This window comes from Lampetra planeri, chromosome 33 (assembly GCF_965212315.1).
Source record: "Lampetra planeri chromosome 33, kcLamPlan1.2.h2, whole genome shotgun sequence".
In the NCBI taxonomy this organism is placed as follows: Eukaryota; Metazoa; Chordata; class Hyperoartia; order Petromyzontiformes; family Petromyzontidae; genus Lampetra; species Lampetra planeri.
Window position 1 is genome coordinate 11,070,877 of NC_136139.1, and position 65,369 is coordinate 11,136,245.

Consider the following 65,369-nt stretch of genomic DNA (forward strand, 5'->3'; position numbering starts at 1 on the left):
GGTACCAACTATTGCCGAAGCTCTGCGGTCCCTCCACATTTCGGATGTTCTCGGCCAATGAATGTCTGGACACGTGGTGAGAAACTGAAGCACCCAGACAAGGCGCACGCGTGAAAGGGGGCAACGTTCTATCCCATGCAGATGGAACAGATGGAACAGTGGACGGTTTTGTGCGTGGCCAGGGCGAGCCAGGGTATGGCTCCGAACATCTGCGTGCGGTGATCCGCCAACCCCTCGCTGCAGCCTCCATCGTGCCGGGTTACAGGCAGCCACGTGCAGCAGCAGCAGCGTAGCCGCCGCCGCCACCACCACCACCACCACCGCCACAACCGCGGGGCTATGACGAGATGTTGCGTTAATTTAATCGTGAGGTGCAAAGCAGCTGCTGCGGTGGTATTCTACAGAATTGGTGAACGTGGCGAGGTAAAAATAAATGTTGTGAAGTAGGCCAACTTGTTGCGTGACAGTCAAAGAGATATTTTTAATTTAGAAATCTGGAATTTAGTCAAATTGAGTACCGAAGCTATTTTAAGTCGATGGTTTGTTCTTGTGCAGCCATTGGTGACCGGGCTGAGTCTTATCTACTCACCAGAGATCATTCCTTCGTCAGAGCGACAGGGAAAATTAAATCCCTGTTATTATTTTAATTCACCTGTCATTCGTTAATTTAATCACGTGTAAACTGAGCGCTACGCTTAAAGTAAAGACAAGTTGTAAATTGTTTTTTTGCTACAAACTTGAAATTATAAAAGCAATTTGGCTTGGTTAACCTCTGCGGAGTGGTTTGCGGGTTGTGCTGCACTGGTGTGTGTGCGGTTCGGCTCGGCGCCCAACGTTCACGCGCACACCACGGGGCTGGGAGATTCTTCCGTGCCGCGTTTCGTTGCACTGCTGAAGAAGCCCCCCGGCACGCGGGGGGAAACGTCGGACGTCGTCGAGAACGATGCCCGGGGAGGAGGAGGAGTGTGATTGGTGTTGTTGTAATGAGCACCACTCGCTGCTGCTGCTGCTGCTGGAACTTGTGGCTCCGTGATAAGAGCGGGGGACTTTACTCCGCCACTCCGCTGATGCAACCGCATGCAACGAACACCGCCCACCCCGCGGAGGGCACCCTCGCTCCCTCGCTCCCCTCTCTTCTCTCTATCCCCTCGCTCCCCTCGCTCCCCTCACTCTCTCGCACCCCTCATTCTCTCACTGCCCTCACCCCCTTCGTCCCCTCGCTGCTCTCGTTCCGTCATTGTCAGAACAAGCGCGACGAGTGGCTCAACTCAACTCTGTTCTGTTTTTATTTCAATGCCAACTGAGATCAGCAGAGCAGTCGCGTCGCAACAGGTGACTCACGCTGGAGCATGGGGCGCGAGGGAGCAGCGGGCATTGTGCGCTTGAGGGAGCGTGAGGGAGCGCTGTGCGTGAGGGAGCGTGAGGGGACATGAGGGAGCGTGAGGGAACGTGAGGGAGTGTGAGGGAGCGTTGAGCGTGAGGGAGCGTGAGGGAGCGTTGAGCGTGAGGGAGCCTGAGGGAGCCTGAGGGAGCGTTGAGCGTGAGGGAGCCTGAGGGAGCCTGAGGGAGCGTTGAGCGTGAGGGAGCCTGACGGAGCCTGAGGGAGCGTTGAGCGTGAGGGAGCCTGACGGAGCCTGAGGGAGGGTTCCGCGTGAGGGAACGTTGTGCGTGAGGGGACATGAGGGAGCGCTGTGCATGAGGGAGCGTGAGGGAGCGTTGAGCGTGAGGGAGCGTGAGGGGACATGAGGGAGCGTGAGGGAGCGTGAGGGAGGGTTCAGCGTGAGGGAGCGTTGTGCGTGAGGGGACATGAGGGAGCGCTGTGCATGAGGGAGCGTGAGGGAGCGTTGTGCGTGAGGGAGCGTGAGGGAGCGCTGTGCGTGAGGGAGTGTGAGGGAGCCTGATGGAGCGTGAGGGAGCGCTGTGCGTGAGGGAGCGTGAGGGAGCGCTGTGCGTGAGGGAGTGTGAGGGAGCCTGATGGAGCGTGAGGGAGCGCTGTGCGTGAGGGAGTGTGAGGGAGCCTGATGGAGCGTGAGGGAGCGTTGTGCGTGAGGGAGTGTGAGGGAGCGTGAGGGAGCGTGAGGGAGCGCTGTGCGTGAGGGAGTGTGAGGGAGCGTGAGGGAGCGCTGTGTGTGAGGGAGCGTGAGGGAGCGTGAGGGAGCGCTGTGTGTGAGGGAGCGTTGCGAGTGTGCGGGAACGTCGAGCGCGTGGAAGGAGCGGCTCGTGCGGCGGCGTCGCTCACAAAGGATCCGCGGGTCGCCGCTGCCCTTTGTCGACGCGTGCGAGGTCCCCGCCGAGACCACGGGGCCCTTCCCTTGCGACGGTCGCCCGGCTGGGACGGTCGACATCAAAGTCTCGCGTCGTCAAGCAGCGGGCACGGCGTTGACGTTGGTCATTTTTGCCGTAGCCGAGACGAAACATTTTTAACTGCATCTCGGGTGCTTTCGGTAGTCCAGGTCTCTGGTGTATGTGTGTTGAACTTCTTTCGCACTCTACGTAGCCAACCATCAACAAACTAAATGAAAAAAGAAGTTTAAAAAAATTACTTTTTCAATCTCGATGTTTTAAAAGTGCATAGCTCCAGGGGCTTCCTAATATCGGAAGGAGGAGCGTTCGAGACGGGCGCAGAAGCGCATCTGAAAGCGCCGCGCGATGCGGTGACCACCGCCTTTGTTCGATGGCGAGCCACAAGCGAGGATGACCGCAGGCCGCGCGATGATGGTCAGCAACGCATTGTGTGGTTCATTTGTGGCAAGCAACTTTGCGTGCAACGGGCGCGACCTCATAACGATGTATTCGTTCGGCAACCGGAAGCCAATGCAGCTCGGCGAACACCGGACGCACGCGGTCGGATCTTGTCACAAACTCGTCCGACGGCGCGGCGATCGGCATCGTGCGAACGTCGAGACGCGTCGTGCCGCTGGAGACGCGGTCCCCCCGTGCCCGGCGCCCCGGGGGGGTGGGGCGGGCGACCGTGGCCGAGCGAGAGCCTGGGGAGGGAGAGTGCGCGTCGCACAAACCGTGGTGGTTGCACTTGAACTATTTCGGCAAATTATTTTAGTTTTTTCATTTCCCAGGTGAGGCGTCCCATGCCGAGCTCCGTAGCTCTTTGTCAGAGCCGAACTGGCTGATCGTGGCGTGGGCTTCTAGAGCTTCTAAAATGCCGCTGGGAATGTCCACGTTTACAATCTACATCGTGAACGCGTAGAAGGTTCATGGCAAATGTTGGGGGGGGAAAAACCGGAGGACCCGGAGAAAAATCCACGCAACCACGGGGAGAGAGAGAGAGACACGTAAACTCCCAACATACAGCAGGCATCGTCAGGGTCAGAATCGCCTGTTGAATATTTGGAGTTTGCGTGTTGGCCACAGGGCCACGTTTATTTTGTGTTGAGGTGAGAACTCGGCACTCACTCCCATGCAGGATGTCATCTCGGTTGCAAGCGTGACTGACCTGGGTCACCCAGGTGACAAAATCAAAACAAAGTAAACTACTACAATTCGATTGTAGTAGACTCACGTGGAGACGCGGAAGCTCACATAGAGAACCGCAAGTTCACATAGAGACTCATGTATTCACATAGACTCACACAGGGAGCCATGGACTCGCATAGAGAGCCGTACTATACAATACAATGTGGTTACGTTCCTGGTACGAGGTAACATAGCGGTGGAAATGGTAAATTTTTAATAAAAAATGACGACAATAAATAAATCATAGATTGTAAAGATCGAAGTGTTTTTTTATGTATGTTGAACTTCTTTTGCATCCTACGTAGCCAACGTGCTCCTCTTGACGACGATGGACAAGGTGGTGGTGGTGGCGAGGAATTCGGGAGATGGAGTGAGAGAGGAAAGTGCAAGAGGCACTCTCCCTCTCTCGTCGGACGCTTGGGAGGCAGGATTAAGGGCAATAAAGTCGAAATGCACAATAGCCAGTTCAGAGGAGCTGCAAGGTTGGTACCTAATTCGCAGGCAGCCGAGGTGGCGCGCCTAATCATCCCACACGGTGTCGGATTTAACATTCTGCGCGCAACTCCTCGGTTTCGGTGGCCTGGCGCCAGGGCGTACACTCGCAAACGCTGGAGTCCGTCGGGTCGCGGATAGGGAACGGTGGCGAGATGTTAACTCCCTCGCCTGGTACGCACGAGGTCGTGGGTTCGATACCGACCATGACGCGACGCCTGTTGTATATTTCGGGTTTTGCGCATCTCTCTCTCCCCGTGGTCGCGTGGATTTCCTTCCGGCTCCTACGGTTTTTTCCCTCCACATTTAGAATCAACGTCACGCCTTTAGAGCGTTCTAAGCTGCTGCTATTACATTTCCACGTGATTATGAGCCACTTGATTTGGATTTCATTTGTGGAAGCCACAAGTCGCTTCTGAAAAAGAGCTACACAGGTCAGTGGGGCCTTACCGGGTGTTGATGTATTTTTTTCCATTTTGTACCTCGCCAATGTGCGAACCTTGCGAATCCAGAACTCGTGAATAGCGAGGGTTTACTGCAACACTGCCACGCGAGACTTGGCAGTGTGCTCCCCCACCGTGACGAGCGCGCGCGCCGCTCAGCTGCAAACCGACCGCTGACCACGACGGCCGAAGCCGCCTGACAGAGGAGATGAAAACTCGTAAATCCCACGCCCGTGGGCACGCGGCCGGTCGATGTCTCCGTGTCGCCGTCGTCGTGAGTAACGCAACGGCACGCGGGCGGCGAGGCCGCCGAGCGGCCGTGGTGACTCGGCCGCTCCGCAAAGTGCCGCGCCGGTCAACCACGCGGGCCCGAGTTCGATTCCCGCGGCTGACGTCAGGGGGCGGGTGACGTCTGAGCCGGTCAATCGATTTAACACGTAGGCTTTCACGACCAATATTACTCATAATAAAGCTTTTTGGGTTAGATCGGGTTATTTAAAATGTGTAGCAACCCTCCACCACCGACACGGCCAATCAGATTGGGTTAAATGATGACGTCACCCTGCTGCTGCTCTATTTAAGACCGGGAGCAGGTGGAGGGCTTCACTATTCTGGCAAATCGCCCGATGATGCTGGTTGATGTAATTAGCAGCGAAACGTCGTACTACTCAAAAATTGTAAATGTTGTGGATTCACTCTTCAACACACCGGTGGGCTAAAGTAGTGAACTATTTGTCTTTTGTCAACGTGACACATTTTTTCTTACTGATTGGCCGTGTCGGGTGGTGGAGGGTTGCGACACATTTATAAATAACGCGATCTCACCCAAACACCTTTGTTGTGAGTGGTCAATCGACCCCCAACCGCCCGTGTTTCGCACCGTGACGCCCATGAGGCCGAGGCAGATTTGGAAACTTCTCCAGGCGTGCGGGGGGGGGGTGCAGGGGGGTGGGGCAGTCCCAAAATATACATATTTTTAAATAGAGCCCCACACGAATAATAATAAATAATCCCTCGCTATATTCGAATTAGTAAATATCGGTGAAACACTACCAATTGTTGCCGTCTTGAAGGGAGGGGGTCAGTCGCCCCCATAGTCTCCCCCCCCACCCCTGCACCCACGACCTTCGTGCGCTGCTGGAGTTGGGCGGTCGGAGCGAGAGCTCTTCGCGGGGGGGGGGGGTGGCTCACTCCAACCCCGCCCTCGGCTGCACCGCCACTATGATAGTGATGATGGCGATGGTGTAGTGATGATGGTAATTGTAGTGATGATGGTAATTATAGTGATGATGGTGATGATAGTGATGATGGCGATGGTGTAGTGATTATGGTAATTATAGTGATGATGGTGATGAAGGTGATGATGGCGATGGTGTAGTGATGATGGTGATGATAGTGATGATGGCGATGGTGTAGTGACGATTGCGATGATCGTGATGATGGCGATTGTATAGTGATGGTGGTGATGATAGTAGTGATGATAGTGATGATAGTAGTGATGATAGTGATGATGTAGTGATTAAGGTAATGATAGTGATGATAACGATTGTATAGTGATGGTGGCAATGATGGTAATGATAGTAATGAGGTAGTGATGATGATGATGGTGTAGTAATGATGGGGATTATGCTGCTGATGATGCTGACGGTGCTGACACTACTCGTGACGCTGAAGGCGCTGATGCTACCGATTGTGCCGATCCTACTGACTCCCAACTGTGTCCCGTCTGTATGGGATAGAGTGTTTCCCCCTCGCACGCGTGGGTTTCCTCCGGGTGCTCTGGTTTCTTCCCACATCAATTGGGCGATAACACCTTCGTGTGTAGAGGACTGCAGAGCTGGGGGAATTGTTGGTGGAGCCGCGTGGCTGCTGCTGCCGCTGCTGCTGCCGCCTTCTGCTGCTGCCGCTGCTGCTGCTGCTGCCGCTGCTGCCGCCGCTGCTGCCGCCACTGCCGCCGCTGCTGCCGCCGCTGCTGCCGCTGCTGCCGCTGCTGCTGCTGCCGCTGCTGCTTCTGCTGCCGCCGCTGCTGCCGCCACTGCCGCCGCTGCTGCCGCCGCTGCTGCCGCTGCTGCCGCTGCTGCTGCTGCCGCTGCCGCTGCTGCTGCTGCTGCTGCTTCTGCTGCCGCTGCCGCTGCTGCCGCTGCTGCCGCTGCTGCCGCCGCTGCCGCCGCTGCCGCCGCCGCTGCCGCCACCGCTGCCGCCGCTGCTGCCGCTGCTGCCGCTGCTGCTGCTGCTGCCGCCTTCCGCTGCTGCTGCTGCCTTCCCACTCCTTGTATGTGGTCCCTCCTCCTGGTGCTTCTGAGTCGTCCTCCCTCTCTCCCTCCCTCTGTACGGGAGCGATGAGTGGATACTTACGTAGTACGTATGTTGAAATTATTTCGTGCTAATCGGAGGTGTGGGGGAAGGACAGCAAGCGAAACGCAGCGACAACAACAACAATAATTTCTCAAGAAATTAGTTTTCAACCTAATACAGTGCGGCGAGCGCGACAATGGTGACGACGCATTACAAGTTGACGTTGTTGTTATCACGACGATTCTTGTGATTATTATATATTGATGATGCTACCGATGCCAACGACAACCGCTGACCCCCCTCACCCCCACCCCCCACCCGCCAGGCTGCAGATGGTCCGCAAGGAGAAGTCGCGCGACGCGGCGCGCTCACGGCGCGGCAAGGAGAACTTCGAGTTCTACGAGCTGGCCAAGCTGCTGCCGCTGCCCGGTGCCATCACGAGCCAGCTCGACAAGGCCTCCATCGTGCGCCTCACCATCAGCTACCTGAAGATTCGCAACTTCGCGGCCCACGGCGACCCGCCCTGGAACCTCCGCAGCGAGGGGCCGCCGCCCAACACCTCCGTCAAAGGTGGGAAGCGGGGGGAGGCCTCTCTCTGGTCATCGCCAAGCGGCGCGGTCGTCCCTGCTCGCGTTCGTTTGACCGTTGATCCGTGCGTTCGTTCGTCCACGTGTCCGTTTGTATGTCCGTTCGTCCGCTCATCTTCCATCTCTCCCGTGACCGGACACCGCACCGGGTGCACCAATGGAGATGGGGGGAGGGCGGAAGGCTGGATCGACCGCTGAACTGCATGGCCCATTTGTCCCAGCTTACGATCCTTTCCTAAAATTCCGGAAATTCCACGGCATAGCGATTACGAAGCACAGCACCTCGTGCCTTGTGCTGTGCTTCGTTCCCTTGCTCGATCGCTCCCAAACGTTTAAAATCCTCCTCCCGCGCCACGAGCTCCACGGGCCGTCCTGTCGTTGTTGTCGAGGAGGCCGAGCGAAAGCAAATCGCGTTGCGTAATCCCTCGCCGCCCGCTCTGACCGCGCCGTCAACGGCTCGGCACCGGCTCGTTGGTGCGAGAGTCTCAGCGATGGCGCGCCACGGTTCGCCGCCCGCCCCCCCTCCGCCCCCCGCGCGTGTTACGTACACGCGCAAAAACTTAGGCCCGAGGGCGACAACAACAACGCTTAGCCGTCGTCATTGCGCTGACGTCGATGGCGCTGGCTTTCACTCGCACCATCGCCGTAATCCCTCGTGCGCGCTCCAACAAACGCGGCGCGTCATGCCAACGTGCCGATCGGAGAGAGCTCGTGGCAGCTCCACACCACGGTGTGAGCTGATCGCTTCAACGAACTCTCACCCCGATTCTCACTCTCTCGTTATCTTGTTGACGTCCCCAGAGGGGTTCGGGAATATCCAGCCTCAACACGCGGCAGAGCGAGTGGCAGAAGGAGCGGCTCTCAATCGGAGAGGTCGCGAGTTCAAATCCCGGTCTGGGTCAAGGGTTGTCCCCCCAATCCCATTATCCTTTCTCCGGGAGTTGATAAAACGGGAGGTGAATCAGCTGTGGTTGCGGTATGGATAGACTCACCCCCGCCATAGGAATGCGGAATTTTCTGCGGGGCCCCAAGCAGGAGACGGTCAGCGATGCCTCGACACACGTCTGAGACGCGGGAACTTGAGAGAGAAAGAAACCCCCCCCCCCTTCCTCTCCCCCCCCCCCCCCCGCAAGTCTCCGAGACCGCGAACCTCGTCCCCCTCACGGTCGGCCCCACTCTCTCTCTCTCTGTCGTGCACGCAGCCACAGCACGTCGCTCGCCCGCTCTCGCCCACCAGCTCGCCCGCTCGCGTGTTATCCGCGGTAATTATTCTTCGGCAGCTAAAGCGCCCGCACGGCATCTGACGGAGTGTTATTAAGTTTAAGACACCGGCGGTCGCTGCGGGGAGTGGAGGGGAGTGGTGGGGGGGGGGGCGCGGGGAGGTGTCTCAGACTTGTTCCAGCAGCAGACTCCCCCTGGCAGTTGCCTGCGTTAATATTCCCGGCGTGACGAGGATTGATGTAGTGCCTGGGATTAATAATGAAGTGCACCGTAGGGAGAGAGAGATATTTCTCACGGTGACACGCGGGGACCTTCGGGCTACACACCGAGGCCGGCGAGAGGTGGGAGTGGTGGTGCTGGTGGTGGCGGCAGCGGCGGCGCGGCTGATGTGCCGAGACAAGGTGCTGCCCTGCGCGCCCCGGTTATATAATCAGAAATCACCCGTGCAGAGGACTGACTCGCTCGCTCACCCACTCGCTTACCCGTCCACTAACACGCCTACTCACTCGCCCACTCACTCACTCACTCACCCACTTACTCGCTCAATCACCCACTCACCCACCCATTCACTCACTGACCCACTCACCCACTCAAGCAGCCACCCACCCACTCACTGACCCACTGACTCGCTCACTCACCCACCCACTCACCACACTGCTGGTCACAAGACGTCTGTCTGCTGCTTCCCGCGTGCACTGCTGCTCCACTGTGGAATTCCCTCCTCCTCCTCCTCCTCCCACCACCACCATCGTCGCAACCACGCTCAATTTAACGCACGTGTCAACTCTCACCTATTACAGCCTCAATCGTGCTGTTGGTCGCGGGCCGCTTGGCATCCTGGTTCTCTGGGCCCTGCGCTCGGCAACGAGCGAAAGAGGATGGGTCGCCTGGGACCACCCGCACGGGGAGTGGGGGGTGGCGGCCATGTCCCGGCACTCTAAACGAAACAATTTTTTATTTTACCAGGAAAGGCCCACTGAGCTATATCGCTTTTTTTCAGAAGAAACTGGGCCACAAATGATAGCTCAACGAAGTGTCTCGTCATCACGTGGACATTTATAGCAGCAGCCAAATACTCTGAACGCGTGGCGCTGATTCTAAATGTGGAGGGAAAAACTGGAGGATCCGGAGAAAAAATCCACAGGACCACGGGGAGAGAAACAAGACAACTACAAATATACAGCAGGCGTCGGGTCGGGATCGAACCCACGACCTGCTGTATACCAGGCGAGGGAGTTAACATCTCCTAGCCACCGTGGTGCCACTCTCGCTCCCCGTGTTTGTAGCACAGTGTGGCGGTGATAAAACGCTCGACCCAGGCACTTGGGTCGGGTTTCGATGTTGGACGTCGGCAGATGAAAAACACTCCGGGTGGAGTTCCACCGACGGGACTGCGTTGGGTAGCGGTGTCAAATAACGTCGTCGTCGTCGTCGTTCACGCTGCCTCATTAATCGGCCGACGTTTCATGCAATGTCCCGTCGGCAGGACTGTGCTCACGATGACGGTGTTGAGCGTGCGCGTACATGCGCCTGTGTGTTGCGTTCGTGCGTGCGCCTGCACGCGTGCGTGCCTGTGCTACACACACGCACGCGCTTAGACCTCCACGCGGCTTTAAATAAGCGCCTGGTGCGGTGTATAAATATCGGCACTGGGGAGACAAAGGCGGCCGGTCACGGTGTCGACCACCCACCTCCTTGTGGGCCGTTGCCGGCCTTTCATAAGCGCCGCTCGCTAACAGCACCTCGCCCCGGCCAGTCTGTTAAGGCCACCACGTGGGACCTGTGTCAATGTGTGTCAATGTGTGTCCGTGTGTGTCCGTGTGTTTGCGTGTGTCCGTGTGTGTCCATGTGTTTACGTGTGTCCGCGTGTGTCCGTGTGTTTGCGTGTGTCCGTGTGTCCGTGTGTTTGCATGTATCCGTGTGTGTCCGTGTGTTTGCGTGTGTCCGTGTGTTTGCATGTGTCCGTGTGTGTCCGTGTGTTTGTGTGTGTCCGTGTGTGTTCGTGTGTTTGCGTGTGTCCATGTGTCCGTGTGTTTGCGTGTGTCCGTGTGTGTCCGTGTGTGTCCGTGTGTGTCCGTGTGTGTCCGTGTGTTTGCGTGCGCGTGCAGCGATCGGCGTTCAGCGGCGTAGGAGCCCCAGCGCACTGGCGCAGGAGGTGTTTGAGCAGCACCTGGGGAGCCACGTCCTGCAGGTGAGACGCGGGGGGGGGGGGGGTGCTTGCGCCAGGGTCAATATCGAGGTCAGCACCAGGGTGCGCACAAGTGTCAACGCACGTCAGCGCTAGCAAGGGTCAATACGAGAATGAACACGGAGGTCAATACCAGGGTCAGCGCCAGGGTGAATGCCAGGGTTAGGGCCCGTGACCCAGACTTGCGTCTGAACGGATGTTGGTGGAATCATGCCGATGCCTCCATCTCGGGCAATAACAACGACAATAACAACAACTCGCAAGGCAGAGTTTTATCCTTTCTGGCAATAAAACGGTTGTGTTAAGATGTTAAAACACCAAAGTGTAACCTTTTTGCAAGGAATCATGTCTGTATTAACGACACGTACTTGTGATGAACATTCAACTGATTGGTCTGGTGTGAACCAATCAGTTTCCAAGACAATGCATCATATGCTATCAGAGCATGTTTATTTTTTGTTTGCATGTTCACCACAAAGTATAATGCAGACATGATTCCTTGCAAAGGGTTTCTGTTTGCTGTTTTTACATCTTAACACCTCCTGTTTTATTGCCACAAAGGGTACAACCCATTCTTATATTTTGATCCTGGCAAGGGTGGTCCCATGACGTTTTCTGACACTCCGTCGAGACGCTCAGCGCGGCCCCCACAAATGTCGGCGTGAACAAAAAAGGCCGCGCATTTTTATTTTTTTGTTCGGAGGAGGAGGAGGAGAGACGCAACGCTCGGGGCGGAGAAGTCTGAGCGGCAGACCCCCGCCCCCGAACGGCCCGGCCACACTCGCAACACCTCTCCGCGTTGGGCCGACGACGTTCGACACAAAAACGGCCCTTGCCATAAGAATGTGGAAAATTTGCCGCCGCCCTGCGGGGGGGGGGGGGACACCGTCGCCGACGTTGACTTTGAGCGGCGCCCCGCGGCTGCCGCTGCTCCGGTTCCCGCTCGGAGGCGCGGAGCGGTGACGGACGGTGGAGTTTGTGGGGGGGGGTGTGGGGTTCGTGGCGCGATGCCAGGGACACCTGTAGCCACCGCCGCCTCCGGCACTGGTTCAGGGGAGTGGGTTGGGGGTGGGTCCCGGGGAGGAATGCGGCGCGCTCGCCGTGATGGTCACGTGCCCGGCGTTACCGCTCTCTGCTTTTCCGATTGACGCTGCTGTCAGACTCGCTCCCTCGCTCCTCCTTTGCTGCCTCGCTCCCCCGCTCCCTCCCTCTCTCCCTCGCTCCGTCGCTCCCCCACTGCCCCGCTCCTTTGCTGCCTCGCTCCCTCGCTCCGTCGCTCCCTCCCTCCCTCTCTCCCTCGCTCCGTCGCTCCCCCACTGCCCCGCTCCTTTGCTGCCCCGCTCCCTCCTTTGCTCCCTGTCTGCTTCACTCCCTCACTCCATCCCTCCTTCGCTCTCTCGCTCCCCCAATCCCTCGCTCCCTCGCTCCCTTCGCTCCCTCGCGCTCCGAGGGAACATGTGCCAGCCACACAGCGCGGCTCTTGAAGCAGGGCTGGGATGAATTACCGGAGTCTCTAAGCGTATGGGAGAGCCACACGCACGTAATTAGATCGCGCCGCTCGGAGAGATCGGCGCGCCCGTTTAGGATCGTTCTCAACAACGACGATAATGACGATGATGACGATGGCCGCCGTGGCCACATCCCTCGTAAACGATCGCGTGCACCTGCGGACGATCGAGTTTTGCGGGAGCTCGTTGTCACTGTTCCACTGCTGGATGAAATGCCTCCCCACGCCGTGTCGGGTGCCCATGCTGGCAAAGTGTGAGTCAGATTGGCCTGGGGTGCCGTGACCACCGGTGTTCATCCGTGGCCGGGAACCGAACTTGGACTGCCGCGTTCCTAGCGTGGCGCGCTCCCCATAGCGTGGCGCGCTCACCAGACTGCTGTGTTCGTAGCGCCCTCACCATAGCGCTCACCGTAGAGCCCTCACCGTAGCGTGCTCAGCGTAGCACGGCACGCTCACCGTATCCTAGCGTGCTCACCGTAGAGCCCTCACCTTAGCACTCTCACCGCAGCGCGCTCACCCAAGAGCGCTCACTGCTGCTGTGCTCAGAAACACGGCGGCGAGCAAAACCGCGATCTCCGTATTCGGAAGAGGAACCACCGATCATTACCGCCGCGTCGAAAATTAACCACGCGCCATCGCGGTTGGGTTAGCCGCATGCTCGGCGTGCTCAGGTTACAGTTGCGGGTTTTTGACGCTGGTCCGTGGCCAGGCCGTCCACGACTGCTGACGCTCAGCCCAGTTTGGAGCCGGAGCTCCGGGGCGTTGCCGCGATGAGACGGGAGACGGGAGACGGACGCCCGCCGAGCCGGCGCGGGCGCATTACCGACGTGCCGGGCCAGGGGCGCCGGCCGTTCGTCTCACGCGAGTCAACTCGGCAACTTCAAAGGCGTCGGAAGATTTTTCAGGCTGGTGGCGAGTGCCGGCACCGAGTGGCATAGTTGGCACCCCGGTGCTGAGTCCCAGCCCCAGCTTGCCCCGTCGCAGGCCGAACTGGAGGGAGGGGGGCGATTGGCCGTTTTTGAATTTTAAACTTCGAGTGAGTTGTGACGGAGCGGACAATATATCGCAGATGGAAGAGAGATGTCGTGAGATGATGGAAGATATCTTCAGACCGAGGGTCTCGGTCTGAAGGCGACGCTACGTCCGCGCGGCTCCCCTGCTGGAGGCTGCCTCTGAACTTCCACTTGCCCTACTCCGTGAAAGAGCGAGTGTCGCACTTGCTCGCGAGGGAAGAGGAGCCACGTGTGTGCGATCGCAGGGAAAGAGGAGCGCTCGCGAGAGAAGAGGTGCGATCGTGGCGGCGGTGGTGGCGGCAGCTGCCGGCCACGTGTGCGCCGTCCCCTCCCCTCCCCTCCATCCTCTAATCGGCCACCTCGCCGCTCCTCGTTTTTCATTCACGGGTGATTAGCCCACTCCGCCGCCACAAAGGAAGGAGGGCAAATTTACGGCCCTGCGCCCGAGGAAAATTGGAAACATAAGGCGCTCGGTGGCGGCCGGGATTCCTCTCCCTCTCGCCGCCGCCGCCGCTCCGCGGAGAGAAGGGGCGGTGGGAAGGGCGGCGCGCTCGCGCAGATTTACGGCGCGGGGGCCTCCGCTAGCAGCGCCGCGCGCTTCAGCCCGGAGGCCCCGTTAGGTGGAGCGCGAGAGGGGCGAGCGAGGCGGTGGTGGCGGAGAGTTGTTGACGTAGGTAGAGAGAGAGCGAGGTGGAGGATGGTGGAACACAGCGGTGCACAAGGCGGAGTCAAGCAGTGCGGCGGTGTGGTGGAGTGGCGCTGCAGTGGTGTGGCGGTGGTGCGATGTTGCAGTGCAGGCTTGGGGTGCAGTGTAGCAGTACAGTGGTAGTGCAGTGCAGCAGTACACCGGTACTTTGGTGCAGTGCTGCAGCGGTGCGGTGGTGGTGCGGTGGTGCGGTGGTGGTGCAGTGGTGCGGTGGTGGTGCGGTGATGCAGCAGTGCAGTGGTGCGGCGGTGGTGTGGTGGTGCGGTGGTGGTGCAGTGGTGCGGTGGTGGTGCAGCGGTGCGGTGGTCCGTGCGGTCCGGGAGGGCCCGCGGCGCCGCTCGGCTCAGGAATGAGTCACGGAGTCGCACCCAAATCAAATTTCACGTGCGCCGCCCCGGGGCAGGCGGCACGGGGAGGGGGCGGGGGGCTCCTCTCACCGCGGCCGTGAGGATGGCGGGCGGGGCGGGGCGGTGGGGCTTGGCGGTTGTTGTGGAAGTTTTGAGCGGCGGTCGAGCGCCGCGACGTTGGCGGGTCACGCTTTGACGTAACGTGACCAGTTAAAGGTGCAGCTCCGCTGCTTCCTGCTCGCGCCACTGCTGGCAGAGAGGGCATTTGGCCTACTCTTCCACGCCAGCCCGGAGGCGAGCTGCTGACCCGTCGACGTTTTTTCTGCGAGAACTTCTGACGATATTTCGACAGAATTGTCCGGCGTCCTCCCGGCTGGAACAATCGCACCGCGTGACGAGTGATATCCGGCGCTGTCCTTTGTGGACCCATTAGCGTGGGATCAATTAGCGCCGCGGTTCGCGTTTGCCGGCGGAATGGAAACGCGGTGCCCTAATGAAAGCGCATTCTGCGTGCGGCAATTATCCCGTCATCACGGCCGCATTTTTATTTTAATTGGGAAAAATAACAAATGCGATGCTCAATGCGGTTAAATGATGGCAGGACTCCCAACCCCCCCCCCCCATCCTTGTGAAACGGAACTTCAGAAGGAATTGCCCGTCAGGTGACTGAGCATCAGAAGTAGGAATTTTGAAAAACCAAATTAAAGAGGTGGCCGACGCTGAGCCGGCCCTGCCGAAGACCTGGGTTCGAGTCCGGGGTATAAGCACCCACTGTGGTGAAACCGGGACACTCAAGGGCAGGTGGCTGATCGTCTCGGCCCGGCCTCCATTGACCCGCTTGGAGACCCACAGACAGAGGACCGCAGCGGACACAAATCGAGACCCCGCGGAATGACACACGGACTCGTAGACTTGCATACAAGCGAGTTGCGATTGAAGTGGGCTCTCAAATGCGGCGAGCTGATGGACTCGGCCCGGTCGCCAATGGTCACGCAGCAAATCCCCCATTCCATAAAATTAAATGATTTCACATTTAATTTGGCCGATTTCCAGATCCTAATGGTTCGAGATGTTTGGTTGGCCGTCATGTGACAAACATTAATCGCAGCAGATGGGCGGGTGTTCAAGTGCTGCCCGCTACTGTGTGTAAACGAGAGGTCACTTGACGTGATTTAAGAGGTACAGCAGCCCCCTTTTGCCCACTTCAGAAACTGTTTCTTGCTGTGGTTGTCCCACCTGATGACGGACGCTTGTGTTGCGCCCGAAACGTCGTGATTTAATTTTTTTTTTTATACCTACGTGACTTTACCAAAAGAACCAAAAAGTATTTAAGAGGTAGCTCGATATTGTCCGCTTCCACGTGCTGTCAGCTCGTTGCTTTTGTTCTTGTCTTTATTGAAGCCGGAGTCGCGCTGCTGGGCGAGAGTTCCGCGTGGACTCATCGTCACGTGAGGCGGTGGTGTCAGTAGCAGAACCACGATAAGCTATCCGGACAAGACAATAAGGGAATTAGGGTTAGGAGTCAAACGGCAAGACGGGAGCTTTGGTAATCCTGTGGAGAAGGTAGCGGAGCAGGTGGGGGGGGGGGGAGGCGGTGAGTGATGGACAGGAGATGTAAAATAATGGGCAGCTCGGGAATTCCACCGCAGCACGGCGAGTTACAGAAGGCGCCTCCATCACAATCGCTCCGTTCACATTCTTCCCCTCCTCCTCCTCCGTCAACACCGCGCCCTGCCCGGCAGAGCTCCGTGGATTCACATCTCCGACAGTGAACGCCAGATTAGCGGCGGTGCCGTGGCCAGGCCGGCAGGGGCGGGCAGGACGGGGCGCCCGCACCTGCTGATTCAGGGAGACGCCGGCCGGAGTTGGGGGGGGGGGAGCACGTGGGGTTAACTGAGCAACGCTGGCCCCGAGCGGGCCGAGGCTGTTGGGTGGAGGGGGCCCCCCCGGGTGGAGGCCCCCCAAACGGAGGGCCCCCAAGACGGCGCTTGGCTCCAACCGCCAGCGGAAATCGGAGACCGCGCGGGAATTCTCGGTGGGCGCGGCCACGCGAGCCACACGTGCGGGGAAAACCGCGGCCACGATCGTAGAACAACAACAGACGCAACAGACGATGCTGGTGATCCTGCTGCTGCGTTGACAGCGGTGCACGCTCAGCAAAAACAACTCGACGCAATTCGTCATCAATAAAGCCGTGGACTGCAAACGATGAATACATAACAGGCAACGTTTTTGGAAATGGCTCCTTTACTTTTTTTATCCACGTGCTATGAAGAAGGGCCGTCGCCCGAAACGTCTCTTGTTGTGTATTTTTCCTCTATAAAGGCCACAAGGAGTCCTTCTTGACGAACACTTTGGGAGTTTTTTTTCTTGTTGTAAAAGAGAGAAAACCCAAAACGGCTCGCGTCGTTCCGCTGCCTGGGAGCCCCGCTTAGCGCGCCAGAGACGGCCGCGGGACGCGGTACGACGCTCCGTCCGTCGTGCGCGGGACACGCGCACGCGTTCTCAACGGGCGCTACGGACCTCAATCATCGGGGGCCGCGTGAACGCCCCGAGTAGAGCGGCCCGCGGTCGCTTCGAGAGATGAGTCCGTCGAGCCGGAGACGATCCGCTCATTAGCATACGGCGAGGATAAAACGCCGGCGTATGATTACGGGCTACATTTTCCTCCGGGACGATTTTTCTCGGAATTGCGACTTCCCGAGAGGGCGAGGTGGGGAGGGGGGGTGGTGTCGTGCCGCGTGCGCCGGTCGAGGCGTTCGCACACGGGGGAGGCTCCCTCTGGCGCTGTGCCAGCACGGGAGAGAGAGAAAGGCAGGGAGGGGGGGGCACGGTGACGATGCCTCAATGGGGGCTTAGACGGGCAAAGCCGGTCCAGCGAGCTCGCAAACAGCAGCAGATTATGCTTAATAGAGGGGACGGGGGGGGGGATTAGGTCGCGTAAATATATAAATGTGTTGTTAAAACTCGCCACCACCCGACACAGCCAACTAGTAAGGGTTGTCACGTAAACAGAACGTGCCAATTCGTCACTAGTACATCACTACACTGGTGTGTTGGAGAGCCAAGCCACAACATTTACAATCTCAATACGACGTTTCGCCAGTAATTACAACTAGCATCATCAGGCGACAGACAGATTTGTGGAGAAGTCCACCCGTTTCGTTCCTTATATAGAGGCGTAGATGGATATTGGTCGCGAAAGTCTACGTGTGAAACTGACACACTTATAGTTACGCGCTCTAACCCAAACGGCCACCAGCGCTCGCCCCCCGCGCTCAGAGCGCACGCCCGGGTCGGTGGGGGGGGGTTGCATTTGCACCGGGTGACCAGACGGGAGATGGGATGGGTGCGAGGGGTCATGAGGAGCGTGGTGGCGAGATGTGAACTCCCTCGCCTGGTGCACAGGAGGCCGTGTGGGCTCGATCCCGACCGACCCTGACGCCTGCTGCTGTGCATCTGGAGTTTGCGTGTCTCTCTCCCCGTGGTCGCGTGGATTTTTCTCCGGGTCCTCCGGTTTTCACTCTCCGCATTGAGAATCGGCATCACGCGTAGAGAGGATTTGGCCGCTGTACATTACCACACCGTAGGCCACTTCGTTGAGCTATCATTTGTATCGCTAAGTGGGCCTTGCCTGGTAAGATAAAAAAAAAGTTTGCGTTTGTTTAAGGCGTCACAAGGAGTGTGGTGAGCTGTGTGGTGTGGAGTGAGGTAAAGAGTAGTAGTGAGTTGAGTGAGGTGATATTTGTGGTGAGGAGTGTGGTGAGGAATGTTTTGAGGAGTGAGGTGACGTCAGGATTGAGGTGAGGAGTGATATGAGGAGTGAGATGAGGAGTGAGGTGTGTCATTTGTGCGATAATAGTGAGGCGATGTGTGGTGAGGAGTGAGTGCGCTGTGTGTTTGGTGAGGTGCTCTGTGAGGTGTGCCGCGTGGCGAGTAGCAAGGCACCGTCTGGTGAGGCGCCGTGCAGCCGGTTGAGGATGTTATTGCAGCAGTGGCTGTGGTGGCGTTGGTAGTGGTGGTGCCATTATTGATGTGCTGGTAGTAGCGGCGTTGTTGTTAGCGGTGGAGGTGGTGGTGGTGGTAGGAGCGTTTGTCGGAGTGGTGGCGGTGATGGTGGTGGTAGTGGTGGCGGCAGTAGTGGTAGCTTTGGTGGTAGTGAGGAGCGGTGGCGCAACGGTTAGCGCGCTGCAGCTACGAACTCGGCGACCCGAGTTCGATTCCTGCTCATGACCAACATTGATGACGAACATCTGCAGCGGTCCTGGGCTCTCCCCTGGGTCGACTCAGCCTCAAATGAGTACCTGGTGCGGTGTGTAAACATCGCCACTGGGGGAGACAAAGGCGGTCGGGCGTGGATGCTGGCCACCCACCCCCTCGTGTACCGTCCCGGCCTTCATAGGTGCTCGCTAACAGCACTTGCCCCACAGTCTGTTACAGGCTATACGGGGGGATCTATGTCTTTGTGGTGGTAGTGTTGTGGTGGTGGTGGTCGTGTTGGCGGTAGTGGCGGTGATTGTTTCTGCTTGCGTCTGCTGTCCGTGTCTGCTGCCTCTGCCCGGGGCAGCGGCCTATCGACTCTCGGAATCTCTCCCCCGTGGCGCATGCTGATGATGCTGATGAAACTATCGATTTTTCCGCGGGAGGCTCGTGGCTGCCCTTACAAGCGGAGCTTGGCCCTCGATAAATCCGCGGCGCCGGACATTTGAAAACGGGGCGAGAGAGGCAGGGGGAGTTCTTAGCCCCCCCCCCTCTCGCTATCGAGCCGCCGTTCCCGGCGTTCGTTCGATCGCGAGCGCCGCCGCCCCCCCCCCGGAGCCGTCGCACCGCGGCTCGCGTGCCGGGGACGGGATCGGCGCGGTTCCCGATTGCGGCAATCGGCGGTTGACGTTGGGGGAGAGAGAGCAGGAAGCCGCAGGGAGCCGCAGGGATTTCGCCGCGGCGGTGAAAACCCGCGGGCAAGGCGCCGGCGACGCGGATCCATGGATGGGGATTTGAACTTCCGTGGCGCCGAGCGGGAGGAGGCTGAGCTCGCGGTCGGCACGCTGCGCCGCGAGCCCGATAGCAACCCGAGCTCGATTCCCGGTCACGCCCCGAACGCCGGCGATATGTGAATTTGCCCCAAGGGTCGTCCGCCACTGTGTCCCATTCCCCACCCGCCTTTCACGCACCAGCACTGACCAGCCTGGCGGAGTTTGGTCAAACGCCTCGCATGAGCGACATGGCGTGGGGAGGCATTCATCCAGCAGTGGATTGACAGACGCGACCGAGCGTGTTGTGCGAGCGGCGTCGTGGTGATGTCATCGCCATTGAAGCTGCGGCCCGGAGCGGGAGTCCAACCGTGACGCTGCGCCGCGCGGTGCGGCTGGGAATCTCTGACCCCGTGTCTTGCCTCACTTTATATGTCGCACTGTGTCTCGCTGTGTCTGTGTCTCACTGTCTCACTTGTCTGTGTCTCGCCGTGTCTGTGTCTCACTGTGTCTCACTGTGTCTGTGTCTCACTGTATCTCACTGTGTCTCACTGTGTCTGTGTCTCGCTTGTCCGCAGGCACTGGACGGCTTTGTGTTCGCGCTCACGCAGGACGGCCGCTTCCTCTACATCTCTGAGACGGTGTCCATCTACCTGGGCCTCTCACAGGTGACAGACCCTACCCCCACCTCCCTCCCCCCTCCCTCCATCTTCCCTTCCTTCCTCCCTCCCTCCCCCCCCTCCCTCTCCCCCTTCCTTCCACCCTCCCTCGCCCCCTCCCTCCCCCCCTCTTCCTCCCCCCTCCCGTCCTCCCCCCTTCCTCCCTCCCCCCTTCCCTCCCCCTTCCTTCCCTCACTTCCTTTCCCCCTCCCTCGCTCTCTCATTCTCTCCCTCACTCCTTCCATCCTTCACTAAATCCATCCTTCCCCCCCACCGCCCTCCCCCACCCACCCCCATCTGTGTAGAGGACCGTAGCTCGTTATCCCCGTAGCTCGTTATCCCCGTTGCTCGTTATCCCCTCTGGATGCGTGGGCGGTTTGTTCCACGTAATCTGTGATTCTTCCCACACGCAGTTAAACTCTCCTTGAATACAATTTAATATTTTACCAAACTTCCCAATGTGTGGCTCTGGCGAGACTCTCCCGGCGAGACTCTGACGGTGAGACTCTCACGGTGACGAGAAGGGCGCCACGGTGACGAGATGTCAACTACCTCGCCTGGTGTACAGCAGGTTGTGGGTTCGATCCCAACTACTGACGCCTGTTGTATTTTTGGAGTTTGCGTGTCTCTCCCTCTCCCCGTGGCGGCGTTGATTTTTCTCCCGGTCCTCCGGTTTTCCCCCTCCACATCTATGAACGTGTGTTTAGAGTTTTTGGCGACTATACATTTCCACGTGATAAGCCGCAAGAATTTTTTTTTCAGCAAAGAAATGTATTGCTGTGGTTTTCCCACCTGATGATGATTGCTTGTGTTGCAATCGAAACGTCGTGATTTAATTTATTTTATGCCTACGTGACTTTACCGAAAGAACCAAAGAGTATAGATCATATAGCTCAGCCGGGCCTTACCTGGTGTAATACTGGTAGGAACCTCCTGGTTACACCAGCCCACAGGGGATTATTGTGTCCGTCCGTCGTGCATCCAAAAATTGGAGGGGTAGGGCTGGGTGGAGAGGGGAGGGTGGGGAGGGGCTGGGTGGGGAGGGTGGGGTGGGGCTGGGTGGGGAGGGTGGGGTGGGGAGGGGCTGGGTGGGGAGGGTGGAGAGGGGAGAGTGGGGTGGGGCTGGGTGGGGAGGGGCTGGTCACCCCGTGGTGCCCTTATAAAACTCAACGTTTAACCTACTCACGCCGGCTTGTGCCCACCATCACAGTCGGCCATATTTGCGGAATACACCACGCCGCCATTGACCCTGGCCACTGATCGAGCAACCCAACGTTCCTACCAGCTCCCTCCGCAGGAATGTGTTAAAAAACAATTCGTTTGGACTCCTGGTGAAACTCTCCTGGGTAAGCCAGTGACACGGCCACCACCATCGACGGGACGACGTTGTCTCCACTCGAGTCTAGAGGGCACTGCCACCGATAATGACGACGACGACGACGGTGACGAGTTTTTTCTCTGTATGAAGCGTCTGGCCAAAACCCCATCCTTCCCCAAGAACCACCTCCCCCCCCCGCACCCCCTCCCCACTGGGACCGTCCCCCAGTCCCCGCGCCCCTGAGGTCGTCCTCGTTTGCATGAGAATGACGCGAGAAATTCCACGGGTGGCGGCGGTGGCGGCGTGCCGGGGACGTGAGATCGCCGTGTCAGCTCAGCGTGGCTCGGCGTGGCTCGGCGTGGCTCGGCGTGGCTCGGCGTGGCTCGGCGTGGCTCGGCGTGGCTCGGCGTAACAAGTGTTTGCACATCTTTGCGGGTGTGATAATTCCCGACTCTCGTTCCACGCGCTGTCTCAGTGATGGGGAGAACTCCGGTTCCTTAGCGCGAAATGCCCCAACCCTCCCCTCCACCCCCTCTGCTCCCTCCATCCTCTCCGCCCCCTCCACCCCCTCCACCCCCTCCTGCTCCTCCACCTCCTCCACCCCCTCCGCCTCCTCCGCTGCCCCCTCCGCTCTGAACTTTAAGCGGCTGTGAGCGGCAATCAGCGGGGGTGGCGGTGCCTCCCGCTGGCGCCGAGTCAGCGGAGGGGACTTAAAACGCGCCGAGTCTCGCCAAGCGGCCAGCAACAAGCAGCACTTGTGAAGAAGTTTGTAGCAGACAAAGAGTTAGTCGGCATCTTGCATTGAGAGAGGCGCAGAAACTCATTGAGTTTAATAAAATAGCGAAGCAGACAATGACACCTCCTTGCCATGTTTGTCCCTCTGCATAAATAACATTTGTATTTTTCTACACGTCTCATCAGCCACGTAGCCGTCTCAAGGCTTGCATCATTTCCGCAGCGTTGGTCCAACACAAGCAAACTCTGGACCGGCTTCAAACCACCGCTGATGAACTGCTCGACGTTCATCGGCAAGGATCCTCTCTGTTCGATATGAGATTTTAATGGGATGGGGTTTTTTTTCGGTGATCGGGTCTGAAGCTATCTTCTCGCCGCACCTGAGAAACCCCCGTTCAATCGGAGGCAAAGACTCAAATCTGGATTTGAACCCAGGCTCTTGAGCGTTGCCGGCTCGGCGTCTGTGAACATCTGGGCCGCCCGGCCTCCTCTTAGTGACACGGCCGTCTCTCTCTGGTCATGGAGGCGGCAGGCAGCTAGCCCAGGACCCCACGCGGCCACGGCGCTAAAGCCTGCAACGACAGCACCGTGGTTTTCTCTCGCTGTCGATCCTCTTCCCTAAAACACTTACAAAACGGAACCTCCGGAGGTGCTGCTCAACGTCGCAGGGAAGTGCCCGGGATGTGTGCGGCGGAAGCTCCCGGTGACCGCAGAGCCGGAGCGGATTGGGAGCCGGGTTTTTGCCGCAGCCGCAGCGAGAGTCATCCTGGACGTGGGGTGCTGGGTGTGGTCAAATATTCCGGGTCGCCGACCCAGACGGACCTGACTGAATTTACGTTTTTTTTTGCCGGCGTAAGGCCCATTGAGCTCCGTAGCTGTTTTTCGGAAGCGACCCCGGTTGTCACAAACGATGGCTCACGAGTGGCTTGTCACGTGGACATTTATAGCAGCCAAATACTCGAAATTAATTTTGACTTAACTTTCGTGACGGCAGGAATTCATATTCTTGGTTCTTTCGGTAAAGTCACGTAGATAGAAAATAACAATAATAAAATTAAAATAAAATTAAAAATTACAAATACATTTAAAATAATTAAAGTAAAAAACCCACCTGATGAAGACGGCTTGTGTTGCGATCGAAACGTCGTGGGTTTTTTGCTTTTATTATTTTCAATAAATTTTTTATTTTATTTTGTCGTTTTGATTTTCTACCTACGTGACTTTACCGAAAGAACCAAGAATATACTCGAAATGAATGTTGATTCTAAATGTGGAAGGGAAAACCGGAGGACCCGGAGAAAATCCACGTGACCACGGGGAGAACATGCAAACTCCAAATATACAGGGGTCAAGGGTCGGGATCGAACCCACAACCTCCTTCATACCAGGCGAGGGAATTAACATCTGGTTAGGGATTCGAGATGCAAGGAGAGAGACGTGGATAGAGATCGATAAAGACACACGGCCACTTGAGAGAGAGACATGGCAGGGAGAGAGTGAGAGGGGCGTCATCGAGATGATCCTTCTCAAGGGATTGTAAATGAGGTGATCCGTCTCATGGTGCTGCCATGAAGGGGGGTGGGGCGGGGAGGAGGGGGGGATGGGGGGCTGACAGGAGGGAGGGAGAGGGTTGGCCTTCACTGTGGGGGTGTTTTCAGGGATCGCGCGACATCGGCCCGGCCGCCCGCGGGGCCCAGCCCAGCCTCTCACCCCGCGGGGCTCTGCCCACTCGCTCCCTCCACACTGGGACTGTTCCCCGGGCCCCTCGGCACTGGGATCGCACCTCGTGGCGATGACGAGCGGTTCGCGCTCGTCACTCGGTGAAGGTCAAGGCTTGCGCGCGCCCAGGAGCGTTGGCATTACGACGAAATGTCAGGGCGCTCGCCGCGATACTCCCATTGATTTTGTGGCGCGCGCAAGCGGTCCGTGGCATGCGCTCACATTACGGTACCACCCACTTCGCGAGCGCCGGCCGCTTAGCGCCGCCACCGCCGCCACCGCCACCTACCGCCACCGCTGCGCGCGTTCCGACGGGGTCCGTGAAGGGGACGTGGCTCCCGCGTGACGCGTGGATCTGTGGCGTTCGGAAATTCAAAACAAAGACCGGCACGGCGACATCGCCGGGGCGCTCGTGCACCTGCGGCTACAGGCGCAGCCCCGCAATCGCTTTGCTCGCGCCACCGCTGGCCCTTCCACTAGACTAAGCAGTAAACACATTTTTATTCTTAAACAATTTTTTTCTCTTTTACCAGGAAAGGCCCACTGAGCTGTGTAGCTCTTTTTCAGAAGCGACCTGGCCACCACAGATGATAGCGCAACGAAGTGGCTTATCACGTGGACATTTACAGCAGCCAAAAACTCTATGCGCACGTTCATTCTAAATGTGGAGAGAAAAACCGGAGGACCCGGAGAAAAATCCAGCGACCACCACGGGGAGAGAGAGACACGCAAACTCCAAATATACAGCAGGTGTCAGGGTCGGGATCGAAACCACAACCTCCTACATAGCAGGCGAGGAAGCTCACATCTCGTCACTAAGAGGGTGTCCGGCCGTCTCGTCCACACCTTTCGCCTGCGATCGGGGGCTCGCTACGGTCGGCTTCATCGGCGTCGGCGACCCAGAACATATCACGGCGCCCCGGCAAGCGCACCACCGTATTTTTTCATCTGAAGTGAGAACGAATTTCTTTAGGAGTGCTTTTTGTCTTTCGTGTGTCCTTGCCCCACACCTCCGATTAGCGCATCTGGCTCTGTACGGTGCGAAAGAAGTTCAACATACATACGTACATACCACATCTAGTCTACCTCTCATTGCTCTGGCCGTGGCTCCTGTTCATCTCTACTCACAAGCCCATGTCCCACACACACACATAGCCCGTACCGCACACACACACACACAGCCCATGTCCCACACACACACATAGCCCGTACCGCACACACACACACAGCCCGTGTCCCACACACACACATAGCCCGTGCCGCACACACACACACACACATAGCCCGTGTCGCACGCACACACACAGCCTGTGCCGCACACACACACACAGCCCGTGTCCCACACACACACATAGCCCGTGCTGCACACACACACATAGCCCGTGTCGCACGCACACACACAGCCTGTGCTGCACACACACACACAGCCCGTGCCGCACACACACACATAGCCCGTGTCCCACACACACACACAGCCCGTGCCGCACACACACACACATAGCCCGTGCTGCACACATACACACAGCCCGTGTCCCACACACACACATAGCCTGTGCCGCACACACACATAGCCTGTGCCGCACACACACACAGCCCGTGCTGTACACACACTCGCTTTGTCACGCACGCTGCGAGATGAGAGTCAGCGGTGGGCTTGGCGGGGGAGAGTTCACGGAGGGGGAGGTGAGAGGGGGGCCGGAGGCGGGTGGGGTTGAGGGGGAGGTGAGAGTGCACTGGGGATGCGAGTGACTTTTCATTCCACTTACGCTACTTGATGAGTGTCTGTACGTGTGTGTGTACGTGTGTGTACGTGTGTGTACGTGTGTGTGTGTGAGAGTGGTGGGGAGTGGTAGTGTAGCGGTTAGCGCGCTGCACCACGAACCTGGCGACCCGGGTTCGATTCCCGCTGACGGCCAACACCAATGTCGATTATCTGAACTGGTCCTTGGCCTTCTCTAGGTCGACTCAGCCTCAAATGAGTACTTGGTGTGATGTGTAAACATCGCCGCTAGGGAGGCGAAGGCGGCCGGGAGTGGTGTTGGCCACCCACCCCCTCGTGTGCCGTGCCGGCCTTCATAGGTGCTCGCTAACAGCACTTACCCCAATAGTCTGTTAAGACTACACGGGGATCTTTGTCTTTTTTGTGTGTGTGGGGAGCGGTAGTGTAGCTGCTAGCGCGCTGCACTAAGAACCTGATGACCCGAGTTCTATTCCCGCTCACGGCCAACATCAGTGACGATTATCTGAACCGGTCCTGGGCCTCCTCCCCTAGGTCGACTCAGCCTCAAATGAGTACCTGTTGCGGTGTGTAGAAACACCGCCACCGGAGAGACAAAGGTGGGCGGGCGCGACGCTGGCCACCCACCCCCACGTGTGCCGTGCCGGCCTTCATAGATTCTCGCGAACAGCACTTGCCCCATACAGCTTATGAGAGGCTACCTGGGGGATATGTGCGTGCGTGCAGGTGGAGATGACGGGTAGCAGCGTGTTCGAGTACGTGCACCCGGGTGACCACGCCGAGCTCGCCGAGCACCTGGGCATGAGGCTGCCCCCCTGTCGGGGTGCCCAGCTCGCCGCGGGGGGCCACGCCGCCGGCGACGGCTCCTCCCCCACCTCGTCCGGGCCCGAGACCCCCGACACCGGTACGCCGCCTCGCCGGGGAGTCGTGACCGGTCACCTGGGGGGCGGTGGCGGCTCCCTGCCCCCCGCCCCCAGAGTGGCGTCTGTTCGGAGGCGGGTTCTCTAGGTGGGTGGGTGGGTGGTTTGGTGGTTGGGTGGGTGGTTTGGTGGTTGGGTGGGTGGTTTGGTGGTTAGGTGGGTGCGTGGTTCGTTGGGTGGGTGGTTGGGTGGGTGGGTGGTTGGGTGGGTGGGTGGTTGGTTGGGTGGGTAATTGGTTAGGTGGGTGGGTCGGTGGTTGGTTGAGTGAGTGGGTGGGTGGTTGGGTGGGTGGTTGGGTGGTTGGGTGGGTGGGTAATTGGTTAGGGGTGGGTGGTTCGGTGGGTGATTGGTTGGGTGTGTGGGTGGGTGGCTGGTTGGGTAGGTGGGTGGCTGGTTGGGTCGGTGGGTGGGGTGCTAGAGGTCAAGGTTGACAGGTCACTGCTGGCGTTAACGTTGATGCAGCCACGGTCGCCCATTGCTTCCTTTTCACAACTCCTGCAGCGTTCACACGGAAACAACAACAACAGCAATGCCATTCATCTATCCATCGGAGCCCCGCCGAGTCCCAAGACTCCCGTTCAGGAGGGTGCTGCTGCATCGGGATGTTTGGTCAAGTCCGTCCATGAAAGTTTGGCTTCCGCACGGGAGAGCCTCTAACCGGAGTCCCCGCGGGGAATAATCACCGAGACCCCCACGGTCAGTGTGAGCTGAAGTGTACGGGCGCCCACGCACGTCTCACTCGCCACTGATGTTAGCCGTAACCAGCCTTTATAGGGCGATGCGCTAACCGCTGCGCCAGCAATCCTGTTTCCCTCTCTCCGAGCCGCGTCCTTTCCCAACGCTGTGGGTGAACGCACCTTTGATTCTGTTCAGCTCTGCCCGTGATAAAACTGCTCTGGAACGACGCGTCGGGGATTCCCCCCCCCCCACCCAGCGGCGTCCAGTTGTCCGAATTCCCAGTGGGGACTTCATTCGCTGTCCTCCCGTGGCACGGAGGACGTCCCCAGGTCAGCCACGGCGTTCGCATTCCCTCTCTCGTCCTGCCGCCGCCTCCCACCGCCGTGTAGCTCGGAGCAGAGTAACACCGTGCCGCGCGCGCTTGTCCCGAGCCGGAGCGGAGCCATCGACCCGACGGCCGTTCCGCTGCGGACCGAGGGCCGGGTACCGACGGTGCGTGTCCGGGACAGTGCGCGCACTGTACACGTGCGTGCACTGTACCTGCTGAAAATTCCCCGCGGCGCTGCTGCTCGTCGCGAACAATCCCGCCCGCCCGCCCGCTCGCTCGCCCGCCCGCTCGCTCGAGGAAACATTCCAGAGCGCGGCGGAGGCGGCGGTGAGAAACGCACGCGCGCAACGTCGGGGCCATTCAATCATAGGGGCGGGCCTAGCTGTCGTAACCGGTGTATTTTTTTGCTCCCGCCATAGGAATGTGGAATTTTTCACCCGCTGGGCTCGCGCCGCCCATGGCGACGGCCGCCGTCGCCCGCCGCCGTTCGTTGGAGAGCGTGGGGGCGCGTGGCGGGGGGTGAGGGGGGGTTGGGGTTGTCTCGTGGTTGCGAAAAGGGTTCACAGGGTTCATCCGAGACATCGCCGAAAGGTCACGGAGTTATGTGGCTCGTCCTGGGCCCTGCAACACTTGCGAGGGTTTGCGTGTTTTTCATCCGGGTGGAAGACAATCGTGAATCCACTTGGGCGATTCGACTTCTCTGCTATTTACTTGAGGAGTCATCCCCAATGCCGGTCTCCCCCGGGACTCCCAAGTCAATCCAGCACTGGATGAATAACTCCCTCCACCGCGTTGGTCAAGGGGAGGGTTCGTTTGGCCATTCTTCACCCATGCCACCGATGTTGGCCGTGGCCAGGGATGGGCACCACGGTGGCGAGGAGATGTTAACGCCCTCGCCTGGTATGGAGGAGGTGGTGGGTTCGATCATGACGCTGACGTCCTCTACATATTTGGAGTTTGCGTTGTCTCTCTCCCTGTGGTCGCGTATATTTTTCTCCGGGTGATGGTGCGAGTCAGTGGTGCTTCATAGCGCGGTGCGTTGAATCAACCGTGGCTGGCGCCGCCCCCCCCCCCACCTACCGTGGACCCCGGACCGACTGGGTCCACCTCTGCCAGGGCTTCACTCTCATCCCTCCCTGCGTCTTCACTCCTTGAACAAATGGGTCGATCGTAAATGCCACAAACCTCCAAATTCTTCCGACAATCAATCGGTGGCGCTGATAAAATCCACAATCCCCGGAATTTGCAGTGCGGTGTTGTTCGGCACGATGTCCGACGTTTCACTCCACCTGTTGGGGGGGAGGCCTCCTTCAGGAACTGGATTCCGAAGACGCGTCTTCAATCTGCGGTGCCGATGACCGCCGGCATTCGGAAGCAACGTCGTCGGAGAAGCTCCCGAGCACGTGACGTGGAGGCGAAACGTCGGACAACACGCGGCCGCACGCGCACGCGCATGGCGGTGGGTGGTGGGGGGGGGGACCGGGGGAGGAGCTTTCGTCTCCCCTGCTCCGCGCGCAAGCGGCCCCCCTCCGGAGACTAAACAGCGCTCCCTTGTTATGGCTGCGGCGCGCGCGCTTGTGCCTTGATACCCGCGGCTCGCACCCCCCACCTCCCCCCAACCCCCCACGTGGTGTACGGTTGCCGCGACGTGGCGACGAGACGACGGCGGTGGTAAAGGCGCAGCCCCCGCAACTGTTTGCCCGCGCTCCTGCCGGCGGAAGGGCCTCCGCTCTAAGGGGGGAGCGCCAGAGAGCCACCTCTAGGGAGAGGGTATTTCTTCTCGGCCTACTCGTCCACGCTGGCCAGACGCCTTTGAAGGTGTTGCGAGTACCCACACTTTACCCCACCGCCACTCGTGAGCTGCCGATCGGCTACGTGTGGCGAAACCGTTCATACCGCCGCTGGGTGGACGTGCGGTGGTAGGGGATTTAAGAATCTTGCGCCGTCGTTTCTGTTGTCCCATCAATGGTCGACTATCATCGTGACCGCCCTTGTTAAAGTCCCCCGTGTTAAAGTGGCCCGTGTTATAACTTGCGTCTCGTTTCATGACGAAATGCGATGCGAAACGACGAAAGCAAAAATCGGAGTTGTAAACAGGCAGCCATTACCCATCATGAAACACGCGCTGGCTCCCTTGCTCCATCACAATCTACGGCCCAGGCTGACAGCCGCATTGCGTTAACCACACTACAGAGCATACGTTGGCAATAGCTAGAAGACCCACAGCAGGCGTGAGTTTAGCAAACTGGAGTTTAGCAAACTGGAGTTTAGCAAATAGAGTTGAACTCGCCTGCGACCCCGCTGGACGTAGCGAGATGCAACGACGAAACGACGGAGTGGGAAACACGGCCGCAGAGTCACGGAAAACCAGCATCGTGATAATCGTCGCATCATGAAACTCGATATCACGGACTCATGGCGTCGGGGGCCGCAGAGGGCGCCCGTCTGTGGGGAGGGCCAACGCCGCCGTCGTCGCCGCCGCCAGCGCTCGTGAAGCGCCCCGTTCATCACGGAGCCCGCCGCGTCGTCTCTGGCGGGCGCACACTGCCGCGTGTTTACGTGTTCACGTTTTTTCGTTTGAGAGCCTCCTGCGAAAACATGTCTGAAGCGCTCCTTTTGCGCGCTTTTCAAAAAAGAGCGACGCGAATTATTAAAGAGTCGTCCGTGTGGGTTAAAGGCGTCGAGGGGATGGTTGGTCAAGACCAACGATGGAGCGTCAGCCAAAAGGAGGGAAGTCCAACCCGAAGATGGAGCGATGATGAAATTTGCTCGCGCGCGCGGCGTGGCTGGGTTATTGTCTCGCGGGACAAGCGAGGGATGGCCACGGCTTGGGGAGGGGGAGGCCTTCGTGCAGCGGTGGGTAGAGCGTGGCTCACGACGACGACGTTGGCGACGACGACGGTGGCGATGATGATGATGATGAGGTTGTTGTTGTCGCCGTGTGCCGCAGTGGAGCCCGTGGCCCCAACGATGATCACCGCCGAGCAGCCCCTCGAGCGCTCCTTCTTCCTGCGCATGAAGTCGACGCTCACCAAGCGCGGGCTGCACGTCAAGGCCTCGGGCTTCAAGGTGCCCTACCCCCACCCCCCCACCCCGTCCACAAACCCCCCCCCTCCCAATCCCTTCGCTGACCTCTCAATCCTGAACGGGTGCGAGCCGGTGCAGGTCGGGGCTTGAGTTGTCTCGCATATTTCACCTGGAAACGTCGTTATTTTAAATTGCAAACTTTTTCCTCGCGGCGTTCAGTTGGTGCTTGCCGTGTTTAAAATTAAATAATTATGGGCACTGGAATAACAACACCGCAACAAGTGTCCTGGATAGCATGAGGACCATTGGTGAGATTTTAAGTTTGACTTTTTTCGTATTTTAATTATTTTAATGGTACCGGACGTTGTCTGTCTCTGAACTGTGATTCTTAGATATGTTACTGGTAGTTTTAATGTTAGGCTCGTCACACTCACTCTGTGCTGATCTTCAGTTTCCCTGGGTTTTGGGACACCACCCCGACGCTCACCATCTGCATGCGACCCCACTTAGCTCCCCGACCCCCACCGTGACCCCAGCCGTGACCTCCCCCCTCCCCCCCAGGTGATCCATGTGACGGGGCGGCTGCGGGTGCGGCTGCCCCTGTCGCACGCGCTGCCACCGTCGCCCACGCCGCTGCTGGGCCTCGTGGCGCTGGCGCATGCCCTGCCGCCCCCCACGCTGAGCGAGGTGCGCGTCGACTGCCACATGTTCGTCACGCGCCTCGACCTCGACCTCAAGATCGTCTACTGTGAGAACAGGTGAGCACGCGTGCGTGTGTGTCTTTGTGTGTGTGTGCGTGTGTGTCTTTGTGTGCGTGTGTGTCTTTTTGTGTGTGTGCGTGTGTGTCTTTGTGTGTGTGTGCGTGTGTCTTTGTGTGTGTGTCTGCGCTCCGAACCTGGCGACTCGCTCACGGCCAACACCAGTGTCGATTATCAGAGCTGGTCCTGGGCTCAAATGAGTACCTGGTGCGATGTGTAAAGATAGCCACTAGGGAGACAAAGGCGACTGCGCGTGGTGTTGGCCACCTACCCCCTCGTGTGCCGTGCCGGCCTTCATAGACACTCACTAACAGCGCTTGCCCCAACAGTCTGTTAAGACTATACGGGGGATCTTTGTTTTGTGTGTGTGCGCGCGTGTTCCTGCATGTGTGTATGCACGCGTATGTGTGTGCGTGTACACATAGCCTGGCACAAGCGCCGTGGTGACGTCACCGCCACTTAGTAGCGAATGGCAGTTGTTGTGGTTGTGTGTGCGTGTGTTGTGTAGTAGTTAACACTCTGTGCTATGAACCCAGCAACCCGGGTTCGATTCCCGCTCAGTGCCAACACCAGTGACGATGATTTGAACCGGTGCTGGGCCTCCTCCCCGAGGTCGCCTCAATTGAGTACCTGGTGCGGTGTGTAAACATCGCACCAGGCCACCCACCCCAACAGTCTGTGAAGGTCTACACGGGTGATCTTTGTGTGTGTGTATGTGTGTGCGCGCTCCGACCTCGCTGCCGCAGGGTCAGCGAGTTCATGGACATGTCTCCTGGCGAGCTGCTGGGGCGCAGCTGCTACCACTTCGTCCACGCCGAGGACGTGGAGGCGATCCGGCACTGCCACGTCGACCGTACGTCGCGCCGCGCAGATCCCTCGGCACGCGAGAAGCCGCCCCCCCCCCCCCCCCCCCCCCGCACGGCCTCTCGCTCGGAACGGTGGCCAGGACGATGCGATGTATAAATATCGTTGTTGTTATTTCCTTACTATGTATTTATCTGTATCCAGTGCAGAGACACAATTAACCAGGGTGCACACCCTCCAAGTGACCGATGCAGTCTGGAGGAACAGGAGGAAGCAGTTTGTGACGTCCCTGATCTGTGTGACACCGCTGTGATATGTGACGACGCCTCGTGGTGTGATGGCACGGTGTGAAGATGTATCGGCATGTGATGGCGCAGTGCGATGTCTTAGTGTGTGATGGCTCGGTATGACGTCTCGGTGTGTCATGGCGCGGTGTGACGATGTCTCGGTGTGTGATGACGCTGCGGTCTGTGATGACACCGTGGTGTGTGAGGATGCCACGGTGTGTGATGCCGCCCCCGCCGTGGTGTGATGACACCTCAGTGTGTGACGACGCTTTGGTGTGTGACGTCGCTACTCTGTGTGACGATGCCTCAGTGTGTTATACCCCGGTGTGTGTGACGCCTCTGTGTGTGATCATGTGGAGGTTGGAACGTCACCGCTGCGTGTGTGATGCCTCCACGTTGGGTGTGATGCCTCGGTGTGTGGGCTAACGCCTGGGTGCGTGCCACCACCACGGTGTGTGACGTTGCTGATCTGTGTGACACTGCAGTGGTATGATGCTTCCGTGTGGCACGATGTGACGATGCGGTGAGACGACGCTGCGTGTGCGGAAGCAGTGTAACGCCACCAGGGTATGTGTGACACCTCAGTGTCACAATGCCACGGTGTGTGACTATCCCACGGTGTGTGACAACGTTGTGGCACTGCCACGGTGTGCGTGATGTCACCGCGGCGCTTGCGGTGACACCGCGATCCTCGCTGTGACGTCACTCCCGCCGCAGTTATCAACAAGGGCCAGTGCGTGACGCAGTACTACCGCTGGATGCAGCGGCGCGGCGGCTACGTGTGGATTCAGTCGCTGGCCACCGTCTCCATCAACGTCAAGAACGCCGGCGGCGACAAGAACATCGTCTGGGTCAACTACCTGCTCAGGTGCGGCCCCCACGCGGCAGCAGGGGGAGGCGCGGTGCGTCGGTGAATCGCGGCGTGGTGAACGGCACCCGAGCGGTGGGGTTCGCTCAGTCAGCACGTTGAGCCGAGTGTGTCACGTCGGTGAGCGCTCGTGTGTTGCTTCGGTGCGTTAAATGAGGTTTTGGTGTTTTTCATTTAATTGTTTGCATTGTCGTCTGGCTGACGCGATGCTTCCAGATCAGTCCAAACAAAACATCTCTTCATGTTTTGGGAATTTTCACATCCATCAAATTGGTCATACATGCCTAGTAAGCACGTGTGTGCTTTCCTTGTCAGTCCGTGGCCCTTTGTGTGATGTTAGTGAGCACCTGTGTGGTGTGCCGGTTAGCACGTGATCCCGTGCATCGTGTTACACTGCACCCCACGCTTTCAGATGTGCTTCTGCGGCCGTCTGGAATGCTCTTCCTTCCCATAATAGAAGCCACTATTAAATCCAGGTTGAAATAATTCGTGGGAGGATCGGGTGTAGCGGTCGCGGACTTTCAAGGATTCAGTTTTCTACTCATCTAAAGAGCCTCGGCACCATACTCGACCAGAATGTGTAGTTTGATCGCCACGCGCAATATAAAGTCAGGCCCTGCCATTTTCATATCTCTACGACACATTCGACCATTATTGAGTCTTGACATAGCAAACACGGTGGAGTGTAGCGTAGTAACGACAAGGCTCGATTATCGCAAATCACTACCCTATGGGACGTCTGCTAAAAACTTTAGCCAGCTGCAGCGTGTACAACATTCTTTGGCACACGTCGTGACGCGCACTGCAAGATCTGACCGTGTCCGTCCGGTGCTCGCTGAGCTGCATTGGCTTCCGGTTGCTGAACAAATACATTGTTATGAGGTCGCACTAATTGTACACACAGTGCTTGGCACAAATGAACCATAGTACCTTGCTGATCTCGTCACGCAAACTCCAGTGAACCTCGCAGCAGCAACTGTTGGCTAACCTTAGAACAAAGATGGTCTTTGCATCGCGCACCTTTAGATGCGCTTCTACAGCCGTCTGGAACGTTCTTGCTTCCGACGTAAGGAAGCCACTGGAGCTATGCACTTTCAAATGCAGGTTGAAAACCTCCGATTAGCATACATAGTGAGCACCTGTGTGCTATCAGCACGTGACCCCGTCACCCCATGACCCCGTGACCCTGTGTGTGGTGTGAGTAAGCACCTGTGTGGTGTTCTGGTCACCACGTGACCCTGTGTGTGGTGTGAGTTAGTGAGCACCTGTGATGTGCCGGTCAGCACGTGACCCCGTCACCCCGTGACCCCGTGACCTCGCGTGTCCTTGCAGTAACCACGAGCGCGGCGACTGCCCCATGGACCTGCAGCAGCTGCCGCGGCGAGGCGAGGCCGATGGGGTCACGGGGTCGTCGCCCCGCGCCGCTCCAGGTCAGCTCTCGGCCTCCCCGAGCCCTCTCCCCCCCCGTGCCGAGATTCCCGATTGCGCGCATCCTGTGGATTGTCTCCGTTCGCCGAGCGAGCTATGCTGTTGTTGTTGTTGTTGGGCATGACTTTTGCTTTACACGTAACTCGATCTATCCTGAGCCCCCGACATTGCAGACTTCGTTATTAGTATGATTATTATCAAGGTCTTCCTGCAATTATTGCTATCAGTCGCCTTAACGACGAAGCTATTGGAATATATATACTTTTTGTGTTCCGATTAGCACGGATCGCCACGTACAGTGCGAAAGAAGTTCAACATATATATACGAGGTATTTATTACAAATCCACCTGTAGAGGCGATTCGCCTCCCTTCCCATAAAAAAGGGAAAGTGTTTTTTCTTTTCGGATTCCATCAGCCGCATGGCCTTGCTTCAACAAATTCTGAACCGGTTCAGTGTCTCATCTGCAGATCTTTTTTGTGCTGTGCCACCGATCCAGGGGTCGTTATTGCTGGTGAGAGGCACCAGGACGAGGTTGAGATGCGCGCGAACCTCCACGCCGACAAGAACCACGCGAGCCCTGGCGGCAGCGGCGGCGGCGGCGGCAGGAGGAGGAGCCACGTGGCGGCGGTGCCGGCGCAGGGCAAGGACGGGCGGCCGACGTGCGCCCCCGCACGGCACAACGGCCGCGATCGCGTCACCGGGGAGGCCGCCGGCGGGGGGCGGCCCGTGGCGCCCGCGAGCCGTGCCGCCCGCGGCTCCCTCCCCGGCGACTCGAGCGAGGAGGAGGCGGGGGACTCGGAGCCGGAGTCGGCGCCCGCGGCCGTGACCGCTCCGCCGCCCGTCCCCGTGCCGCTCCCCAGCGTCAAGGTCGAGGCCGGCTGCGACACGCGGGGCCCGGCGCGCGTCCCGAGCCGGAGGCCCGCCGAGGCCGACAGCGACGGCGACGGCGGCGACGACGACGACGAAAGGGACTCGGACGGCGACGCGAAGTCGACGGCGTCGTCCGGCCGGTGCCGGCCTGGCCGCCGGCGCGACCGCGGGGCGCGGCGGGCGGCCCCGGGGAGGACTCGCCCCCCCGAGGATGCGCCGGCGTGCAAGGCCATCAAGACGGAGAACTCGGAGCCACTCAACTTCGACAACGACAGCAGCATCTGGCACTTCCCTCCCAACCGCGAGATCTCGCGCAACGAGTCGCCCTTCAGCATGACGGCGCGTGGTGCGGGGGCCGGCGACAAGGCGGACTCGCCCTTCCCCGTCTCCCCCGGCGCCGGCTCCACCCGCAGCCTCACGCCCGTGCAGTCCGAGCCGGCGCTGTCTTCGCCGCGGGACGCGAACGGTGGCGGCGGCGGCGGAGGCACCGCCGGAGCGGCGAAGCCCGGCGCGCGCGCCGTCCCGGGCCTCGCCTCGTTCGTCTACAGCGCCGGCGAGGTGGAGATGCTGCAGCGGCTGCAGCAGCACGGCAACTTGGTGCTGCCGCTGGCTCACGGCGTGGCCGGACCCTCGGCGGCGCACCACCGCCACCCCCGCCACCACCCCCACCACCACCCGCACCACCCCCACCACCACCCGCACCACCCCCACCACCACCCGCACCACCCGCCACGCATCTACACCACGGGCACCATCCGCTACGCGCCGGCCGACCCGAGCTTCACGGCTCAGGGCGGACTCCTCCCGGCGAATCTGGCGGCGGGTTTCGGCCTGGACCCCAAGACTTCGATGGAGATGCTCTACCACCACGTGCAGAGGCTGGGCACGGCGCCCGCCTCCTTCTCGGCGCCGGGCGCCGCCGCGGGGCTGGCGCAGCTGCCCGGCGGCGCCGGCGTCTTCTCGACGCCCGAGGGCTTCTTCTCGACGCTGCCGTTCCACGTCTACGGGAACGGCGTACACGCCGCGCCGCTGCCGCCGCTGCCGCAGCCGGCGGCCGAGAGGAAGGAGAACTGAGAGCGGCCGGGCGCGTCGACTAAACTACGATCATTCGCGTTATAATGTGGCGCGTTATAATGTGACGCATTATAATGTGACGCGTTATAATGTGACGCGTTATAATGTGACGCGTTATAATGTGACGCGTTATAATGTGACGCGTTATAATGTGACGCGTTATAATGTGACGCGTTATAATGTGACGCGTTATAATGTGACGCGTTATAATGTGGCGCGTTATAATGTGGCGCGTTATAATGTGACGCGTTATAATGTGACGCGTTATAATGTGACGCGTTATAATGTGTTGCGTTATAATGTGACGCGTTATAATGTGACGCGTTATAATGTGACGCGTTATAATGTGACGCGTTATAATGTGACGCGTTATAATGTGACGCGTTATAATGTGACGCGTTATAATGTGACGCGTTATAATGTGACGCGTTAAGCGGCACGACGAGCGACGCCGCCGGGTCGATGCCGGCGGCGGACGCCGCGGGGGGGGGGGGGGAGGGGGTGACGGGCCGCAGCGGGGAAGGGGGGCAGTGCGCGTCGGGGATCGTAACTTCGCTCAACTTCATACCTCAAGTACGCCGACCGCTGCTGCATCGAGCGGTGGCGGTGACCGGGGGGAGGAGGGGCGGCTCTACGGGAGGGCGCTCGACAAATCCACGCCAGGAATCTCTCTCCGCTTTTTTTGTATCGTCACTGCCTGAGCGTTCCACGTTCTCTTTGTGAATGTGTCGAGCTTGCACTGTAACGCCACAGTGCACGGAATGTACCTCCGAGCGGGTGCGGCGTCGTCACCCGGCCCGCGAGGCGTCCATCATTTCGTTTGTTGCTCAAGTCCAAGCGTCATATTGCAACGTTTCAAGAAACTATTTTGTTTTTACGTTTCCAGCAACTGGAATCCCCTCGGGGAAGGCTTCGTAAACCCGACGCTCGCCAGGCCAGCTCCACGCCGAGAGAGCAGTCGGTGGGGGGAATCTCTCTGCACAATTTGAGGCCGAGTTTCACCTCACCAGGTCAGGTTGCGCTTGAACTGACCTCGTGAGGTCAACTACGAGCTGCCCCCATGAGGGTTACGTGCGGAGGTCACGTTTGGCGGTCACGTCTGGCGCTACAGCCCAGCGAGCTCGAGTTTGGACATCGAGTCGGGAGGTCGAGTCGAGGTCGGGAGGTCGTGCTGCTTTTGGCCATGCGACCTGCGGGGGAGGTCTGCATTTCCCCCTCATGGCTGCGGTGTCCACAGAGTTGAGAATTCCGACCGCGAGACCCTCCCAGCGGGGCGGCAAGGCAGCGGATGCCGTCGACGCGCCCGGCCTCCTGCGCTCCATCGTCCGTGGCCGTTTCTCGTTGCCCAAAACCCTCGCCGGTGCCGCGTAGAGGGAACTCGCGTTTAAAATGTGGAATCTAAAGTTGCCTCCCGGCTCGTGTGAACGCGGGGACGCCGGCGTGCTCGGTCCGCCGCTCTCCGGCTGCTGGGGCTTGGCCCGAGGTGAGAGTCTTTCCTTGAGTAAATTTGGCAGAAAATATTCCACCTTTTGGATGCGCCCCGTTCGACGTCGTGTTATCGCAGCGGCTTATCGGTTGCGAGTGCACGCGTGAAGTGTGCTCGCATGTTGTTGTGTGTGCGCATTTGCGCATTCTAGTACGTGGCTGCTTATTTGTGTGTCAGTGCGTCTGTGTGTGTGTGTCAGTGCGTCTGTCTGTGTGTGTGTGTCAGTGCGTCTGTGTGTGTGTGTCAGTGCGTCTGTCTGTGTGTGTGTCAGTGCGTCTGTGTGTGTGTCAGTGTCTGTGTGTGTGTGTCAGTGCGTCTGTGTGTGTGTGTGTGTCAGTGCGTCTGTCTGTGTCTGTGTGTGTGTCAGTGCGTCTGTGTGTGTGCGTCTGTGTGTGTGTGTCAGTGCGTCTGTGTGTGTGTGTGTCAGTGCGTCTGTCTGTGTCTGTGTGTGTGTCAGTGCGTGTGTGTGTGTCAGTGCGTCTGTGTGTGTGTGTGTCAGTGCGTGTGTGTGTGTGTCAGTGCGTCTGTGTGTGTGTGTGTCAGTGCGTCTGTGTGTGTGTGTGTCAGTGCGTCTGTGTGTGTGTCAGTGCGTCTGTGTGTGTGTGTGTGTCAGTGCGTCTGTGTGTGTGTGTGTGTCAGTGCGTCTGTGTGTGTGTGTCAGTGCGTCTGTGTGTGTGTGTGTGGGGAGCGGTGGTGTAGCCGTTAGCGCGCTGCGCTCGGAACCCGGCGACCAAAGTTCGATTCCCGCTCAAGGCTGCCAACACCAGTGAAGGTTATTTAAACTCGCTCTAGGCCTCCCCTAGGTCGATTAAGCCTCAAATGAGTACCTGGTGCAGTGGTGTAAGCATCGCTACTAAGGGAGACAAAGGCGGCCGCTGTTAGCGAGTAGCACCTATTAAGGCCGACGCGGGTGGGTGGCCAGTACCACGCCCGGCCGAGTCGCGATATTTACACACCGCACCAGGTTCTCATTTGAGACTGAGTCGACCTAGGGGAGGCCCAGGACCGGTTCAGAAAATCATCACTGGTGTTGACCACGAGCGGGAATCGAACTCGGGTCGCCGGGTGCATAACGCAGCGCGCTAACCGCTAAGCGACCGCTCCCCACTCGTTGGCAACCAGCCCCGCAGCCTCCGAGCCATAGCCACCACCTCCTGCACGTGCGGCCACGTCGCCCAGCGCCACGCTGCCCACTCACGCTGGTGCCGTGCACTTCCCCTCGGGCCCCGTGGCCTCCCCTAGCACTTTAAGCGGCTCATGCGCCACGCTCCGTGCCGCGAGAATCGCTGCACTGGCGGGGGAGGGAGGGCAGTAACCCCCCCCTCCTCCTCCCACCCTGGGGTGCCTCGTGGTGGTCATCCCGCGTGCCGCCGGCCAACGATCCGCGGCACCGCCGGTAAACTTCCGCATCGAGCTACCGATGCCGTGCGCCGTCTGCTGCGAGCGCGGACGTTAAAGACCCCGGTGATGTATCTTCGTGCGAGTCGGTGTCTGTCACCTGGCAAGATTGCCCTCGGATAAATTATTGATAAAGTGAGTTAGTTCGGCAGCCCACAGGCCTCCCTTGCTAAAGATGTAATCTCGGTCGGCTCGGCGAACTGGATATAAACGAGCGCAATGATTTTCGTCCGCGCCGAATCGAGAATCCGTCCTGCGTGTCCCCGGAGTGACGTGCGTGTCCCCAGCTCCGCGGAGGCTGCACCTTTGCGGGAATGCTCTAAGCAGGCTCAATCTAATTGAGTTTAAATAATATATAAATATACACCCAGCATTTAAGCGTTTGACTCACGGCGCAACCCATCTTCTCAGTGTGACTGAGACTAATCAACCGTAGCAGCCGCTGTTTTGAATAAGATGTAAAAAAAATTGTTAGCATTAAAATTAACATGTATATATATTTTTTTTGACTTACAATTATTCGCTAAGGTGTTTTGTAATTATTTCGCCATCATCATTTTAGCCAAGCTAATCCGGAGCGTGACCGCCACGCCCGTGGGAATCTGACAGCGTGGGATCGGAGGAGGGAACTTCCTGAGGTCACCCCACCGCCACCCCCACGGTGCCACGTGTCGCGCCAAGGAAACCGCCCACCGCTCGATCGCTCCGCGCCGTCCCTGCTCGGCGTCCCCTCTCCGTGGCCGTGTCGTTTAACGAGCAAAGCTTTGTGTCGACGACGCCGACCACGTGGGCTCCTCATTTGTTCGCCTTTGTGACGAGCCATCGACGTCACGGATCGGGCGCCTGGCGCGTGGCGCCGTGACGATGGGAAGACGTCATCCAACCAACACGTGGGCACCACCAGCCCTGCCCACCACCGCAAAGCACTTATGGGAGGGTGTGAGTGGGTGTCACTGTGATGTTCTCGCGATCATTGGAACTAAGACGAAGCCACGTGGCGTTGGGTACGACGGTGTTGTGAAGATTTACAAAAGCTGTTCCGTGTTCTTGTTTCCACATCGAATCCTGGAATTGAGTTTTTTTTATATTTTTATAAGCGGTTTGTTTATGTTCGTTTTTTGTGCGTTCATGAGACGTGGGCAGGTGCTGTTTATATCGTGTGACGTTCACCCATGCCAGCCGTCACCTTCAATACCTCATAGCCAGGATTATCTGCCGCGCATCGTTTTGTCCATTCAAGTGAAAATAATGATGATGATGATGACGACGATGAAAATAAGGATGGCAAGCAGGTTTATTTTAAGTGCACAATGAGAGGAATTCATGATGCTCATTTTTTTTTGTTTTCTTACGTAAAAAGTCTGTTTGTAAACACTTTCATCTTTACATTCTTGTTGTGAATAAAGCGATGGGATGTAGAGTCGCGTGGTGAAGGGCGGCAGCTGTCCGCCCGGGTCTGTGTGTCTCTGTGTGTCTCTGTCTTGGTATGTCAGCGTGTGTGTGTGTCTATAGTGCGTGTGTTTGTGTGGGAAGCGGTAGCATAGCGGTTAGCGCGCTGCGCTACAAACCCAACAACCTGAGTTCGATTCCCGGTCACGGCCAACACCAGTGATGATTATCTGTACCAGTCCTGGGCCTCCCCTTGGTCGACTCGGCCTCAAATGAGGACCTGGTGCGGTGTGTAAACATTAGCAACTAAGGCCTTTGGCCAGGAAAGTCACGAAAAAAATTGCACACGAACAACGCAAGCACCCGATGCTCCGTTTAGAAGTTTTAAAATGAAACATCTTTGAATTGTATTATGTTTTGAATTAGATAATTGTATTTCTTCATTAAAAGCTGATATAATTTTACATCTGGAAGGCTTAATGGAAAAGGACATTTCGTGTGAAATTTCTCTCGTCGTGAAGCAGATGGCCTTGCTGGGGGCTCGGTTCGATGCGGACTTTCACCCGTTTGGGAATGCGGGATCGAGATAAGGCGACATAGAGCTGCTGGCCGTGCTAGAAGACCGCCGGCTGCAGATCGATTCCAACGTAATCGAACGTCTGTCCCTGTGCCTCCATCGTTCATGCAGGGGGCGCGTAGGTTTGCAGCGCCCCCTGCATGAAAACGACAGAAAGTGCAGCATTTATCACAGATAAAGTTGTGCGCTTATATAAGAGTATGGGGAGATAAAGGCAGCCGGGCGTGGTGTTGGCCACCCACCCCCTCGTGTGCCGTGCCGGCCTGCATAAGTGCTCGCTCACAGCAACTTGCCCCAACAGTCTGTTAAGGCTACATGGGGGGTCTTTGTATGTGTTGGTGTGTGAGGTACGTGTCGTTTCGCTGATCATCTATTGGTTTGCGATACTGGATGATCCAAAGTCAGCTGTGTATAATCTCGATTGAGATATTTATTGTCCATTCAATCGTAAATACATACGCTGTGTGGATATCCATACAAAATATTTAGTCACATGTGCGATATCTTATACATGGGGCTATGCGGATGGTTCCTCAAGGCCCAGGGCTGGAAATGCCACGAGAGAAACCGGTCCCAGCATCAATTCGTGACGAGAACAGTCCTGGGACCCCATGTTGAGTCCTGGGGAAAAGTCCCCCCCCCCCATCCCCCCCATCCCCCCTTCCCTCTCTGGACGGCAGTGCAGTCACCCCCCCGCCCGCCCCCCCCCTCCCTCCAGGGGCAGCCACACGGTAGTGATAGATACCGAAACGACAGGCTCGCACTCAGGCTCTGTTTTTATTAAAAATAAACCCAATATCCCACCACGGAAGATTTCACTGCGAACGGCCATAATTCATAAAACTTCCACCGCACGTGCATAGCCGGCCATAAAAATAGAGAGAAATAAATATCACCATGCGTCCGTACAGCGAACGCTCCCATACGCAGCTTCCAACCGCCCCGCACCCAAAATCACCCTGCACAGCAGAACCAGCACTTAGCTCGCCACACTTCAACCCGCACTGACCAGCGTGAAGTACCATCAAATACCACCCCGCCCATGGTCCGTGTGGCGTTGGAAGGTGCTTATCTAGCAGCGGACTGACAAAACTGCTGTACGTGTACAGCAAGCAGCCAGAGAGTTGCCCAGCTTCCAAATGCCCCCCACCTTAAATGAGACTCCGAATGCTAGTTTCAAACGACAACAATGCACAAACGCGCATTTTCCAAAGTTGCCAAAATCCCTGCGAGTGGCTCAGGGCGCACCCGGTCATCGCTCTCCCGGCGTCCGTTCACGGCCGCCACCGATGTTCCCCAAGGCAGCGCGATCGTCCTGCGGCGTTCGCAGCGTCGCCCGATGAGAACTCGCGCAGCGTCGTCCAGCGGAAGCTTCTCGCTCGGGACGGTCGGGAGCAGGCGGGCGGGAAGAGCTCGCAAGGCAGCGACGACGTCAACGACGCGAATGTTGTTCCCCGTCTTGAATATAACCACCGGCTCAGCCGCGTCATTATCCAAGGATAATGGGTTTCTCAAAGTGATTGCACCATTGACGCCTTCGATAGAGATGACATCAACAAACGGGGGGGGGGGGGGGGAAACGCGTTCCCACGCGGCCACCGCCGCAGCGCTCAGCGCTCGGTGGTGGGACGTGGAAAACCCAACTCTTGAGAAAGGTACAAGCACCCAATCGTTTTTTTTACGCACACTCACGGAGATTCATCTGATTTGGAATCCATGAGCCTTGTATCACGTATTATCAAGACATTACCGTGGGTCTTGGGGAGCCACGAGTCGTGGAAAGTCAATTCGTGCAAAACTTGTGCCAGGTTTACTTCACAAACCTTATTTGCTGCTGCTTAAATAGCCACGTATCGTGTGGTCAACACTTACGGCCGAATTATCATCCCAATCCCTTCGTTCGAATTAGTTTCTTTTTTCCCCTTTGGCATTCCACACAGACCTTGCCGTCGCGCTTGCTCATGAATTCCCAACTGGTGAAACCAAGAGCGCAGGATGTAGTTGTAAACGGAGGTTTTGGTCACCGTCAACACCGCAGCCGAGATATTAACACCCTAATGTCCGTAATGAATAAACCTAGTGTGCAGCATCTCCGTAACAAATAAACGACAGACAGAAGATAAACCTCGCAACCCTGCTGTAGATTCACCTTGTTATTTACAGACTATAAAGGGACAATACATTGATTGGGAGGGGCTCGAGGTGCTCACCCGTTCGGTATGCCAACATCCTCGCTGGGCTTGGTGGTAGGAGTTGGGTGGTAGGAGTTGGGTGGTAGGAGTTGGGTGGTAGGAGTTGGGTGGTAGGAGTTGGGTGGTAGGAGTTGGGTGGTAGGAGTTGGGTGGTAGGAGTTGGGTGGTAGGAGTTTGGTGGTAGGGGTTGGGTGGTAGGAGTTGGGTGGTAGGAGTTGGGTGGTAGGAGTTGGGTGGTAGGATTGGGTGGTAGGAGTTGGGTGGTAGGAGTTGGGTGGTAGGAGTTGGGTGGTAGGAGTTGGGTGGTAGGAGTTGGGTGGTAGGAGTTGGGTGGTAGGGGTTGGGTGGTAGGAGTTGGGTGGTAGGAGTTGGGTGGTAGGAGTTTGGTGGTAGGGGTTGGGTGGTAGGAGTTGGGTGGTAGGATTGGGTGGTAGGAGTTGGGTGGTAGGGGTTGGGTGGTAGGAGTTGGGTGGTAGGAGTTGGGTGGTAGGATTGGGTGGTAGGAGTTGGGTGGTAGGGGTTGGGTGGTAGGAGTTGGGTGGTAGGGGTTGGGTGGTAGGAGTTGGGTGGTAGGAGTTGGGTGGTAGGAGTTTGGTGGTAGGGGTTGGGTGGTAGGAGTTGGGTGGTAGGAGTTGGGTGGTAGGAGTTGGGTGGTAGGATTGGGTGGTAGGAGTTGGGTGGTAGGGGTTGGGTGGTAGGAGTTGGGTGGTAGGAGTTGGGTGGTAGGAGTTGGGTGGTAGGAGTTGGGTGGTAGGATTGGGTGGTAGGAGTTGGGTGGTAGGGGTTGGGTGGTAGGAGTTGGGTGGTAGGGGTTGGGTGGTAGGAGTTGGGTGGTAGGAGTTGGGTGGTAGGAGTTGGGTGGTAGGAGTTGGGTGGTAGGAGTTGGGTGGTAAGAGTTGGGTGGTAGGAGTTGGGTGGTAGGAGTTGGGTGGTAGGAGTTGGGTGGTAGGAGTTGGGTGGTAGGAGTTGGGTGGTAAGAGTTGGGTGGTAGGAGTTGGGTGGTAAGAGTTGGGTGGTAGGGGTTGGGTGGTAGGAGTTGGGTGGTAGGAGTTGGGTGGTAGGAGTTGGGTGGTAGGAGTTGGGTGGTAGGATTGGGTGGTAGGAGTTGGGTGGTAGGGGTTGGGTGGTAGGAGTTGGGTGGTAGGGGTTGGGTGGTAGGAGTTGGGTGGTAGGAGTTGGGTGGTAGGAGTTGGGTGGTAGGAGTTGGGTGGTAGGAGTTGGGTGGTAAGAGTTGGGTGGTAGGAGTTGGGTGGTAGGAGTTGGGTGGTAGGAGTTGGGTGGTAGGAGTTGGGTGGTAGGAGTTGGGTGGTAAGAGTTGGGTGGTAGGAGTTGGGTGGTAAGAGTTGGGTGGTAGGAGTTGGGTGGTAGGAGTTGGGTGGTAGGAGTTGGGTGGTAGGAGTTGGGTGGTAGGAGTTGGGTGGTAAGAGTTGGGTGGTAGGAGTTGGGTGGTAAGAGTTGGGTGGTAGGAGTTGGGTGGTAGGAGTTGGGTGGTAGGAGTTGGGTGGTAGGAGTTGGGTGGTAGGAGTTGGGTGGTAAGAGTTGGGTGGTAGGAGTTGGGTGGTAGGAGTTGGGTGGTAGGAGTTGGGTGGTAGGAGTTGGGTGGTAGGAGTTGGGTGGTAGGAGTTGGGTGGTAGGAGTTGGGTGGTAAGAGTTGGGTGGTAGGAGTTGGGTGGTAAGAGTTGGGTGGTAGGGGTTAAGTGGTAGGACTTACTAACGAGAGGTCAGCGGACATCAGCATTGCCATTCTGTCCCGTGCCGTGTACTCGGAGGGGGAAGGCGTCACGGCAGAAAGCGGCACTGCATGTAGCTCTCCGGCGACGTCTTGTAGTCAAACTTCTCGTAGAAGGCCACGTTCTTGGGGAGACACTCCAGCGTGATCTTGTAGCAGCCCAGGCTCTTGCTCAGCAGCTTCAACGTGACCAGCAGCCTGCGAGGAGACGGCGCAAGACGGGCGATGCCCGGTGGTCAGCCCCGTGAGGGCACCGCCTAGCAAGGACGCACGGCTGTTTCGCAACGACGCCGCTAATGACCAACAACACCCCCCCCCCACCCTGTGGCGATTCCACCAATTTCAATGATCAGGGGTGCAATCCGAATCGAGAATCAGTGATGTTTTAATTTGACCTTGACTCTTCTTGGCTTTTTCGGTAAAGTCACGTAGAAGGGAAGTAATAAAATAATAAAAATAAAACATAATAAAATGAAACAATTTCATTTTATTATGTTTTATTTTTATTATTTTATAAGCTTATATGTAAGCTTATATGTAAGCTCCTAGCTTGGATTGTCTCATTCTTCACCTGAGGACAGCTGCTTGCGTTGTGGCCGAAACATCGTGAGAATTGTTTCATTTTATTATGTTTTATTTTTATTATTTTATTACTTCCCTTCTACGTGACTTTACCGAAAAAACCAAGAAGATGAATCCCTGCAGTCACGAAAGCTTTAAATCGAAATTTGACCTTGACTGTCTGGTTTTTTTTCTCATTTTTGTTTGTCTCGCTTGGTACAGGATTATTAATCAATCAGTGAATGATGAGAACAGCCCATCACAACAGAAAAATAGTGCAGGCCGGAAACTTAGTCCTGTTACCAAAGGCGGAGCCAGGATTTTCAGGTAGGGGGCAACCCCTCCAGCAATGAAAAATTATAGAGGAGTTGTTAGTAAGTAAGGACTTGTCCCTTGCTTTTTATTCGACGCGTGTGCGGCGATGGCGCAGCCATCGATCGAGGGTCGAATTCAAACCGTGTGCGCCTTCAGGCAAGTCGTGTCCTGTATACGTAACTGCGCACAATTCTGTGAGTCACTTATAACTGCTTTGCCGTTACTTATTGCCAATTATGGACTCAGACTATTGTCCTATCATCTCATAGAGGCCCTGGCACATAATAATATGCTACACAGTGGCAGCGGGGGGTCGCAAAATGCCGATTTATTACTAATAAACCCCAATGATCCGATCCAAATTAGGGATTTCGATCGGATCATTGGGGGGCACGTGCCACCCCCCCCCCCCGCTGGTTCCGACAGTGCCTGTTACTCCACATTTGACAGCGCACAATGTGCGGACATCATCACTAAGTATCACACGTGCACCGCGTACACGTGGGTCAGAGAACACATGTAGCTTCGTCATCAAGGAAAGTGAAGTGTGATTTGCTCAGGGCACATCACGAGAAGAGGGGTGATAGAGGAGACTGTCGGTGAACAGCGCCACCGAAAAGGGTGCGGCCGCCACCGAAACAGCGCAATAAGATCAACTAACGCAGCAGCGAGACGGAACGTGGCAGCGTGGGAACACGAGTGGTGTCGACGTCACGGGGAGACCTTCATTCAGAAATGGAGAGTTCTGTTTTACTTGTTTAATCAGTTGAGAACTCAAAAGAGAATCTCGTTTCTAAGAGTGACCTGGGGCATCAGGCTGCCAGTAGGGAGGCGGCGGTTGGTGCCGTCCGAGTGTAGAATCCCGATTTAGGAATGTGTGGTTTAGTTTTCGAATTCCATAAATTTGGACCCCGACGCCGGCACACAAGGGCCGACTCTTGCGAATGACGTCACGGGATCTTTAACGTCCACAGTGAAGCAGACGGCGTCGACGATTCCGACCACGGTAATAACCAGGGCGGCCACCGGATTCAAACCAGGAACCTCTGCAACAAGTGCCGAATGCACTACCACTAGGCCATGACCTGGGATGATAATGATGATGATCAGATAAGAAATAGTGTAACAGTTGATTCTGTTGCTAAATGAAGAGAGACCGTGGTAGTGTGGTGCGATGCGCCGTATCTCGATCGGTAGGGGAACTCACAGTTTGCCCAGCTGTTTTCCTCGACACTCATCGGTCACGACCACATCCTCCATCCGCCCTCTCTGCCAGTGACAAAAACAAAGATCGCCCCGTATAGCCTTAACAGACTGTTGTGGCAAGTGCTGTTAGCAAGCACCCATGAAGGCCGGAACGGCACACGAGGGGGTCGGTGGCCAGCACCACACTCGACCGCCTTGGTCTCCCCAGTGATGATGTTTACACAACGTTTGAGGCTGAGTAGACCTAGGGGATGGAGCAGACCAGTTCAGATAATCGTCACTGGTGTTGGCCATGAGCAGGAATTGAACTCGTGTCGCCGGGTTCGTAGCGCAAAGCGCTAACCGCTACACCACCGCTCCCCACACACTACCGCTCCTCACCCTCTCTGCCAGTGACACACCCCCCACACACACACACGTCCAAGCCACACAAGACAAGGGTAAATTACTCTTTGAATCACGGTACATTTGCCGACACTCAGGGATTTATTTCTCACTGAATATATTTTCCGGGTCACTGGTGGATTGGAGTAGGTGGAGCAGGTGGTACGTTACTAGCGAGCTGTGTACCGGATGTGGTGTGCTCGGTGAGAGGACACAGCCCCTGCTGACATGAATTACACCAGTCCCTGCGCAGCCAACACTGTACACCGAACTTAAGAGGGTGGCCCGGCGGCGCGGTGGTAACACTTGTGCCTCGCAGCCAGAAGGGTCTGGGTTCCATTCCTGACATTCTGTGTGGGGTTTGTACATTCTGTGTGGGGTTTGTACATTCTGTGTGGGGTTTGTACATTCTGTGTGGGGTTTGTATGTTCTGCCCTCCTGTTCTGCATGGGTTTCCTCTCACAGTTAAACAAACCCACTACAACAATGTACCGGCATTGGCCAAACATCCCACTGGTTGAGAAGTTACCTGCAAATGACTCAACTGGAATTGCACACAGCAACATCGTCAAGAAACATAAATCATCACACGAACTCCGGTCATCCTCACAACGGCTTTTGGCTAGCCACTGAACAAAGATGGCCACCGCATCACGTGCTTTCAGAAGCGCTTCTGCGGCCGTCTAGAACACTCTTCCTTTTGATATTAGGAAGCCACTGGTGCTGTGCACTTTTAAACCATCTAGATTGAAAAAACTAACTTCTTTAGAACTGATTTTTGTGTTGAGTTTGTTGGCTACGTACGTTGTAAAAAAAAGTTCAACATACGTACATACATACCGCAAAAACTTGGCAGGACCTTCCTGAAAAATAACCTCGAGACTCAATGGGGCATTACAGAAATACCCCGGTTTACGTCTGGGATGCATTCCTGAAATGTGCGATGACGGATATCGAAACGATGTAAATCAAAGCGATTTGCAAGGTAGTAAGTAGGTGGAGACATAACTCGGGGTATTACTCTCGTAATGAGTGGCTGTGATCCTGACGCAGTCGTGGACAGCGGACTTGTAGTGCCCTCTGCTGGTGAATGCATCTCAAATCATAGCTCAGTGTGCTCGTGTGTATGTTCAACTTCTTTCTCACACACCAACCGTGCTAATCGGAGGTGAGGGGGAAGGACTATACAAATGGACAGTGTTCAACAGACACCTGCCTGCCTGCATAAACAACCCCGATCAATCTACGCTCAACGGGAAGTCGATCATACCTCCTCTGCTGCCCCCCAAAGTCCAAACAAAAGATATTCTATTTTACCAGGTAAAGCCTGCTGAGCTATTATCTTTTTTTTAAAGGCAACCTGGCCACATATGATAGCTCAACGAAGTGGCTTATCATGTGGAAAATTATAACTTAATAATCTAAACGCACGTTTCTAAATTTGGAGAAAAATACAGAGTACCCGAAGAAAAATCCACGTGACCACGGAGAGAATACGCAAACTCCAAATATCCAGGGGTCAGGGTCGGGATCGAACCTACGACGTCCTGCATACCAGGCGAGGGAGATAACATCCCTTCGCCCAGCATTCCGTGCTGGTGACTCCAGCCTCAAGGCCTTCCTCTCCACCTCTGCCCATGGCCACCTCGATCTCTCAACAAAACTATCCCCGCGGTGTGTAGCATCTTGAAATTTGCGGTTGCAATTGGACGGTTGCAATATGAATCCAAATCGTATTCTTGTATTCAAGTATTATTATATACAGAGACAAGGGTGCTGCGGTGGTGAGATCACGCCCACAAGGTCACAGGGACTTGATCCCGACCCCGACGCCAGTTTACATGGAGTTTGCACGTTTTCCCTGTGGTCGCATGAATTTTTCTCCGGATCCTCCAGTTTTCCCTTCCGCGTTTAGAAACGTGTTGAGTATTCGGCTGCAATACATTTTCCCGTGATAAGCCACTTCACTGGACTATTTGTGTGGTGTGGCCAGGTCGCTTCGCAAAAAAAAAGCTCAGTGAGCCTTACCTGGTAAAATTAAAAGTTCTTATTAGTTTTAAACTCTGCACAAAGATGTCCCCAGCGTGTGTTGAGACTGTAGATCGTGGAAACACGAGCACGTGCGCTTCTGACGGGGAGATGTCGCGATTCAGGGTCGCCCCATTTGAATCAAGACTCGACCACATTTTATTTTAATATATATTGTGAGTAATGTAGCGGCCAACCGGTGACTGCAAGGGTCATAAAAACAAACCCATTACACAAAACAAGGGTCAATCAAATCACACAGGCTTATGAACCTCTAGATTTTAACAAGTGTCATCATCATGATTGTTATCAACGTCGTCGTTATCGATCATGTGTATGGTGCCTCCCGTGCGGTACAGCCCGGTGAGCTGAGCGTACCGTGCCGCAGCAATGGATGAATTTCTGTTCCACCATCAGGGTTCCCGTGGCCACTATCGTGCCCTGCTTGGTGTCCTCCACCACCACGATGAAGTAGCCCCCCGCCTTCTTCAAGCTTTCAAACCGCGCTGCGTGGAGGAACAGCGTGGACGGGGGGTGGAGGGGGGGGGTAGAGAGGGTGCGGCAACACCGCAGTGAGAATTCGAGTTGCAAAGGTCAAGTCCGTTGTGTATCCCACTGCCCACCTGTAATGTCCATATCAACCATTCATATTTACAGCTGAGTTTACAGCGCGTATAGCGTCGTCGTTCACGCAAATTATATCTCGCAATCGCTGGGGAACCATAAGCAAGCTGGAATGCATCAGCCACGTGGTGAGGAGCCGGTGTTACCAACAATTGCCCAAGCACTGCGGTCCTCTATGTATTAAGATGTTTTCAGCCTAATGCTGATTGTTTATAGGATTCGGCTCCATAAGTCACGTTCAGTGTTAGTTTGTTTGCAATGTCATGTCAATGCTCGAGCTGACTGAGTAAAAAAAAACTGAGCAAAATAGAACATTCCAAGTTATACTTGTTGGTTTGAGTGCATGGTGCAGCCGCGTAGCAGGAGGGAGCCGGTTTGAGAAGTTCTGTTTGTGGTGAAGATGTCCCTCGAGAGGGGAAATGGTGAGGGGGAATAAGGGTGTAGACCCTGTTAATTGCTACGAGTTTTTACATCATTATATAGTCACATTGCATAGGCTAGACATGATGATGTCTGCACTTTGGGTGATATAAATCATACGTTGTTGTTGTTGTTTTTGAAGAGTTGAGTTTCATGCAATTTGATAAAGACAACAGCTGCATGGCTGTCTGCGCTGCTTGTCTAACTACAGCCACAAACAATAAAGAAAAGCGAATGTAGGCTGAGACGAAATACCAATGAACTGCTCTTCCGTCACCTCTCCAACGTGCGTCAGCTGTGACAGAACCTTCATGAAGCCTGCGGCACATAACAACAAGACAAACACGCGGTGAAGGAATGGCTGCAAGGTTATCTACTTTCTCCAACACTGGCCACATTCTGCCGTATTCTGTAACGCAGCAGTGTAAGTGTCGAGCGTGCGGGCGGTTCAACAACACACCAGGGTCCAGAGGCCGGAATGGCCCATACAGGGAGGTAACATCCCTTGCACCAGGGCTCATGCAGCACCACAGGCTGCGGCGGGGGGCCTGCAACCAGCGCCCCCCTCAGTATTTGGCTGCTATAATCCACCACGTGATAAGCCACTTCATTTGCGGCTTTTGAAAAAGAGCTACACAGCTCAGTGGGGCCTTCCCCGGTAAAATAAAATATGTTGAACACATAATTTGAAAAGTACCTTTATTGAAGTCGGCCGTGCACAGAGGCCTCATCACGAGGCCCTCCCCGGGGGCGGCCGGCGAGATCGTGGGGTTGAACTCCACGTCGTTGTGGCTCCAGTCCAGCGACGTGAGCAGCGCCGGGTCGAACAGCGGCGTCTCCGTCAGGCGCATCCTGCCTGGGTTCCCGCGGCGACGTCTGGCTGCACGATGGGCGACGCGCGTGCCACCTGGGCCAGACGGCCAGCGATGTGACCAGGGGTTCATGCCAGCCAAGTCAGTGACCCGGAAAATTGTCTCTGCACCCGGGCCACCACATCCAGTACATCTCTTTGCTGTGACATGTGGCTTCTAGTCAAGTGCCATCAACTCCAGTCTACCAGCGGCCCTCAACATATTGAGCGAGATATATTAAGCCCAGGCAATGTTCCTATTTGCCTCGGCTCGTTATCAAGGAGTGGAAACGTCGATAATGGAAACCATCAGGGAAGAACTCAACCGGAGTGTGCGTTGGTTGGTTGGCTGGCTCACGCGTTTATATGATCGGAGCATCTTTGTTTGCATGCTCACCACTTGTACCGTGTGTGGTTAATGCAGACGTGATTCCTTGCAAAGGCTTTCAATTTGGTGTTTGAACATCTCAACATCTGTTTTATTCCCAGAAAGGGTAAACACCTATTCTTATTTTTCATACTTGCTGGAATATCGTCGCATACTCACGATAGATGGAAGGGGAAAAGAGCGTACAACACTGTAGATTTGTGTTTCCACTTCAGTTTTTGGAAACTGCATCTGCTTTACGTTATTGTTGTTTTACCGATAGTTGAAGATTTAGTTTTACTTAGCGCGCGGTCGAAGAGATTTATGAGAATTTATATTTAATTTCCTTTGTTGCGCAAGCCCCTTTGTACGCCCACATTTCCCTGTAACCCAAGTCTCCCAAAAGAGTGAGACTCGCAATCTCAAGTGAACTCTGACCTGCTTGCTTAGAATGAAGGAACAGCCGTAAATGGACTCATGACATCGAGGAATGGAGTGGGCGCTCAAAACAGAAGAATGATTCAGCAGGGGCAGAGGGCATAAAATGGCCAGCGAAGTCTGTCAAGCCTTGCTCATTAAAGTCATCATCCGGTTTGTGCGCTGAGGGTCAATGTGTCATCCTTGTCGTGCCACACCTTGTGAGCCCCACCCCAGCTCACTCACCAAACTCAGCTCACCAAATTTCAGCTCACCAAGCTCTGCTTCACAAAGTCCAGCTCACCAATTTTATCCCACCAGTCGCGGGCTCACCAATCGCAGCTCCCCTATCTGAGCCTGAACAATTCCAGCTCACCAAATTTCAGCTCACCGATCGCAACTCACCACCTGCAAACTCACCAATTTTATCCCACCAGTCGCGGGCTCACCAATCGCAGCTCACCTATCGCAGACTGAACAATTCCAGCTCACCAAATTTCAGCTCACCGATCACAACTCACCACATGCAAACTCACCAAATTCAGCTCACCAATCTCTGCTCACCAATCGCAGCTCACCTATCTCAGCCTGAACAATTCCAGCTCACCAGATTTCAGCTCGCCGATCGCAACTCACCAATCTCCGCTCACCAATCTCGGCTCACCAATCGCGGCTCGCTCACTCACCACTCTCTCTCTGCTCGACAGAGTCAAGGGTGCTGCTGTGTTTAAGCCACAGCGGGGGTAATCCGGGGAACGTCGGGCGTGTGTTTATGACGGTCAGCTGAACTCAACAATGAAGCCGCTGTGCTCGCAAGCCACGGAGACCAGAGGGACGCGTCAGCACTTGCGTCACTACGGAGCATAAACGAAAATCAATGCGCCCGTGCCACTTTGTGACCCTGGACAAATATTTGTGCCCCAAACTGCCACCGGCCGATGTCCGCTTGCTGCGTTTCAGCCCTCGGCAGACAGCAGAGCCCCGGCAGCTTACCTGTAGTCTTATACAGGTACATTGATGTCGCCGATTGGGGGAGAGGGGAGGCGGGAAGAGTCCGTGGGATCAAGACACAAGCAAGGAGAGTTGTTACTTTGATGGCTGCGCTGTATAGAAATGTGGAGAGTGTGTCAGGGAAGAGAAACAAGTCCTGGGGCAGACGACACTGAGCCCTGGCAAGACATTGCGATGGACATTCGTCTTGGCGGACAAGACATGAAACATGACCCATGGACATGAGGCACAGACACCGATGGACAACGAGCGCAGACATTACGCCAGACATCATCTCCGCTTGACGGACAGGGCAGGGGCCCTGAGTGACAGAGAGAGAGAACTCTGTTCCAAACACCACACAGACCCGGACATTCGGTGAGACACTAACTCTGAGAGACATGAAGAGACCACGGACCCTGGCAAGCCACGGATGAGAGTCATGAGCCCTAACAGTTGGACAGACAGCAGGATAACCACCACACTGGTAGGACACCAACCCTGAATACCAGGAGGACACACTGCCTCAGACAGACAGCATCCTGACGACCCGGAGAGACGCTGACCCCAGAGAGACACAGACACAACTCTCTTACCTGGGCCTCTGTCTCAGCGTGTCTCCTCACTCTGTCTCACTGTGTCTCTGTCTCACTGTGTCTCTGTGTCTCTGTGTCTCTGTCTCACTGTGTCTGTCTCACTGTGTCTCACTGTGTCTCTGTCTCACTGTGTCTCTCTGTGTCTCACTGTGTCTCACTGTGTCTCACTGTGTCTCTGTGTCTCACTGTCTCTCTGTCTCACTGTCTCACTGTGTCTCTGTGTCTCACTGTGTCACTGTGTCTCTGTCTCACTGTGTGTCTCACTGTGTCACTGTCTCTGTCTCACTGTGTCTGTCTCACTGTGTCTCTGTGTCTGTCTCCGCGTGTCTCTGTCTCAGTGTCTCACTGTCTCTGTCTTAGTCTCACTGTGTCTCTCTCTCACTGTGTCTCTGTGTCTCACTGTCTCTGTGTCACTGTGTCACTGTGTCTCACTGTGTCTCTGTCTCACTGTCTCACTGTCTCACTGTGTCTCTGTCTCACTGTATCTCTGTCTCACTGTCTCACTGTGTCTCTGTCTCACTATGTCTCTGTCTCACTGTGTCTCACTGTGTATCACTGTGTCTCTGTCTCACTGTGTCTCTGTCTCACTGTGTCTCTGTGTCTCTGTCTCACTGTGTCTCTGTGTCTCAGTGTCTCTCTGTGTCTCAGTGTCTCTCTGTGTCTCTGTCACTGTCTCTGTGTCTCATTCTGTCTCACTGTGTCTCACTCTGTCTCACTGTGTCTCTGTGTCTGTCTGTGTCTCACTCTGTCTCACTGTGTCTCTGTCACTGTCTCAGTGTCTCACTGTCTCTCACTGTGTCTGTCTCCGCGTGTCTCTGCGGGTGCCACGCTCCACGCCTCCGTTTCCGTCCACGTCGATCGGGAGCCGCCCCCGTGACGCGGCCCCTCAAGCGGCCAACCAATCACAGCCCGGTCCCCTCAAGCGGCTAACCAATCACAGCCCGGCCCCCAACACCCTCCCCCAGCCCCCCCATTTCTCCCGCGCCCCGTGGATAGAGTTGCCAACTGTCCCGTTACAGTCCGTAACTCTAAAGAATTTGAATATTTTATGTCATACTTGTCAACCTCATATAATTTTAACCCCGTATTCTTATACAGATAAATTTAGTTTTCAGGGTCCATACGACGAACAGCCGTTTCGATGCGGGCATGAAACAATGTGTTGTCTATTTATTTGTGTTTCTCCCTTGTGATGCCACTTTGTAGGATAAACGTTGAGATTTATAAGGGCAGGGGGTGACCAATACGATCTGAATTGGTCCGTAATAGGGTAGGGCACTGATAATGGGTTGACAGGTATGATATTTATTTATACTGCAGAAAGAATCCGATGAGCTATAAAGCTCTTTTCACGGACACGGGGTAAGAACGTAACAACGCAAACAATACAAAAACATTATAGTAGTGCAAAGTGCAAGAAAGGTAAACAAACACATCACCCAACACGTAGAAATACAAAACTAAAGCATCCCCATCCTACCCAGGCAAAGCCCACTGAGGTGTATTAACTTGTTTTTCAAAAGCGAACTGGCTGCCACAAATGATAGCTCAACAAAAGTGGCCCATCATCTGGACATTTTATGAGCAGAAAAAACACTGTCCTGCGGAGGGAGCTGGTAGGAACGTTGGGTTGCTCGGTCAATGGCCTGCAGGGTCAACGGCGGCGTGGTGTATTCAACAAATATGCCCGACTGTGAGGGCGGGCACAAGCCGGCGTGAGTAGGTTAAACGTTGAGTTTTATAAGGGCACCACGGGGTGACCAGCCCCTCCCCACCCAGCCCCACCCTCCCCACTCAGCCCCTCCCCACACTCCCCACCCAGCCCCTCCCCACCCTCCCCTCCCATCCCCACCCAGCCCCACCCTCCCCACACAGCCCCTCCCCACCCAGCCCCTCCCTCCCCACCCAGCCCCTCCCTGCACGCCGGATACAATAATCCCCTGTGGGCTGGTGTAACCAGGAGGTTCCTACCAGTATAATCGAAATGCTGTCATCTAAATGCAGGGCGTGCATTTAGATGACAGCGTTCGGGTGGCGAAAGGATTTGGTTTGTATTGAGATCTTGCGGGTATTGGCGGCGTTGCAAATAGATCAGCCACGCATACCTGTCAACCCTTTATCAGTGCCTCCCTTCTTTACAGACAAATTCAAATCTTATTGGTCACCCCGTACCCTTATAAATCTCAAAGTTTATCCTACAAAGTCCCATTACAAGGGAGAAACACAAATATTATTTTTTTGCCCGTATTGAAAACGGCTGTACACCCTATGGGGCCGTCCATAAATGACGTCACGCACCTAGGGGGAGGGGGGGTCAGACATTTGTGACGAGGGGGGTGGAGAAATGTGACGTTACTTCAAAATGCGCAACTTTAAATAAATATAGACAACACGTTCTACTTAATTAAATAGACTTTTTTAATAAATGGGTTTTCCTACAGCAGCATAGTGCAGCGTCACATTAAATACGCACTACAATGACAATAGTTGAAAGCGATTTGAAGCATGTTAAAAAAAAAATTGGGGGGGGGGGGGCAGAGCTTTGTGACGTCATATTTGAGGGGGGGTCTGACTTTTTGTGACGCCGTGTGACGATGGGGGGGGGGGTCAAAAATTGTTAAAATTCGTGTGACGTCATTTTTGGACGGCCCCTATGGACCTGCAAACTCAATTTCTCTGCACAAAAATACCGGGAAAACCGTATGAGTTGACAGGTATGGATCACGAGACCCAGTGCCGACTGAGAAGTGTGATCGGGCTTTGGTGTGTACGCAGTGGAAAAGGCGGTCCAAGTTTTCCCAGGACGTCCATTTGTTAAGGCGGCAGCTGCTGCTTCGGGGGGAACTTCTTAATAGCTCAGTGGGCTGGGGTCCATTCATAAACCTCAGAACAGCCTTCAATACCTGAGCCCAGAACGGCAATGACCTGGCGAACACCCACCCCCGCCTTCCCCAAACAAAATCTCCCCCCCCCGCCTGCTCCGACGAGTCCGTGTTGCCTGATATCGGCGAAGCCCCCCCCCTCCCTTGATAACGCCAAGATGTTGACATGCTTGAAATGACGGAGGATGTAAAATAAAAACAGTTTTTTAAATAGCTCAGTGGGTCTTACCTGGTAAGATACAAAAATAGTCACGTTTTTTACGTTTTTATTTTTTAAGTGATTTATTCACCTTTACTACACTTTGTACTCCTCTATCGTGTTATTTTTTTGTTCTGACCTGCCGCTACTGGACATCTGTGAAAAGATCTTCATAGCTCATCGGATTCCTCCAGTATAAATACATATTCTGATTAAGTCTTCCGTGAGTTAAGACATTCCAAGTTCCGTTTTTTTTAATCAGTAGCGTAATCACAAAAACAACAATAACATTGCACCACTCAATCCAATGTATTTAAATGTCGCTATTTCCTCATCTGCCCGTCGTGATGACGGACGCTTGTGTTGCGCCTGAAACGTCGTGATTTATTTTATTTTCTACCCACGTGACTTTACCGAAAGAACCAAAGAGTATGGATTCCTGCAGTCACGAAAGCTTCAAATCAACATGTATCCCCCACCCATACATCCCGACGGGGGATTTTAGCTCGGCGACAACTCGAAATGCGGGTTCTGCGGGTTTAATGTATTTGACCACCACGCTTCACCACGCTGGTCAGTGCGGCATTGTGAAGGCGGGCAAACAACAACAACAACAACAGTGGATGTTGCTGCACTACTCTCGTAGCAGCCTATAACACCTGTGCCATCATGTACGGTGGTGGCCCATCAAAGCAACATCCAGGCTCCTGTATGGCTCCTTGCCTTCACCCAACCTTCAGTGACCCGCACGGTATGAGAGAGACACCTCATCCAGCAGTGCGTTGACAAAGTGACGTGGTGGGTTGTGCTATGCTTACAGTTTTGTACACTATGAGATCTCTTTTACCAGTGGCAAAATATAGTAGTAGGATTTTACCCTTTTAAACTGGTACAAAACTGACACCTTTATTCAAGGCATCATGTTTGCAATAACCACAACACAAATAGTCAAAAAAGCAAACAAAAAGAAGCAACTCTGATAATGATAATAAAGGTGTCAGTTTTGTACCAGTTTAAAAGGGTAAAAACCTACTACTATATTTTGCCACTGGTAAAAGAGATCTCATAGTGTAAATGCTTACCCCGAGCTCTCAAATATTGCACTGTGTTTGAGTTGTACGCCATCTGGTGTCATCTGGTCCAACACCAATGGGGACTAGGCTCTAAAGAAAGCCGTCTCGGGTGTGGACCAATCAACTTCAAGGACAGTGCATATTATTATTATCATTATCAGAGTTGCTTCTTTTTGTTTGCTTTTTTGACTACTTGTGTTGTGGTTATTGCAAACATGATGCCTTGAATAAAGGTGTCAGTTTTGTACCAGTTTAAAAGGGTAAAAACCTACTACTAATATGCTTACAGTTATTAAACAAAACATTGGTGGGTGCTAAGTGTGGAACATTCATGGTTTGGACTCGCCTCTCCACTCACAGTGGCAGCGTGTGACCAACAGAGGGCACAGTTCAAGAGAAATTGAGCCTCATTCCTACAACCCAAGGGCATTTGACCATTGAAACCGCCAGTAAATTCTAATTTTGAGTAATGTATTCTGATATTGTGTACGTGTACGGCTCTTTTTCTCAATCTACTGCTGGATGAGGGTCTCCCCCAGGCATTGTGGGTCATGGGAGCTATTTGATCAAACTTCACCGGGTTGGTCAGTGCGAGTTGGGTGGATATACTATGAGAGCTCATGATACATTACATAATTCATTATGTGGCCCTTCAGTTTTCATAGTGCCCCTTCAGATTATCATGCTATGTGTAAATGCTTTCTAATGTTTCTATCAACTTCAAGTAATGCAATTGTGTAAAGTAAACACGTCTGACAGGTGAGCACCTCATTCTGTACGATTACAATGTGGCTTTATATGGCATCTCAAGATCATGGTAAGAAACATTTGACGTATTTATTTTATAGACAGAGGAAGTCGGTCAGTCACGAGCAGCAACAACAAATGGAACGGTGTTGAGCCCGGACTTGAACGGGGTTCATGGAGCCGACAGCACAGATAGCAGGAGGTTTAGAGTGAGGGGAGGGGTAGGGGAGTGCGTGGAGGGGAGTAGAGTGAGGGTAGGGGAGTGCGTGGAGGGGAGTAGAGTGAGGGGAGGGGTAGGGGAGTGCGTGGAGGGGAGTAGAGTGAGGAGGGAGGTAGGGGAGTGCGTGGAGGGGAGTAGAGTGAGGAGGGAGGTAGGGGAGTGCGTGGAGGGGAGTAGAGTGAGGGGAGGGGTAGGGGAGTGCGTGGAGGGGAGTAGAGTGAGGGGAGGGGTAGGGGAGTGCGTGGAGGGGAGTAGAGTGAGGGGAGGGGTAGGGGAGTGCGTGGAGGGGAGTAGAGTGAGGGGAGGGGTAGGGGAGTGCGTGGAGGGGAGTAGAGTGAGGGGAGGGGTAGGGGAGTGCGTGGAGGGGAGTAGAATGAGGGGAGGGGTAGGGGAGTGCGTGGAGGGGAGTAGAGTGAGGAGGGAGGTAGGGGAGTGCGTGGAGGGGAGTAGGGTGAGGGGAGGGGTAGGGGAGTGCGTGGAGGGGAGTAGAGTGAGGGGAGGGGAGGGGTAGGGGAGTGCTTGGGGGGGAGTAGAGTGAGGAGGGAGGTAGGGGAGTGAGTGGAGGGGAGTAGAGTGAGGGGAGGAGTAGGGGAGTGAGTGGAGGGGAGTAGAGTGAGGGGAGGGGTAGGGGAGTGAGTGGAGGGGAGTAGAGTGAGGGGAGGGGTAGGGGAGTGCGTGGAGGGGAGTAGAGTGAGGGGAGGGGTAGGGGAGTGCGTGGAGGGGAGTAGAGTGAGGAGGGAGGTAGGGGAGTGCGTGGAGGGGAGTAGGGTGAGGGGAGGGGTAGGGGAGTGCGTGGAGGGGAGTAGAGTGAGGGGAGGGGAGGGGTAGGGGAGTGCTTGGGGGGGAGTAGAGTGAGGAGGGAGGTAGGGGAGTGAGTGGAGGGGAGTAGAGTGAGGGGAGGAGTAGGGGAGTGAGTGGAGGGGAGTAGAGTGAGGGGAGGGGTAGGGGAGTGAGTGGAGGGGAGTAGAGTGAGGGGAGGGGTAGGGGAGTGCGTGGAGGGGAGTAGAGTGAGGGGAGGGGTAGGGGAGTGCGTGGAGGGGAGTAGAGTGAGGGGAGGGGTAGGGGAGTGCGTGGAGGGGAGTAAAGTGAGGGGAGGGGTAGGGGAGTGTGTGAAGGTGAGTAGAGTGAGATGAGAGGGGATAGGAAAGGGAGTACGTGGAGGGGGCTAGGCAGTGACCAGCTAAACATTTTATTGCCAAAAATATTGGTTTAACTTATTTTGAAGTCGATGAGGAGGTGAGGGATGAGGGGAGGTGAGGGATGTGAGGAGGTGAGGGATGAGGGGAGGTGAGGGATGTGGGGAGGTCAGGGATGTGATGTGGTGAGGGATGAGGGGAGGTGAGGGATGAGGGGAGGTGAGGGATGTGAGGAGGTGTGGGATGAGGGGAGGTGAGGGATGAGGGGAGGTGAGGGATGAGGGGAGGTGAGGGATGTGAGGTGGTGAGGAATGAGGGGAGGTGAGGGATGTGAGGAGGTGAGGGATGAGGGGAGGTGAGGGATGAGGGGAGGTGAGGGATGTGGGGAGGTGAGGGATGTGAGGAGGTGAGGGATGAGGGGAGGTGAGGGATGAGGGGAGGTGAGGGATGTGAGGAGGTGAGGGATGAGGGGAGGTGAGGGATGAGCGGAGGTGAGGGATGCTGGGAGGTGAGGGATGAGGGGGGGTGAGGGATGTGGGGAGGTCAGGGATGTGAGGAGGTGAGGGATGTGAGGAGGTGAGGGATGAGGGGAGGTGAGGGGTGAGGGGAGGTGAGGGATGTGAGGAGGTGAGGGATGTGGGGAGGTGAGGGATGTGGGGAGGTGAGGGATGAAGGGAGGTGAGGGTGAGGGGAGGTGAGGGATGTGAGGAGGTGAGGGATGAGGGGAGGTGAGGGGTGAGGGGAGGTGAGGGATGAGGGGAGGTGAGGGATGTGAGGAGGTGAGGGATGAGGGGAGGTGAGGGGTGAGGGGAGGTGAGGGATGAGGGGAAGTGAGGGATGAGGGGAGGTGAGAGATGAGTGGAGGTGAGGGGTGAGGGGAGGTGAGGGATGAGGGGAGGTGAGGGATGAGGGGAGGTGAGGGGTGAGGGGAGGTGAGGGATGAGGGGAGGTGAGGGATGTGGGGAGGTGAGGGATGAGGGGAGGGGTGAGGGGAGGTGAGGGATGAGGGGAGGTGAGGGATGAGGGGAGGTGAGGGATGAGGGGAGGTGAGGGATGAGGGGAGGTGAGGGATGTGGGGAGGTGAGGGATGAGGGGAGGGGTGAGGGGAGGTGAGGGATGAGGGGTGGTGAGGGATGAGGGGAGGTGAGTGGTGAGGGGAGGTGAGGAATGAGGGGAGGTGAGGGATGAGGGGAGGTGAGTGGTGAGGGATGTGGGGAGGTGAGGGATGAGGGGAGGGGTGAGGGGAGGTGAGGGATGAGGGGAGGTGAGGGATGAGGGGTGGTGAGGGATGAGGGGAGGTGAGTGGTGAGGGGAGGTGAGGAATGAGGGGAGGTGAGGGATGAGGGGAGGTGAGGGGTGAGGGATGTGGGGAGGTGAGGGATGAGGGGAGGTGAGGAATGAGGGGAGGTGAGGGATGAGGGGAGGTGAGGGATGAGGGGAGGTGAGGGGTGAGGGGAGGTGAGGGGTGAGGGGAGGTGAGGGGTGAGGGGAGGTGAGGGATGAGGGGAGGTGAGGAATGAGGGGAGGTGAGGGATGAGGGGAGGTGAGGGGTGAGGGGAGGTGAGGGGTGAGGGGAGGTGAGGGGTGAGGGGAGGTGAGGGATGAGGGGAGGTGAGGGGTGAGGGATGTGGGTGGTGAGGGGTGAGGGGAGGTGAGGGGTGAGGGGAGGTGAGGGATGAGGGGAGGTGAGGGATGAGGGGAGGTGAGGGATGAGGGGAGGTGAGGGATGTGGGGAGGTGAGGGATGAGGGGAGGGGTGAGGGGAGGTGAGGGATGAGGGGTGGTGAGGGATGAGGGGAGGTGAGTGGTGAGGGGAGGTGAGGAATGAGGGGAGGTGAGGGATGAGGGGAGGTGAGTGGTGAGGGATGTGGGGAGGTGAGGGATGAGGGGAGGGGTGAGGGGAGGTGAGGGATGAGGGGAGGTGAGGGATGAGGGGTGGTGAGGGATGAGGGGAGGTGAGTGGTGAGGGGAGGTGAGGAATGAGGGGAGGTGAGGGATGAGGGGAGGTGAGGGGTGAGGGATGTGGGGAGGTGAGGGATGAGGGGAGGTGAGGAATGAGGGGAGGTGAGGGATGAGGGGAGGTGAGGGATGAGGGGAGGTGAGGGGTGAGGGGAGGTGAGGGGTGAGGGGAGGTGAGGGGTGAGGGGAGGTGAGGGATGAGGGGAGGTGAGGAATGAGGGGAGGTGAGGGATGAGGGGAGGTGAGGGGTGAGGGGAGGTGAGGGGTGAGGGGAGGTGAGGGGTGAGGGGAGGTGAGGGATGAGGGGAGGTGAGGGGTGAGGGATGTGGGTGGTGAGGGGTGAGGGGAGGTGAGGGGTGAGGGGAGGTGAGGGGTGAGGGGAGGTGAGGGATGAGGGTGGTGAGGGATGCTGGGAGGTGAGTGATGGGGGAGGCCGTAGCGAGAGCTACAGTCGTCCAGTCGGGATGTGCTCAAGGCACGGATGAGGGTCTCGTCGGCAGCTGGGAAAAGGAAATGGTGAATGCGGGAGTCAGCAGACTGCTGTGCAGTGGCTTGCCTCTGTTGCCTTGAGCTCTGGCTCCTGAGGACAGCAAGTTCATTGCCGTGCTGCGACATTAAAGGGGCCTCTGTGTCTGCATGGGTCTGGCTGGGAGATGCTAAATGCCGCAGCTACGTCGATATTTACCCCTGCCTCCATGGAGCTAACGCCCATTCTATTGCCAGAGCCTTTGACGAATGACTCACTGGCTATTTTTATTCCTGGTACAGAATTGTCCTTACAGATTTATGCATTATAGAGATGTTTTGAATGCAATAACTATATCCCGCGCCTCCGATTACCACGGTTGGTCATATACGGTGCGAGATAAGTCAACATTGAAAAAATATTACTTTGGAAACACTTGGTTTACTGCTACATATGTGCGTACTGTACTGTTATTTGAATTCTAACGGTCCTATATTATTTCATTGGCGTGGAGTGGTTAGCGCACCGTGCTATGTACGCATGTATGTTGAACTTCTTTTCGCACCGCACGTGGCCCAAGTTCAAGTTCATTTTTTTAGGTATAGCCCTGTGAGCCATTCGGCTCTTGAATCGGGTGCAACCGCAACAAACAGAAAACATGAACAAGAAAACATCTTAAAGTGACTATGTGACTAAGTGCAAACAGAAAATCCAAGAAAAGACGGCAAAATATTGCAGAAAAAGCACCGTACACCAACGCTGTGTGCAAAAATCCCAGTGGGATGCAAGTCAAACAACAACAACCACAATACAACTTAGATTAAGGCCATCAGTCTAACTCCGTACTACAACAAACAAACATGGCCAAACCAAAAAACATTTTCGAAATCACCAAGATAAAGCCATAAAAGCAATGAAACAGTGATCATAGGAACGGTGACCGAATTTTCACAATAAACGACATAAACAACACGCTAATCAGAGGTGCGGGGCAAGTGGCTTCTATGGCTAACAGTGGCGAGTGACATCCGAACCTGTCTGAGGCCCTCAATTAACCAACCAACACACAACCATCACTGTGAAGCTCAAAGCATGTCGGGGCAAGCATCATCGCACGTTGATGTTAACGTCAGCCGCGGAAAATATTTATCAACTTTGTTGCTCGTAATTTGATCAATATATTTGCACCTACAAATAATATCTTTGTAAACGTGAACATCTTGTCGGGTGGCGGAGGGCTAATACCTACTATAATCACACACGAATGTCTGTCCTTAACGCTCGTGACGTCACTCCACATTGACCAGCCCCCCTCATTAATAATCATGAGCAGGTGACGTCACTCCACATCGAACAGCCCCCCTCATTAATAATCATGAGCAGGTGACGTCACTCCACATCGAACAGCCCCCCTCATTAATAATCATGAGTAGGTGACGTCCTCCAAATGGACACCCCCCCACTCATTAATAATCATGAGCAGGTGACGTCACTCCACATCGAACAGCCTCCCTCATTAATAATCATGAGCAAATGGACACCCCCCCCACCCCCATTCATAATAATTAGTGGCTGACGTCACTTCACATGGGGGGCCGAGGCGCCTCCTTCCCCCTCCTCGGCGTCAACTCACAACCCTCACTACAAAGGCAGAACCCTCACGTCACGTGATCTCCGTCACGCTGTTGAGACATCAAAGTAAAAAGGACGTCATGATGAACAAGGGATTATAACCTTAAAATGAAATAGGTCTGTGTCACCGCGCCCTTACAAATTGCACACGAATTTATGCAATGAATATCACGTCGCGGTCTGCTTTTCGCTTGCAAGTTTCAGATTTACAGTAATACACCCGTCCTTGGACAGGCAAAATGGGTTACAAATAAATTTGGAATTAAAATGATTGTGGCCTAATCCCAAAAACAAATATTGCTCAGCACGGTGAACTATGTGGGTGATTCTTTACCTAATCTAAATAAAGATTCTGATTCTAGTGGATTTTTTAAATAAATAATAAAATTACATTTCACCATTATAACGTTTAAACAAATAAAGTTATAGTTACAAGTGTGCGTACGTACACAGATATACCACAGGAAGTGTTACTGTTGTGTTTGACTGCATAGAGACGGATAGCTTTTGAAAACAATACCAAGCATCCTGACATTAAACCCTCTCGTTTCCACTGCGCTTTTTTAGGATTCAATGAAATGCCATTCCTTTTGTAACGTTTAACGTTTCACTCGATGGAGAGACCATGTGACTGCTTGGTTCTTGGCCTGCAATTGCTCCTGCTTCATCTGCGACAAAGCAGTGGGACGGCATTGCTCTGGTACGTCAATTAACAAACTTTACCCATAAACGTGGTGCCAACCCGCGCGCGTTTACAGCACGTTCTCGAAATAACGTGGTCGGATCTATCGTGTACCGCAAATAACGGAGTTTTGGGGAGACCGATAAAAAAGAGGAATTGGAAAAATAAGAAAATCACACTCCTTGCACTGCATGGCATTGCATTGTGCATTCCAGAGGCTATCTTCTAATTTTCAGTCGTTTCAAGTCAGGTTTTTACCCTTTTTTATTTTTGGGAATATTAAAAGGCAATAATATAGAACACAACAAAGGCTGCAATTGGGCTACATTTTTCTTCGTGGAAATATGAATGGATTTTGTTAAGAAAACAAATATAACGGGGCATGCTATCCC

The 65,369-nt window shown here is 55.8% G+C and overlaps 2 protein-coding genes across 4 annotated transcripts; one reads left to right on the forward strand and one right to left on the reverse strand.

The window, feature by feature from the left end:
• Window positions 1-7,030: 7,030 nt before the first annotated feature.
• LOC144729785 (neuronal PAS domain-containing protein 3-like) lies at window positions 7,031-36,529 on the forward strand. Its single transcript, XM_078610282.1, has 10 exons — window positions 7,031-7,271; window positions 10,618-10,700; window positions 19,819-19,908; window positions 26,136-26,313; window positions 30,286-30,404; window positions 30,924-31,120; window positions 31,867-31,973; window positions 32,929-33,079; window positions 34,412-34,509; window positions 35,006-36,529. Exons 1-10 carry the CDS (start codon window positions 7,034-7,036, stop codon window positions 36,451-36,453), a joined length of 2,709 nt encoding a protein of 902 aa, XP_078466408.1. The 5' UTR covers window positions 7,031-7,033; the 3' UTR covers window positions 36,454-36,529.
• Window positions 36,530-42,061: 5,532 nt separating this feature from the next.
• GNPNAT1 (glucosamine-phosphate N-acetyltransferase 1) lies at window positions 42,062-54,848 on the reverse strand. Of its 3 annotated transcripts, none has more exons than XM_078610285.1 (6): window positions 53,983-54,848; window positions 51,460-51,669; window positions 51,018-51,080; window positions 50,097-50,224; window positions 47,308-47,369; window positions 42,062-45,422 (listed from the first exon to the last, which is right to left on the reverse strand). In XM_078610285.1, exons 2-6 carry the CDS (start codon window positions 51,611-51,613, stop codon window positions 45,275-45,277), a joined length of 555 nt encoding a protein of 184 aa, XP_078466411.1. In that variant the 5' UTR covers window positions 51,614-51,669; window positions 53,983-54,848; the 3' UTR covers window positions 42,062-45,274. The 3 variants fall into 3 exon arrangements, with proteins under 3 accessions (XP_078466411.1, XP_078466412.1, XP_078466409.1); XM_078610286.1 differs by having other exon boundaries at window positions 54,777-54,842; XM_078610283.1 differs by having other exon boundaries at window positions 51,460-54,848.
• Between the last annotated feature and the right edge of the window lie 10,521 nt (window positions 54,849-65,369).

Coding starts and splice junctions, on each gene's coding strand:
- LOC144729785 (XM_078610282.1), top strand. CDS start 7,034: ATGGTCCGCAAGGAGAAGTCGCGCGACGCGGCGCGCTCACGGCGCGGC. Junction 7,272..10,617: donor GCCCAACACCTCCGTCAAAG/GTGGGAAGCGGG, acceptor GTGCGCGTGCAG/CGATCGGCGTTCAGCGGCGT. Junction 30,405..30,923: donor TCAAGGCCTCGGGCTTCAAG/GTGCCCTACCCC, acceptor CCTCCCCCCCAG/GTGATCCATGTGACGGGGCG.
- GNPNAT1 (XM_078610283.1), bottom strand. CDS start 51,706: ATGAACCCCTGGTCACATCGCTGGCCGTCTGGCCCAGGTGGCACGCGC. Junction 50,225..51,017: donor GACGGAAGAGCAGTTCATTG/GTATTTCGTCTC, acceptor TCCTCCACGCAG/CGCGGTTTGAAAGCTTGAAG. Junction 47,370..50,096: donor TCATCCATTGCTGCGGCACG/GTACGCTCAGCT, acceptor TGTCACTGGCAG/AGAGGGCGGATGGAGGATGT.